This window comes from Maylandia zebra, linkage group LG4 (assembly GCF_041146795.1).
Source record: "Maylandia zebra isolate NMK-2024a linkage group LG4, Mzebra_GT3a, whole genome shotgun sequence".
Classification (NCBI taxonomy): domain Eukaryota; kingdom Metazoa; phylum Chordata; class Actinopteri; order Cichliformes; family Cichlidae; genus Maylandia; species Maylandia zebra.
In genome coordinates, this window is record NC_135170.1 from 9,270,295 (window position 1) to 9,322,603 (window position 52,309).

Sequence of the window (52,309 nt, forward strand, 5' to 3'; positions counted from 1 at the left end):
TGAAGCTTTCCATCCAATTGGTCGACTCATGGTTCGAAGCATTGTGATGATTCATTTGCTCTACTGCGCCATCAAGTGGACAATTCAAGTGAAGCGGACTCTTTGATTATAATGATATGTAAACCTTATGTACATCTGGATAATGACACAAACTAGTGTTTGGTGCTTCACTTTTTAATAAACTAAAAGACAGAAATCAGATTATAGGATGTGTAGTGTTGTTTATTTATATTTTGGTGTTTATCATTTGTGATATTTATTACTGTGTGCATACTTTATTAGGAGAGACAAAATTAAAAAAAAAAAAAAAAAAAACATCTCTTCCTTGCTGGTTCCATCGAAGAAGAAATGCACAAGTAACTATGTAGCACATACGTAATCCAATTCCACAACACGGTGTGATGGGGAATCAGCTGTTTTCCTGCCCATGTTATTTCGAATCTGGCGCGAACCGGTGAACCAGTCCCTGAATCAGTCACGTGGTACGGACTGCCCGCGAGGCCTCGAACGTCACTGCATACGTAATCAAAGCAAGCCTCGATATGCGCTTCAGAAAAACGCCCCCGCGATTACCCGACGCACGATTCGAAGCTTCGACACACAGGACACATCACTAGTGTTGGTATTAGCTACACGACTATAGCTAAAAAATAGTCTAACAAAGTGCACATAGTCGGGAGAAAGTGGCTGTTATCGGTCGGATTTGGAATGTGGCAGAGGACACTGGGTTGTTAGTGGCTTAACAAGCTCATGAAATCTCACCGAGAGAGCACAATAGTGTTTGTGTTACACTGCTAGTCATTGCTACAGTGGCTAATTGCTGCAACAGTCAGAGTTTAGCAAGCTGGGATTGCCACTGTGAGATATGTTAATTCTGGTGGCTGACACACACGCAAGTCATAACAAGAATCCGTCCACACGTACACAGATATTTTTGAAAATGGAGATTTCCCATTTTAGTTAAAAAAATAAAAAAAATCCCATCCATGCTGCAGTCTTGAAAAAATATCTCCGTCCACATGTAAACTCAAATGCTGTCAAGAACCAAATCCTAGTGTAACAAACAGTGTAGAAATGTTGGTTAATCAGAAGTCTAGAAGCCTGGGAGCGGAAGGAGTAAACAGTTTTGTATACTCACAAAACTTTGAGGTAATTCTGAAAAGTTTTCGTGTTTTTTCTAGAAAGGCAGCTAATTTTGTGTTACCTTTTGAAATGATGAAGGCATTTAAAATGTTAATAACTAAAGACAGTATTTTGGATTTTGTGTCTCTTGCTCTCATGGCCAGGTTCACAACGCTATGAAATACGACTGGTGTAGACTCACAACTGGGGAATGCACAAAATTCATACAGCATACAGAAATTTAATAAAAATAAAATGTTTTCGCAAAACCAACTACAAAGTTGGCGTATTTAGGTTGTGAGAGCGTCCATGTTAAATGTATAAGTTCACCCTGACGCCTGTCTTTCTTAATGGAGGCACAGTAACTGCGTATGTATATGTAAGTGTGTAAAAACTGCAAACAGTAAGATTAACAGCAACAGTATTTTGCCAGTATCTGCTACTGAAGAAATTAATCTCACAGCGTGACGTCTAAAAAGGCGTTGCGTGAAAATCTCAGTTTTCAGTGATACAAAATCCCGTTTGTGTCATGAACCGAAGTTCCGAGCGCAGGCAGGACCCAGTAGCAGAACACACACACTAGGGTAGGAGCGAATAAAGATAGTAATTTTTATTGCAACTAAAGGTGTCCCGTGAGGGTAGCCAGAAAAACAACGTATGAAACCAGAAGAAACCGAGGGACCGCACAGGGAACGCCGAGAGCGGGGCTGTGAGAGGGGTGATAGCCGGGCCGAGTGAACCAGAGGGGGGTGGAGCTCCAAAAGGGGTCGAGACGGCGAAGCTGATGGTGAACCAAATCTCAGGCGGACAGGTGGACAGGTGGACAGGCAGGTGGCTCGAAAACAAAAACACGCCGAGTTGTGATCTGGGTACACAGGGAAAAAAACAGTGTTAGGTCCGATGGAGAGTTTGTCATACGAGTTCTTTTCCCGCAGGCGTACGTTACCGCTGAGAGGCGACTACGGACTGGCGTGGAGCAGCAGGTAGGGCAGGATTAAATAGTCCACCTGGTGATCGCCTGGGATGGGATGCAGGTGTGGGGTTAGCAGCCACGCTCGTGGGCGTGGACATCCCAGCAGCACCCCAGACGCCGGGCCGCGGACCATGACAGTTTGTGTGGACGAAAGACCCAAATGCACAGAAAAGGCTGCGTTTTCAAAAATACCTTGTGTGTGTGGATGTAGACTTAGACTTGGGTTTAAGAACCTTTGCCCATGAATGCCAAATCATCTGTCATAGTCATTGTTTTAGGTGAAGTGCCCCTTACTTAGCTATTATCTTATTCAAGCCCAACTAATACAGATATCTACAAACAGATACATACATTTGTTCAATGGAGCATGCTCCCAGCACCCCAAGAAAAGCATGGCCAATAAACAGTGGTTCTAATTGTCTAATTAAGTTCTGGATTGTGAATTTTCCAATACTGTCCAAACAAAAGTTACAACCTTTCTGGGGGTTTTTTTAGTTTGTGTGGAACATATGTGAGCTGCTTCTCAAAACATTATGTATAAATGAGCAAAAGATTGGCACTTTAATGTTCTGCTTGTTGGGAATAACTTTTTTTAGTAAAAGTTAATGTTGTATGTACGGTGGCTGGGAAGTGCAAAGCGCAACAAATTAAAAAACAGCAACAAATTAAAAAACCGCAACAAATTAAAAATCCACAACAAATTAAAAAACCGCAACAAATTAAAAAACCGGCTAGCTGGCTAGCGTGTACGGGCCGAACTGGGATGACGACTCTTTTATAGCTAAACTTTTCTCTTCACTTCCAAATCTGGAAAACTATCATCTTATTATTGGAGGTGATTTTAACTTGGTTCAGGACACTCTGCTGGATAGATCGTCAACTAAGGCCTGTTCCCTGAATAAATCTGCTAAAACCCTAGAATTTTTCAAAACTCAGCTGGGGATTGTGGATCCATGGCGACATGCGAATCCCACTACTAAGGCATTTTCCTTTTTCTCTCATCCCCACCGTACATATACACGTATAGACTTTTTTCTTGTTGATATTAGGTTTCTCTGTAAAATTAGCCATTGTCAGTATCATGCTATCGCCATTTCAGATCATTCACCAGTTTCTTTTGATGTGGTATTAGCGACCCCGTCTCGACCCATTAAACATTGGAGATTTAACTCTAGCCTGTTGATAAGGGATGACTACACACATTTTTTGAGATCACAGTTCTCACTTTTCCTTGAGTTGAACGATTCTACTGAAGTGTCAAGAGGTGTATTATGGGAAACGTCGAAAGCCTACATGAGAGGCCAGCTTATAGGATTTGTGTCAAATTTAAAGAAGAAAGAGTTAACTTACACGTCCAGTTTATTGAATAAGATCAAAGATCTAGATGGCAGATATGCATCAAACCCAGATCCTAACCTCTATACAGAACGTGTGAAAGTTCAAGCCAGTCTCAATTTAACCACCACCGCAACAGCTATGGTTCAATTAATTAAGACTAAGCAACGCTTTTTTGAATCTGGCGACAAGGCAGGGAAACTTCTGGCTTATCAAGCCCGTGCCGAAGCAACCTCTAAGCTAATCCCAAAGGTCAAGTCTGCTGCTGGTGACATAATACCAGAGGGAATTAATGAAGTATTTGTAAGTTTCTATTCCAATCTATACACTTCAAGTTCTCCCCCTCTATCAGAAGAAACTCTCCAAAATATACATTTTCCAAGAATAGATAGAGATCTGACGAAAGGATTAGGGGGACCTATCACTGTAGTAGAGGTACAAGAAGCCATTAAATCCTTAAACACAGGTAAATCGCCGGGCCCTGACGGTTACTCTGCAGAATACTATAAAGTCAATTCTGATCTTATGGCACCGTTGTTGAAAGATATGTATAATGAAGCCTTTTCAAAATGTCAATTACCCAAGACTTTGTCCGAAGCTACTATTTGTTTAATCTTGAAAAAGGATAAGGATCCTTTGTTGTGCAGTAGTTACAGACCAATTTCTCTTTTAAATATTGATTTTAAAATACTATCTAAAATCCTCGCACTTAGGCTACAACGTGTTCTGTCACAAATTATCGCCTTTGACCAGACGGGGTTTATGGCCGGCAGGCACTCATATGACAATTCAAGACGCCTCTTGAATATTATCCATACATCGTGCAACTCAATTCCAGAGGTTGTGGTATCTCTTGACGCGGAGAAAGCTTTCGACCGCGTCGAGTGGAGCTTCCTCTATGAGGTGATGGATAGGTTTGGCTTGGGGGCTGACTTTATTCTCTGGGTTAAGCTACTATATTCCTCGCCATCCACCTGTATTCGTACTAACAACAACTTGTCTTTGCCTTTTCCACTTGAGAGGGGCACTAGGCAAGGGTGCCCTCTCTCACCCCTCCTATTCGCCATTGCTATCGAGCCTCTTGCAATATGGCTGCGTTCAGAGGATAGATTTAAAGGCATTACAAGGTTCGGTGTGACTCACAAACTCTCCCTTTATGCAGATGACTTGCTCCTGTACATTTCTGACCCTCTAAACTCATTCCCGGTGCTTTTTGACATACTGGACCAATATGGTACACTGTCAGGATATAAGGTCAATTATCAAAAAAGTGAGTTGCAACCCCTTAATTCCCTGGCCAGAGCTCTTCCCCACTCAATAGTGCCTTTTAAGTGGACAGAAACCGGATTTAGATATTTGGGGGTTTTTATTTCCTCTTCTATACATAAAATGATGAGGGAGAATTTTCTATCCCTACTAGAAAATGTTGGGAAAGATTGTGACCGTTGGACTTCTCTACCATTGTCAGTGGCAGGGAGAGTTAACCTGATAAAGATGAGTGTCCTCCCAAAATTCTTGTATCTTTTTCAACATGTCCCGATTTTTCTTACCAAGGCATTTTTTGACAAGTTAGAAAAGATTCTGTCACATTTCATATGGGGAGGGAAACAAGCTAGAATTTGCAAGTCTATTCTTCAGTCCTCTAAAAGTGATGGTGGTCTTGGTTTGCCCAATTTTAGACACTACTATTGGGCAGCTAACATACAAAAACTTTTACAATGGGTTCATAACGACCCCCCTGTAACAGCCTGGGTACAAATGGAAACTGCATCTAGCTGTTACTCATTATCATCAATACTCAGCTCACCACTCCCTTTTTCTCCAACCCTTGTTGGGGATAATCTAATAGCTAAGGAAACAGTAACTATTTGGCGACAGTTCAGAAAATACTTCGGGCTACTTGGACCGTCTTTGCTAACACCTTTATCAAAAAATTTTAATTTTGCACCTTCAAACACTGATGCGGCCTTTAGTAGTTGGAAAGATAACGGACTTAGGACTGTTAAGGACTTGTACAGTCAGGACACCTTTCTATCTTTTGCTGACCTATCGTCCAAATACGACCTGCCTAACTCCAACTTTTTTCGCTATCTTCAGGCTAGAAATTTTGTAAAAACGCAGTTCCCTCACTTTCCCAATCGGCCTCCAGAAACAAATCTGGATATCATCCTGCAGACGAACCCTCATCAAAACAGACTGATATCAGCCTTGTATAAAATACTAGATGCTTTGGTCCCCAAATCCATTTCTCATATTAAGCTGAGATGGGAGGAAGAGCTTCAGACAACCCTGCCAGAACAGCAGTGGGATCGTGCTTTGAAATTGATTCACTCGTCTTCAATTTGTGCTCGTCATGCTTTGATTCAGTGCAAGGTGGTCTATAAAGTACACTATACAAACGCAAAATTATCTAAAATCTATCCAACCATCAGTGATGCCTGTAGCAGATGTGGACTATCGCCTGCCAACCATGTCCACATGTTTTGGTCATGTTCAAAACTGAGTGCATTTTGGAGGAATATATTCGACACACTTAGCCAAGCATATGGCCAGACTGTCCTTCCTAACCCACTCTCTGCAATTTTTGGCATTCCTCCTGACTTGAACTTATCTGGTCCCCTCAAACAGGCCCTAGCCTTTACCACTTTACTGGCCCGGAGGCTTATTCTGTTGAAGTGGAAGCTTCCCCACCCCCCAACTCATGACCATTGGGTGAGAGATGTACTCTTTAACTTAAAGCTGGAAAAACTTAGATTCTCTCTAAAAGGTTCTATTAGGGAATTTAATAAAATCTGGAAATCATTTCTCTTGCTGGTCGACACTATTACTTTACTTCCTGAGTCTGCAGTGAACTGAGCGAAGCTACATTATAATGTTTTTTTTTTTTTTAATTTTATTTATACCTTATCTATTTGTTTTTCCTTTTGTTTTGCTTGGTCCTTTCTCTGTTATTGTTTTCTCTGTTTTTGTTTTGTTTGTTTTTGTTTGTCTGTTTGGTTACGGGGCGGGGGGAGGGGGGGGGAGTTGTGGTTGTTGTTGTTTTTTGGGGGTTATGCTTGTTATGTGTATGGGTCCTGAGGTGGTGTTGTTGTTGTTGTTGTTGTTTTTTTTTTTTTTTTTGTTTGTTTTTAATTTATTTTTTGGGTTTGTGTGTGTGTGTGTGTGTGTGTGTGTGTGTGTGTGTGTGTGTGTGGGCAGAAACTGGTTTTCTGCAGTGTTTTGTCTATTGTAGACCTGGTAGGGGGAGAATTTGGGTTGGGGGGTTGGAGGGTATAATGGACATACCACTGTTCTGAAATCAAGATGGACTTAGCTGTTGCTAACTTTGTATGTCATTGTTGAAATTAATAAAACAAAGTTGAAATAAAAAATCCACAACAAATTAAAAATCCACAACAAATTAAAAAACCACAACAAATTAAAAATCCGCAACAAATTAAAAATCCGCAACAAATTAAAAAACCGCAACAAATTAAAAATCCACAACAAATTAAAAAACCGCAACAAATTAAAAATCCACAACAAATTAAAAATCCACAACAAATTAAAAAACCGCAACAAATTAAAAATCCACAACAAATTAAAAAACCGCAACAAATCAAAAATCCACAACAAATTAAAAAACCGCAACAAATTAAAAATCCACAACAAATTAAAAATCCTTGACGGAAAGGGATTGTCTGAAATACCGGAAGTGGCACAACGATTAGGCTTACTCCATATTTGTAGCTCAGAAAAGTGATTCGGGATGTCAACAAACGTTGAGAAACTCACACCTCACAGCGCTTCCTTATCACCCTGACGGTGCTTGCTGCACTACATAGAGAACCGGAAAATGTTTTGCCCGTTTTGTGGCGTTAGCTTCAGCCTCTTCACCCCTTTTTGTGCCTCCTGTGGACGGTCTCTGGAGCTTTTGCGGGACACAGACCAGGCTGAAGGATCAAACTCCCCGGGGACATCAAAACAAACAGAAAATTCTGAACAAAGTAATTTTGATATATTACTCACTTTTTGTTCTCTTCAGACAGTCTATGCTATTTCAGTTAAATAGCACGTTTATTTACCATTTTGGCTCCGGTTTCTGTTTCTGTTTCCTTATACTGTATTCTCGTCTACGTTTAGTAATGGAGAGTGCTAACCCCGTTTTGATGTCAAACGTTTTTCATTCAACCAGAACAAACATGTCCGTCATACAAGCAGTTCATGGAGTACAAAAAATCAAAATCCAAAGAGCGTCAGGCCTTCAGCTGTGGAGCAAAATTAAAACTCAAGCAACAGAGTAAACCTGTCAAGGTAAGCCATCACAGGTAACTTTATAAACGAGGATTTGGCAATTATTCTTAAAGTGATCTGGCTTTTATTATTTGTTTGTAGATCAATATCGGATTTATGGTGTCACAACAAACCGACTTAAAACCGCTAAGAGGGAAAACACTGCCCTTATTTATTACCCCCGAAATTACAGCCCCTGACCTCCTGAAGCAGGCTGTAGAAAAAATGAGAACATTCAACAAGGACTTGGTGGAGGGACCATATGTCCTTTTGTATCCTGACTGCACAGAGGTGATAAATGTGCCTGGGACAGAAAGGCCATTCCGATTGGCAGACTACAAAGAGGAAATAGGAAAGAACTACAACAGGATTTCTCTATTCATTTGCCCAGAGAGCCACTTCAAACGAGGTTTGTTAATTTTATATTTTGATGTGTTTACATATACAACAACTAATAATGTGTCTACTTTCTCAGCTCTGATTGCAGAGGATGGTACCTCAGACTCGGACCCTGAGATTGTGATTACATCAAGAAGCACAGCTGAGTTCAACCAGGCAGACACATTGGTGTGTACTTTTTTTCCCTCTCCACCATGCCAGAGGCCTGTGAGTGGCCCTGGCAGAGGTGCATGTCCTCTGAGTGCTCTATTTTTTTTCTCTATAATGATCATAATTCTGTAGCATCCATGGGTCTATTATTTTCATTGTGTGATTATATGTTCTTTAAAAAAGTATTTTTTTTAAGTATTGATGAACTATCTAAATGCGATACGAAGTTGGTGAAAGCTTTGAAAAGTGCATGTTTTTCATCTTAGGTTTTCAAACCACAAGACCAGAGTACCCCTAATGGTAAACATGCAGAGAAGGAGTAAGTTATTTAAGAGCTTGTTCTGCTATATATTAGAGTTGGGCAATACAATATATGTCTTTGTTTTATTTCAGGGAATATTGATCACGATATAAACCGCTAGATTTGTACATATTAAATGTGCCGTTGCTCATGGTAAATGGTAAATGGCCTGTATTTGTAAAGCGCTTTATTAGTCCCTAAGGACCCCAAAGCGCTTCACACATCCAGTCATCCACCCATTCACACACACATGCACACACTGGTGATGGCAGCTACATTGTACCCACAGCCACCGTGGGGCGCACTGACAGAGGCGAGGCTGCCGAACACTGGCGCCACCAGTAGGCAATGGGTGAAGTGTCTAGCCCAAGGGCACAACGACCAAGACTGTCCGATCCGGGGCTCGAACCGGCAACCTTCCGATTACAAGGTGAACTTAAAATTTCACATAAGTAAGATGTGAAATCCTCAGAAGCTTGTTTTGATTTAAATATTTATTTCCTGTCATAAGTTCAGACAGACGGATGTATTAACATATTACATCCGTTTCAGATAACTAAAAAAAGGTACATGTTAAAAACTAAATCAAAAGTCAGGGATAAAGATTTCCAGTTTCAAAAGACAACAAACACCAGATCACTCAATTGCTTGGTCAATTACATTTAAAAACAAAAAAGAATGATTCTAAACATAAATCTTAGTTTACAGTAAGTTTTACAGGAGAACAGACATAAAATTGACAAAGTCTTTGTCAATATCAAATGAATAAGCTAAGAAATAAAAGCAAATTCTCCTAATCTCTCCTTGTATATTTATTTTAATGGTTGGTTTAGATGTAAATGGTGCCCAAACATCTCCACGGGTGGCGCTGCTACTTCACTGTGCTGCAGGTAACAAGTCACCCTAACTGGACATGATGCTGTTCCCAGAGCGATTGGTTGCTGCGCTACTTGATAAGGATTGACTATTCTTATGTCAATGAAAAAAAAGAGTGATTAGAGGAATAAGCAGCATATAAAATGGATGGATGGATAGCTCTATTGCAATAGTCTCATATTTCCTTTGAGAGAAAAGTATACTGCAATACATATTGTTATTTTATTGCCCCGCCCTAATATAAATATTTATTGGTTTCATAGCCTTTTTATAATGTTGGTATCATAAATAATATTGAACTGTATGAGCTTCTTATCTGGACATTTTAATTCCAATACTCTTATTCTGTTTCAGACATGCTCCAGGACCTTCATCTATCATACAGCCATGTCAGGTATTTGGGCAATTTATGTCAGCATGACGTTTTTTGCTATTGCTGAAATAGTACAAAGCTATGTATGTTTATATACAGTATGCAATTTTTGTTCTTTTTTTTCCAGATTGTAATATCTGATACAGAGGATCTTGATCACCAAAACGAAACGAATCCAGTCATGAGTCCCTATAGGTAAATAAAATTGTGTCTTATATGTAATTTTAAATCTGTAACTACAGTACACGTTTGGGTTTGTGAAATGGGTAAAGATAATTAAAGGGTGAATAGAAGTTATTCTAATGTTGGAATTATAATTTCTCAACAGTAAATATGCAGACCTGTGTGCCCCCTGCATTGAGGACGAGGATGAAGAGCTGGTTGAAGTTGCTTCACCGATTGATGACAGAGCACTGTAAAATATCAAATACTACTTCAAATAACAATGCTAAATTGTATAGTCTTGCATTCGGTCTTTCATTTTTGTGATTACAGGGAAGACGTTAACATTAATCTACCTGACATCATTGCAAACTTATCCAGTGCTATTCATCATGGAAGTGTCAGCAGATTCAACATCTCAAGAGCAAATGTCTGGGATGGAGCAGTCAGGGGTTTCAGGCGGTTGTCATACTCTGAAACCAATGACATGCTGGTTAAATTTACTGATGATTCTGGCATTCTAGAAGAAGGACTTGATGCAGGTGGCCCAAAACGAGAGTTTTTGAGTCTGCTAATGAAACACATGAAAGATCGTCCCATTTTTGATGGACCCGAAGGACGTCGATTCCTCGTCTACAATGCAAAGGGTATGCAATGATCAGATGTTTGATAAACTTAATTTAAAGACTTTTTTGGACTTTTAAATCAATTTGTTTTTAATTATTATCAGAAGCAACTCATAATAATTTCTTGGATTATTTCAAAACAGCATTAGTCTGTCTATCTGATCGATCTATCTGACATCGATCAGATCTGATCGATCGGTAGAGAGAGGTGTGTGTGTGAGAGAGTTTATCATTTACTGTATTCATTCACAGCTGTAAGGGAGGATGAATACTACCTAGCAGGAAAGATGATAGCCGTGTCAGTTGTGCATGGTGGTCCAGGGCCCCATTTCCTGTCAGAAGAGCTGGTACATTATCTTGCAGGCCAGACTTCAGTAAAAGCAACAGTTGCCTCAGTCACAGATGACGACATAGGGAAAGCTTTACAAGAGGTGAGGACAGCGCAGGATTTGAATGCAGGATAGAACTACAGCTTCTTCATCTGTATGACATTAAAAAATTCTTTCTTTGTGTAGGGAAAAAACAGGAATGAAAATCAGACACGTAAGCTTACATTGTGTATGTCCATTTTTATGGGTTTTTCAGATCGACAGTGCTGGTTCAGTGGATGTCCTGCGTGACTGTGTCATAAAACACAGTACTATGCTACAGGTGGCTGGTTGTCTAAGGCATGTTTCCACAGTTGAGGAAAAGAAAGACATTGTGTCTGACTATCTCCGGTGGTATATAATTGCTCGAAACTCATCTGTAATTGACAGGGGAGACAGGTGAATTATTGTTATGACAGTGTTGTTCATAATTTCCGACTGAAATATTTTACATTCTCCAAGGTTTCCAAAGTTCACAGTTTGTCCATAGTTTGTGCATGTACTATGAACTGGTAAATGACACAAAGTTCTCCTCATTCTTTAGATTTAAAGAGGGTCTTTCAGCACTTAATTTCCTGAGTGCACTCCAGCAACACCCTACTTTGCTTTCCCCGGTCCTGTGTCACATGGAAAAGAAACTCACAGCCCTTGAACTTGAGAGACTTTTCAAACCTGACTTCAGCCCATCTGGAAGTAACAGGAGACGTCTGGAAAGTCAAACTGTGGGCTACTGGTCAGACTATCTGCTGGACTGTGAAGGTTTATACCAGTATTTCTTTTAGTACTCATTACAAGACAATGTGTTGAATTCACATATACATATATAATTTTTTTTTAAATTTTTTGCAGAATCACAAACTGCTGTGTCGTTGGGCGATGTTCTGATGTTTGCAACTGGGCTAACATCACTGCCACCTTCTGGATTAGATCCACTACCAAGCCTACAGTTCCTGGATGACTCTTTATTCCCGATGGCAAATACATGCTTAAACTTATTGAAACTACCAATGATAACTTCATATTCCTTGTTTAAATCCAACATGGATTTTGGAATTCAAAACTCCCCAGGATTTGGATGTTTCTAGAATGTCTGGCCTTGTAGTTCAAACCTGCTGTTGATTTATTCCTCAAGTTTTTAAGTCAAATTTTTTTTAAAATATGTTATGAATAGGAGAAGGTGGGACATACTGGCGGTACAGCACAAATCCATTATAGTTTACCAGGTTTATTGTAGTTTTATTAGATAACCCAGTTACTTACAGCTGCTTCTTCTTGGCATTACATTGTAAATTCTGTAGGTTTTTTGCTACGGGACTTATCCAGAAATCTGTTATGTATTTGAGCATGTTTTTTTTGTTCTAAAATGTAGGTACATCTGTTCAAAGGAGATTTAAAATGCAATCGCTAGACTTGATTTGTTCAAAGTTTTGACAGTGCTATTAAAAGTAAAGGCATTTAAAGGTGTACTGTGTTCTACTCTTAAAAGTTGTAATAAACACACAATACAGTGCAAGATGTGATTTTGATTTGATTTATTATTTATATAAATGTTCAGGACTGTATCTCAACTTCCATCAGCTAAACAAGGACCAGAATTATCAAGACATTCAGTAAGAATATGCTTTTACAAACACAAACTTAAACTTTTGGCGTCTTCAGCCAACTCATGTAGCCTAGTTCAAAAAAGCAGCATATGCTATAGGTTTTAGTAAAAACAACAAAAAGCCAGGTTTTTGTTTTTTTTTAGAAATTTGCAATTTCTATTAACTTCATGTAAAGTTCAGTGGCAGACTCCCAGCAGACGGGCTTTTGAAAATGATTTTGCTCCATTACAAAATTCAGATACTCCTGTATGTTTGAGTCCCCACATACAACTACTGACAGCCTAGACTCAGGAAAAGCGTCCAGTTCAGATTGTTGAATCAGGAATCCACAGTCTCTGGAGCCGTATCTGTGATCAATGGAAGACAATTGCATTAATATAGGTTTACACATAAAGTAATTATTTGATCATTATTATCCGTTACCTGTGGGGTAGGTAGTACAGTTCATTTGGCACACCTCCTGGACATGAAGCTGTTCTTGAGGGACGAATCCGATGAGTGTTCCACAGCTTCACACATTCATCAAGATCCTTCTGAACAATGACAGTGAAGCAAAATCTCAAAAGGCACTGATGCTCGTGACTTCCATTGAAGTGTCCAGCATCTCGAAGATCCGCAAACAGCTCCAACCAAAACTGAGCCCTAAAAAAATTGTTTAGAGATAGTTTAGTTTGTTTACATGGCATCGTTTCACAACACGTCATCGCATGGCACTTTACAGTTCATTTTAACTGAATCATATATAGACTCCAGTCAGTTTAAATGTTTTCTATCGAAAGGGATTGCATACAGGCAAAACTCTAAAACATTTCAGTAATGTGCAAAAGTTAATTTATTTTAGGAATTCTAATTAAATGTGAAATTAGCGATACTGAGTCATTACATACAAAGTGAGGTGTTTCAAGTATTTCTTACAATGTTAATGATTAAGACGTAGAACTTATGAAAAACCCAAATTCAATGTCTCTAACAATTTGTATGTTCTATTTGTTTGGGTCCTTTTTGCATAAATTACTGCCTCCATGCAGCGTGGTATGGATGCTATCAGTCTGTAGATCTGTTGAGGTGTTATGGAAGACCAGGATGCTTCAGTAGCAGCCTTGAGGTCTTAGCCACTACACTATGTTACACCCCTTTCATCCACACTTACATTAGACAAAACTTTCTATTAATGTGCTTTGATAGTCTCTGTGAACATTCAAATTCTTTTAAGGTGTTCTTTATGGAGGGTGTCAATTATGTTTTTTTTCCCACAGCTGTCAGGACAGCAGTCATGTCCATCCTGTGAGTCCTCCTGAATTAGAAAGACCATTTAGAGGCTCAGGAACCCTTTGCAGATGATTTGAATTAATTAGCTCATAGTAGAGTGGCACTTTAAGTCTAAAATATTTAACCTTTTCACAATATTATGGTTTTGAAGTTGGGTTTTTCTTAAGTTCCAAAGCATAATCATCATAATTACTAAATGGGCTAAAAATGTATAGTTTGGCATACAATGAGTATTTAATATCGGTTTTACTTTTTAAGTTGAATTACTGAAATAATAATAATAATAATAATAATAACAACAGTGGATTGCATTTATATAGCGCTTTTCGAGGCCCTCAAAGCGCTTTACAATTCCACTGTTCATTCACTCTCACGTTCACACACTGGTGGAGGCAGCTACAGTTGTAGCCACAGCTGCCCTGGGGCAGACTGACAATAAATCAACTTTTGCACGACATTCAAATTTGTTACGCCTTTAAATATCAGGCAAAATTAAATGTTATATTTACCTTCCTTTTCGATATATGGACCACCAGGACTCAATTCGCTGGTTATTCGTTGATGAACCAAACATGTGACTGGACTCTCCGCTGAAGTGGTCATCATGATGGTGACGTAGTGCGCACTGAACTGCAGCCATAATGCCGTTTTCTGTCCCACAGTCAGTTCTCAGTCTCATCGGTACAACACCAAGGCTCCCAACACATGACAAGTAATAGTAAGCTATAACCACTGGATTATTATTGGTTGGTCCACATTCTAGCCACAAAACCTTGCGTGAAAATCCATCAATGCACCCTGAAATGGCCAAACCGAATGGTTTGAGCTTGTCATAACCATCAGCATGCCACATGTAGTTGGGTCCCAGCGAATGATAGGTTCTCCTAATGAATCTTCTGCGTGTTCTCATCTGGCATCCATGAGGATTAAGCTCCCGGAGTATTTTCATCACATCATCCCTCTTCACTTTAAGATGATGCTTTTGTTTAAGTACCTGCCACATTGTTCGATACCCAAACAATCGCCCAGGTCCTTGAAGCTCCGCTCTGATTGCGTTAATGATCGTTGTTCTGGAGTGAAAATATTTTCTTCGGTAAAGTCCAGCATTATTAAGTTTACTTTTAAGACTCCTTAAACTTATCTTTACACCATGCAAACTTAACATCATGTCCATGATAACACTATATGAGTGACCTTCGTTGAAATATTTAATGCAGTACTGTAGGGTGTCTGATCCTTCAGCCTGGTATGTGTCCCGCAAAAGCTCCAGAGACCGTCCACAGGAAGCACAAAAAGGGGTGAAGAGGCTGAAGCTAACGCCACAAAACGGGCAAAACATTTTCCGGTTCTCTATGTAGTGCAGCAAGCACCGTCAGGGTGATAAGGAAGCGCTGTGAGGCGTGAGTTTCTCAACGTTTGTTGACATCCCGAATCACTTTTCTGAGCTACAAATATGGAGTAAGCCTAATCGTTGTGCCACTTCCGGTATTTCAGACAATCCCTTTCCGTCAAGGATTTTTAATTTGTTGTGGATTTTTAATTTGTTGCGGTTTTTTAATTTGTTGTGGATTTTTGATTTGTTGCGGTTTTTTAATTTGTTGTGGATTTTTAATTTGTTGCGGTTTTTTAATTTGTTGTGGATTTTTAATTTGTTGTGGATTTTTGATTTGTTGCGGTTTTTTAATTTGTTGTGGATTTTTAATTTGTTGCGGTTTTTTAATTTGTTGTGGATTTTTAATTTGTTGCGTTTTTTTAATTTGTTGCGGTTTTTTAATTTGTTGCGGTTTTTTAATTTGTTGCTGTTTTTTAATTTGTTGCGGATTTTTAATTTGTTGCTGTTTTTTAATTTGTTGTGGATTTTTAATTTGTTGCTGTTTTTTAATTTGTTGTGGATTTTTAATTTGTTGCTGTTTTTTAATTTGTTGTGGATTTTTAATTTGTTGCGGTTTTTTAATTTGTTGCGGTTTTTTAATTTGTTGTGGATTTTTAATTTGTTGCGGTTTTTTAATTTGTTGCCGTTTTTTAATTTGTTGCGCTTTGCACTTCCCAGCCACCGTATATATGTGATGGTGGCATTTTTTACTTTTATGATTACACATGTCTGGAAAATGAAGTTATATTCTTGTTATGTGCAATAACATCAATGTTATTGTATACGTAGATTAGCATAAAGAAACAAAATAAATCTTCAATGTTGGCGTCCAATTTTAAGTGTGTGTGTGTGTGTGTGTGTGTGTGTGTGTGTGTGTGTGTGTGTGTGTGTGTGTGTGTGTGTGTCAGATCTCTGAATCTGACGTAATCCTCTGGATATTGAATGAGCTGACTCTTGATTATCTGTGTCTTACAGGGTTAGGTGGTGCTGGGAATGTGGAGTTGTAAGGGGTGCACAGAAACGGTATCAAGTCGTTCCAAGCTTTTGCATCACTACAGATTAAAACATCCACATTTTGGACGTCGTTCTCACTTTCCATGTACATACCTGCATTGTCCATGCACCTTTAAAACGTGGAATGCCCTTATTGTCCATCAAAATAAAATCCACAGCACGGGGGTCACTACTAAAAAAAAGGCGATTTTCAGTTGCCACCTTTGCGAATGCAATGATTTAGCATCAGAGCGTGATTATTTTGCTCACATATATGCGCATCTTAAAAGAAATGAGACACTTACTTGTATGTTTCTAGGCTGCAACTTTAAAACAAACATTTACTGTACATTTAAATCACACAAAAACCGTAAACACAGACATTATACACCAGGTGATTTTAAACGAGGTATAGTAAGAACAGGAATCGCACCTACAAATGAATTTGCGGAAAATAGTCAGGAGTTTGTAGATCAGTTGGATACTGTCATTCCTTCACATGGTCAGTGTGATACTGAGGACTTGCAAAAAGTCATAGAGCAAAGTTTTGCAAATACTCTGCTAAAGCTGGAGCATTTGGTCCATGTGCCAAGCACAGCTATTGATGTATTTTTAGAGGAACTCTATCATTTGATACGGTCGGCACCTGTACCATTATCCTGTGATATTGTGACGAATATCTTTAATCAAAGAAACCTCCCCATTGATAAAGATCTCATTACAGAAACTATTAATGCAGTTTTTTCAGGTAATCGTGTACTAACGTCCATTCAAAAGGGTGGTCCGCTAAGCACAGCATATCTGCGTAAGCAGTATTACAAGGAAAATTTCTGTGTTTTAGAACCAGTTGAATATATACTTGATGCTGAAAAGAAACACAGTTTCCAATATGTCCCATTGCTGAAATTGTTACAGCAGCTGTTGAGTAGAAAAGATGTTGTTGATGAAGTTGTGAAATGCCATAAACAACAGGTGGGAACAGACTACTGGGTCATATCATTACAAGTCTTCAAGTGATGGTTCCCTATTTAAGGAAAACTTTTTCCTTTCTGGAGAAAATCTAAGGATTTCCCTATGTTTTTATGTGGATGACTTTGAAGTCTGTAACCCCCTTGGTACCTTATCGTCCATCTACTTGTCAGTGTTGTGCAAAACCACTGACGTTAAAACTTATGGTTATGACAAAATCTTGGAACCTCTTCTACAGGATCTGAAAACTCTTGAAGAACATGGCGTTTATGTTCCACTATTAGGAGAGTCAGTCAAAGGTACAGTCGTAAGTGTAATCGCAGATAACCTTGGAGCACACAGTGTTGCAGGATTTATGCAAAGCTTTTCTGTAGAATACTATTGCAGATTTTGCACAGGGAAGAGCAGTGATATTCAGCTGTATTCTGTAGCGTCTGGTGCTTTCACGCTAAGAAGCAAAGACCTTCACCAAGTCCATGTCAAACAAGCCCAAGATACAGGTACAGGCTGTTGTGGAGTGAAAAGAGAATGTGTCTTCACCAAAAATCTGTCCCACTTTCATGTCATATTTGGTTATCCGCCTGATCTTGCTCACGATGTTTTTGAGGGTATAATCCCAGTAGAGTTGGCTCATTGCTTGACAGTTCTTATATCAAAGAAGTTTTTCACTTTAGCCGACTTAAACAATGCGATTCTGAAGTTCCCCTACAAATGGGAAGATAAGACAAACAGACCTCATGTAGTGTCACAAACTTTCTCTAGCACCAAAACAGTAGGAGGAAATGCGCATGAGAACTGGAGCTTGCTCCGGTTCTTGCCTTTTTTAGTTGGATCACTTGTGCCTGAAGATGAGCCTGCATGGCTTGTTCTCATGACTCTGAAGGATATCACAGAACTTGTCGTGTCCCCTGTGCATAGTGATGACTCTCTGGCTTTTTTGGAAAGCAAAATTATAGAGCACAGACAGCGATACCAGGCACTGTTTCCTGATGTTAAGCTACTACCAAAACACCATTATTTGGAGCACTATCCACAGATGATTAGGTTTTTTGGTCCAGTTGTTTGGCTGTGGACAATGCGTTTCGAGGCCAAACACAGCTTTTTCAAGCAGGTCATGAGACACACAAGCTGCTTTAAGAATGTGCCTCTCTCCTTGGCCTCAAAGCATCAGATGATGATAGCTTACCATCTAAGCTCCCCATCTCTTGGCAAGTCTGAACTAGAGGTCTCGGCTGTATCAACTTTTCCAGTGGATTTGCTTAAAGAGGAGATGGCTAGAGTCATTAGGCAAACATTCCCTGACATTCTAGAGATAAACCTTGCACAGTGTGTGACAATAAAGGGCATAATTTATAGGAAGGGAATGGTACTGGCCCACAGGGCAGCTGGTGGGTTGCCAGAATTCTGTGAAATAAACCACATCTGCATTGTAAACCAGAGCATATTCTACATTGTCAGAGAGCTCGGTGGCTGGTACAGGGAGCACTACAGAGCTTTTGAGCTCAACTCAGTATCTGCAAGAATATTTACTCTTGTTTCACTCCGTGAACTCCTTGACACTTATCCACTGGTTGACTACAAGATCGGATCAGTCCGCATGGTGACTTTAAAAAGGCATATAGAAATAAAAGGTGTGCAAATATTTGTAATAAGTTCAGTCACATGTATTTCACTAGATACATTTTTTTTTTTTTTTTTTTTGTATATCTGACCTTTTATAACTGACTGATATGTATGGGTAACTGTATGAAGACTAAACTGAAGTTATTCTTTCTGGGTGTCTGATGTATTGTTGTTGTTTTTTTTCGTCTACAGAATAGCTGCTTGAAATGGGGACCCCTGTGATCCTAAAGATCATCTTGACTGATGGAACCTGTCAAAGGCTCATTCTCTCCAATGGACCACCTGAATCAATTGAGGATCTCATTGTTGAAGTCAAGAGACAGTGTGGTCTTCAGGGCGATTTCAGACTTCAGTTTATGGATTCCTTGTTTGGGAATGAGTTCCTTAATCTTACCTCAGTTTCAGAAGTGGCAGACAGAGGGACTCTTAAAGTTATTGACATGTCAAGACCCACCACTATGCAGCATGAGGATTATATCATTCTTGATCCTGTCCAGGACTCCGAAGCCCTCAGCTGTTCCTCTGTTAATGATTCTTCGTACCTGTCTGGTGGATCTGTGGACACGGATGTGTTGTCATCAAGTGAGTCAACAAGCTCACGATCTTCTTGGCCTGCTGTCTTTTATGTGCCCAAGTTTTCGTATGATGCTGAATTACAACTTCAGCAGGCAAAAATTGCGTACAATCAGAATGGAACTGCACTTATTCCAGATCCCAAGTTGAAGTCAGCCATCCTTGAAGGTTTGGTGCAGGAAATTGTGAAGTATAAAGTGTATGTCAGTGATAAAGAAATGGATCAAGTAGCTCAGAGTCTGATCAAGAAGCATCCCTGTCTAACTGAGACAGGCTCCAACACTGGATTTGGAGGATGGAAGACCAGTTTAAAATATAAACTCTCAAACTATCGCACCCAGCTACGAAAACTGGGCTGCCCAGAGGTGACTGTAAACTCTCTAAAGAACAAACCTGTTGGAAGATGCAGTGCAGCCTTTGGTGTCAAAAAAGCAAAGAGGGCAGAAGTTAACTTTTGCCCAACATACCCACCAGAAGAAACTGAGGAGAGCCTGGAGGCAATGCGGAAAACTTTACTCTTGGACATAAAGAAGAAGAACAACAGAGAGTTGGTGAAATTCAAGATGGAAAAGACTTTTGCCTACAGAAGACATGAAGTTGTTCGTGATGCACCAATGGTAGAGGCTTTCATGGCAAGATGGCCTGCTCTATTTGATGTCCATGAGGTAAAGTTTGACTCACACCGGGAGTTCTTGGAAGAGGTGTTAAGCTAAAATACTTTAGGCACATTTAACAGCCAATTTCTTCAGCATTGGTGATTGTGGCCTTCTTCCTGGTGTTAAACATTTGAAGCTCACTCTTTTGTGCTGATGTTTTCAGATCAATGCTGAGTTTAAAAGAATTACCACAATCCCCCTTCAATCAAAGTTCCTGTCTCAGATGGATCTCCACTTAGACAACCTGGTGAAGCTGTTCAAAAGAAGAGGAGGACAGCTTGGACAAAGACTGAAAAAAGTTGTGGCACAAATGGATAATGTAAGTGATAAAGCCTTAACACAACTATGACCCCTTTTGGACAAAACTTTTAATTGGTTAAAAATTGTAAATGTTTTTCCAATGATAAATGCTGTCATCTTGTACTACTTTTACATCTGCTTGTTTTTGTTTTAATCTACTTAGTCAACTTTATTAGTATGTGTGCCTTTACTTTGAAAGCATTCATGTAAAGTACAGTACTAAAACCTAAAATCAATGAGAAGGGCTAACTGAAGATACTAATCACACAAATTTCATTTCAGTGTGAAGATGTTGATGCTGGACGTGAGTGTGTCATTAAGGGAGTGTGTATCTACATGGGTGAAGATCCTGACAACCTTATCCGGGAGTATGTGGTAAGTACTTGGGGTATTTTATTTTATTTTTTGGGGGGGTGACTTTCACCAGTACATCATATTGCTCACTTGCCATGGATTGAGTAACATGACTTTTATTTTATTTATGTATTTTTTACAGGACATGGATGAAGACGCCATCAATGAGGCCATTGAAGACACCACTGTTGGAATTTATCTTCTTAAAGAACAAGCTTCAGCAGATGAACAAGAAGACATTGGAGTTGTCCTTGAAGGCATCAGAGTGGTGAAGAATTTGGATAATGTAGCATTTGCTGTGGTAATGCTATTTGGACTCATGTATGCACTAAACCTTGCCTACCCTGCTGACCTCCGCTACACCTTTGAGGTTTTCCAGAAGGTTTTCATGGAACTAAACTCTCCAACAAAGTTCTTGCTCTCAAAAACCGTCTGTTTCACTGAAGGGTCAAAGACTGCACTTCAGCAATTCTTTACTGAACACAAAAGAAAAACTGCAATGTTATACTGCTGATACTGTTTGTTTGGGGTTTTTTTGTTGTTGTTGTTGTTGTTTTTTCTCATGTGACTGCACTTCGAGGTGACACTTTTTTTCTTTTCTTCCTTTTGGTGGTATTGTATTGCGAGAAATGTTTACAGAGGTTTTTTAGCAATGTGCTCTGGGTCAACCTTTACATCCTGCTTATATGTTCAAAAGGAAGATTCCTTTAGGTGTTTGGTATTATGTGACAGTGTCATTTAAGCTTCAATTTAGTAAAAAAATTCTGTACAGCTAAATACAAAATGTGACATGTATGAAGATATATCTTATCCTTAATAGCAGCTTGCTGCCTCTTTGAGTTTTGGAAGACCAATTTAAGCTGAAGTTGTTCTATATATGTACAGACTTGATCATTCAAAGCAGCTTGCTGGTTTCTGTCTCTTAAACTCCAGGTAACAGGAGTTGTAGAAATGTTAAATGCAAAAAAAAGTTATATTTGTGTAAGCCTGTTTGTTCATGGATGCTTTTTGATTCTTTTTCCAAGTAGGCTTAATTTAGTTTCAAACTTTTAATTGTGAAATTAAATACAAATATGTGTAAGATGACAGGATCATTAATAAGCACTTATTTGTAGCTTTCTTGTATTGCTGCTAAGGTCAGTTTTGAGGGGAAATATTTACAAATGTTTTAAATCTTTCTTTCAGTTATATCTGCAGGCAATCGCTAAAACTGTGTAACAAGTTTATATGCTTGCTGTTTTCACTGCTGTTAAAATAAAGGTGAACTTTTCAGCACTCCCATTTTTTTTTTGCCTTTTTTGTCAATAACATTTAGTTTATATTTACATTATTATATTGTACATAGGCAAGAAACCAAGGACTGAATTTTTATGAAGTTGACTTAAAATAATTAAGTAGGATTTAAAGCCATAATTTGTGTTGCAGGAACATAATTATAATGCCTTTATGTTACACAATTTCATTAAGTACCACTGACAATCAAAAATACGTTGGTGTTAAACTTTAAAATATATCAACATTACGTAATACATTGATATTTTGGTAACAGACAAACAGTATGTACATTGAACATGATTTTTTTTTAAGTAATCTAATGTGAATGAAATACTTTGGCTTTACAAGTAATTATTACTTGTTGGAAAGTGGAAAATTAAGTCAGTCATACTTATTCATATTATGTGGGACCGATGTACACAATAAAATCAAGTAAATTGAAAGAACTTTTTTTTTCAGTGTACCCCTTTCATGTAAACATCCAAGGGAAACCCTGGGTCAACTTAAAGAGTTAAGGTTTGTGTCACCACTTATTCTAATAGACAATGTTAGGGTCAGTGAACAAAGATATCCTGGATTTGTTGAACCCGTAGTGTAGAGCCCACTGGGGTATTCCAGGAAGCAGGTTTAGATAACAACTCCATGTTTGTTAACCCTGAAATGATGGAAACACGGGGTGTGTTCCACACATATGCAGTACCTCTCTCCTATTCCTCGGTAAAAGAATTGCTAAGGACTTACGAAATGAGAAGAGCTATTTGCTGAGAATTGGAACAGCCCTACACTTGTCTCTCCTTAACAATGTGATGCCAGATGTCCACCGTATTGAAACTACAGAAGATGGACTACCTTACTTTGCTATAATGTGTTCTAAACCCGGTGTGTTATGGAGGTCATGAAAAGCCTGTGAAAAATATCTTCATTACAAAGGCTGATGTTCTAAAGAAGGAACGTTTACTAATGTCTGCAGTTGCATGAAACCATCGTCTGATCTTAAAAAGTTGCTGGAATTACTAAAGAGGCTCAGAGTCAATTTGTGACTGACAGTTGTGAACAGGGCTATCTTTGCAGCTTGCTTAATGGGATATGGATTTGTAAGCTTTTCACTTCCAGGAGGAGACTTTACACAGTTGTATGCAAAGCACTGGGCACCCCTGATAATCTTCACGATTTTCCTTTAGAAAACATTGGTTCTTTACATCAGCAATTTCATTTAAATATATCAGCAGATGACCACAATGATATTTGACAAGTGAAATCAAGCTTTTAGGATTTACAGAAAGTGTGCAATAATTACCACTGTAACTTAGTCACATATAATTTGTGCAAAATCTGACGCCACGGGGGGGGGAATCAGGCTTTATGCCTGTTGTTTTACACGACAGTAAATAATGTTTGTCCTGTTCTGCATATGTGATTGGTTAGCTGTTCCACACAGATTTCAGGTTCATAGAGTGGAAGAGATTGTAATGATGCAGCTCTCCTTTGGATAAATCCTGAGCTTCACCTCACAGCCCCCTGATCATTCAGTGAGCTAGTTTAAGTCATTGTACCGTTTATAAGGTTGGGCAAACCTGCAGTCTGCTGAGACTGAAGAAGTCACCTGGATGATGATGAAATGTTTCTCCCGCTGAAAACGTCCAGATGAACAGAATCAACTTTTTGGGATTTACTTACCTGGATGATTGAGCATGCATCAAGACATGTGAAACCATGTATGTGTCACAGTTAATGTTAAGCTACACAGCATAACATTAACTCTACACAAGTGGAGGTACACAAACTATATTACAGACATTTTATAACCCTACATTTAGAGAGTAGTAGTAGTGAATGCAAAAAAGTGGGAGGAGCATAGGATGATGTAGCTCAGCTTGCCACAATGCTTCTCTAACTACAGCAATCTTATCTCAACTGGACTACTGTAATTCTCTATATGCAGCTGTTAGCCAGTCTTGTCTAGCACGGCTCCAGCTGGTCCAGAATGCTGCAGCTCGTTTCCTGACACGTTCAAAGAGACACAAGCATATTTCCCCGATCCTCGCCTTACCTTACCTCGCCAAGCTTTAACATTCGCCAAGTTAAAGCTTGGCGAATGTTTTGAACCATTCGCCAAGCTTTAACAGTAGATAATGTGAGTGGGTTGCTACAGAACATCGTTAAGGTCTTAAGTTTTCCCACAAAAAGCAAACTTTTCAAAGGGAATTTAGACATAGAGCTCTCAATATCCAACCAGACAGGAGAAGGCTGTTGTACCCAATCGGCAGCTATACGCATATGGGTGCTCAGCTGATACTTCCTTATATCTGGGAAATAAAGGCCCCCTTTTAAGGATGGAAGACATAACGTGGATATTTTAAGATGAGGTTTCCTCCCTGCCCAAACAAAGGAGCTGAACCAGCCATTTAGAGTTTGGATAGCTTTATGTGGAAAAAGGGTCGGAACCATCTGTATTGGGTAAAGTAGCCTAGGTAGAATATTCATTTTCAGAAGAGCAATACAACCGAGCCAGGATAACGGTAAGGACTTCCATCTCTCTAGATCTAGTTTGACCTGCTCAAATAGGGGGGTAAAGTTACTTTTATACATCTGTTCAAAGGTGTGAGTAACCCTAATCCCCAGATACGTAAAGCCCTGTGTGGACCAAGTGAAGGGAAATGGAGAAGGGGCCCATAGTTTTTGTTTCAGACTGCCCAATGGCATCTCTTCTGATTTATTGAAATTAATTTTATAGCCTGAGATTTCACTAAACTTATTAATAGTTTCAACCAGAGAGGGGATTGATGTTTCCGGCCGAGTCAACACAACAAGTACATCATCAGCATACAGAATAATCTTATGCTGTCTTTGTCCTACAGATAGACCATGTATGTCCGTCTGAACTCGTACTGCCTCTGCCAATGGTTCTATGGCTAGGGCAAAGAGCAAAGGGGAGAGGGGGCAGCCTTGTCTGGTTCTCTTCTGTATCCGGAAGTTGGAGGACCGCACCCCGTTTGTAAGAACTGCAGAGCAGGGATTGTTATAAAGTAACTTAATCCAGTTTATAAAGTTTCCACTGAAACCGAATTGATGTAGTGTAAAAAACAGGTAAGACCATTCAACACGGTGAAATGTCTTCTCGGCATCAAGGGAAATTACCACACCAGGCAGAGATTTTTGTTGGAAGAACTGGATCATATTCAATAACCTACGCATGTTATTATATGAATTGCGCCCTTTAATAAAACCCGTTTAGTCCTCATTAATAAGCGAGGGGAGTAAAAGTTCCAGACGTTTTGCTAATATCTTGGAGAGGATTTTCAGATCCACATTCAACAAAGAGATTGGCCTATAGGAGGGACAATCTTCAGGTAGCTTGCCCTTTTTAAGTATAAGGGATATATTGGATTCCCTTAAAGAACTGTGCAAGAGACCCTTTTTAAAGGAGTCATTGTACATGTTCAGCAGCGGGCTAGCTAAAATTTCTCTGAATTCTTTATAAAACTCGGCACATAGTCTGTCTGGTCCCGCTACTTTGCCAGCCTTCAGCTCTTTAATAGCGTCTAATGGTGTCAAATCCCATCTTAAAACACGTTTTTACTCATTGGCTTTCAACACCGCATGAGAGTTACCTATCTATCCACCTAGTCATCTGTTACCAGGTATTTGTTATTGATGTTATTTGTTACTGTGTAATTTTTGTTTTTTGGGTTTTCTTTTTATCTTTGTAAAGCACTTAGGTCAACATTTTGTTGTTATTAAATGTGCTATATAAATTAATAAAAAAAATAATAAAAAAAAACAGCGATGAAATAAAAGGAAGGTGTACCCAAACAGAGGCTAACCTGGAGTCTTCACACCTCTCCTGCACTTTCCTGTCAGCTTTGTGACAGCAGCACTCAGTAAATCAGCTTAAATTTAACTTCCATTCCACTTCCAGCAGCCAGCATATGTTCATTCACAGGCACTTGTTACGTTTCGGTGTTGTCGGTGTGTTGTTTTTGGCGTGACTGTTATGTGTTTCCTGTTTTACTTTGAAAGTCTGTGTTATCTTAGTGTTTTCAGTTTACGTTTCCCTGTCTCGTCAGTTCTAATTTGCCCCAGCTGTGTTTCCCTCCTGTTGTCCATTTTCCTGATTGCTCCCTCTATGTATTTAAACCCTGTGTTTCAGGGTGTCATGGTCGCGATCGCCCCCGTGTTGTAAATAGTTTGGTGTTTTGGTGTAAATAAATAGTTTGTTGTAAATAGCTGTAAATAGATTTGTCGATACTTTCGTTTTGGGATTTTGGTGGAGAGCCTTAGTGGGGGGGTTTTTGTGTGGGTTTTTTTTTTCTTTATTTTTATTTTTTTCGTGTTGCACTCCGGTTGCCTAGGCCGGGGTGTAACACACTGGTACTGGTGACCTTCAGCGAGACAGTGAACCCTTACTGCTCATCATTGTAACAGCTCTAATGCTAAGTTTGTCTGTAATCCATAAAACAATAGCAGCCAAGAGTCAAAATATTTGTTTATAGTTCTGGATGCATGTCCACATCTTCTGCACAGGAGCCAACTTGCAGAGAGCATAATAAGAGTTCTATATTTTCTTAGTGGAGATTTATATCATTTACATAAATTTATGAATATTCCAGCAGATTTGTGAAAATTTGTAAATAAAACTAAAGGACATTTTAAATTACCATACATTATTTTTAAATTGTTGACATAACACTAAATATCTTGATTTAGTTTAAGTTTTCGTTTTAGCTTAAACCAGGAAGGTATGTACCATGAACTCAGTCCAGACTCTATAAAAAAGATAGACTTCAGCATATGTTAAAATTCACATCATTGGTTACATTATAAATAAATAAGTGGCCAATGATAGTTGTTATGAAGGGGAAAGAAGCCACAGAGACCAAAACGTTTGTACAATGTCATACATTTATTTGCTTGATATGGACATTTAAACATGCACATTGACTCGCCTTTGGAGACAGCCTCCAGTCCCCACTTAAGGGACATCTGTGTTATCTGAATATCCAGGGGCATCCTCTTCATATAAAACTTCATATAAAACACGGATGTAGCCACCCATTGCTTTTTGGACACCTCAATTTGAAGCTTCAGCTGACAGGCTACAGTTTTGGGCCTTTCTTTTCCGACACGGACGTTGTTGCTCAGTCCAGGCATGACACTCAAGTAGACTTTTTTATTTTAGGTCCTACTTAATTATCTAACTTGATAGAAAAAAAGAAAAATAACTTTTTCCAAGTTCTACCAAGCAGCTGGTAGAGCTTTGTTTTTTTTTTCTAAGTGGAAGTTTAAAAACTTAAACTTCCTTCATGAAAGTTTAAAACAAAATAATTATCTTAGGACAAATAAATACACGGCTCCTTTTTTCAAGGATATAATAATAATAACAGTAATAATAATAATAATGTCATCAACATTATTTTTAAGTAATTAAGTATCCTAAGTTTGGTAAAAAAAAATAAAAAATTAACAAACAAATAAGTAAAAATCATGACAGTTTAGGTAATAGTAATCCCATGGTCAGATGGATTGGTGTTGCAACTACAGCGATGCGGACGCTGTACCGGTCTGTTGTGGTGAAGAGAGCTGAGTGTGAACGCGAAGCTCTCAATTTAACAGTTGATCTACGTCCCTACCTTCACCAATTGTTACGAGCTGTGGATAGTGACCGAAAGAATGAGATCGTGGATACAAGAGGCAGAAATGAGCTTCCTCCAAAGGGTGGCTGGCCTCTCCCTTAGAGATAGGGTGAGAAGTTCGGCCATCCGGGAGGGGCTCAGAGTTGAGCCGCTGCTCCTCCACATTGAAAGGAGCCAGTTGAGGTGGTTCAGGCATCTGACAAGGATGCCTCCTGGGCCCCTCCTGGGTGAGGTGTTCCAGGCATGTCCCACCGGGAAGAGGCCTAGGACACGCTGGAGAGGTATCTCTCGGCTGACCTGGGAATGCCTTGGTGTTGAACCGGACAAGCTGGAGGAGGTGGCCAGGGAGAGGATGGTTTGTCCCATGTTAACAATCTCACATATGCTGGTAAACATGTTTCTAGCAATACATCATTACATGGTTTGTAATCACATTTTTAGTTTAAAAAGTTAAAAAAATAAAATAAAATAGAGCTAAAATGAAAAGCCTGAATCATTTAATAAAAAAATCTGTATTTATTTGTATTTTTAAGCGTGTTTTAAGCCAATATTAAAACATGCAAGATTTATTTAAAAACAAATTACTGATTAATATTATTATTGCCCATGGTAAATAAAAAGTGCTAAGAAATAATAGTTCTATTATTATTTTCTTACAGAGAATGTTAAAGGGTTAATGTGGCTACCATGGTTCTACGGGTCTAAATTTGCACACCAAGTGTGCTCTTCATACCCAGATCAGACCTCAGGAAGGTTTGTATATTTTCAAACTGCCAACTTGATCCACTACAACATTGAATTGTCTTCTGTTTCCAGGACTGCTTTCAGGCCAGCACATGCGGCACTGCAAAAAGAGTGCCAGCTGCAGTGGTTCCAACTATAACATATATAATTTCTTAAATGTACAAATGTTAGTTTGATTCTGAATGAAAGAAAACCTATAGTGCTTGATGAAAAATAATATGCAATCCATGTGTGTTTACTGAAAAGGAAATTGTGGCCTGTGAATGCTTTCATTTCACAATTAGATTGGACTATCCACTTCAGTGAGATGGGTAATGGCCATACAAAGGTTGGAGTGATGCAAAAGACTCATGCAGGCTACTCAAACCGTTCCTGGATCAAACCAAGAACCAATCAAAAATAACCTTTATGTACATCTCTGGTGAAAAGTGAGCTTACAATTGTTTTTTAAATAAAAATGAAAGGTCAGATCTTGCTGTTCTCCAAGTGAGAGTCAATGTGTTTGATGAGGGCATCATCAGGGTAACTGGTTGGGAAGGTCAGCTGGCACAGAGGGCAGCTCCGAGCAGCATTCTCTTCCGATTCCATCCATAACTGTGGAGATTAGGAAGAAAAAAAAGAATAGGTGTCAAATTGCTTAACCATCAATAATGGTAAATCCTTCATAAAGTCTTCATAAAGCTTCAATCAAAGAGAACACAAGTCCTTCAGCACAGTTTCTCGATGATGGAAAATTGTGATATGATGAAGTAGAAAAGCTTCTTATAGCTTGGATTATTAATTGTTTAGATCAAGTATCACAGAGAATACTTTTAAATATTTTAAGTTAGCCTCGCCCTGGCTCACTCAACAAAATGCCAGTGAGACTTTTTAGAATAGCTTTGGAATAGATGATTTATCCCAAAAGAGCAGCTCACTCTCAGACTGTAGGCTTAATCTATAAAAGTATAAGTGGGTGGAAGAGTCTCAGCAATCAAGCTCCTTTCCTGTAGAGCCAACTCCTAGTTTGGGTTCAAAAGATACACAACCTATTTAAAATTGCTCTTAAAACTTTCCTTTTTGATAAAGCTTATAGTTAGGGTTGGGTCAGGTGACCCTGAACCATCCCTTCCACTGCTATTGGCTCAGGCTACTGGGGGACTTCCCATAATGCACTGTGGATTTCTTCTGCGCTGACCTCTTTTCACTCCCATTTCACTACTAAATCTCCATTTACAATTTTACGTATAACAAAAAAAAAAGCTATGCAATATACAATATACAATATTCAAGTTAAGGAGGCATAGTAGTGCAAATAGGCAAATAGTGCATTGTATTTATTTAAATTTTTACTTTTTAATTATTTTATTTGCATTTTTTAATCACTAGGGTTTGAGAGTAACGAAATTTCTATTCTCTGTATGTCCTGTACATGTGGCAGAATTGACAAATAAAGTTGACTTGACTTGACTTGACTTGTTTTATATGCCGCTACTGCACATCAGCCTTTGTCTTCTCTTTCATATAGTTGAACTTTATTTGTTAAAATAATGTGCAGCATAAAATCCTTTTGCATGCACCAAGCAAAATTTAGTTTGATGAAACTTATGTGACATAAAATAAAATAAATATGGATCATGAATAAAATATGTGTCATATTTGGTAAAAGTTTTCCTTTTCTTGCCCTTCCTTGCTCTCCCTTCTCGTCTACAACAATTTTGCAGCCACCATCACCATGCTGGTAATCCTTGCAGGGCATGATCTGATCTGAGCCTTGTTCTGCTGGTGGTTTCTTCCTGGGCGATTATGGCTCAAGAGTTGGGAGTTCACCTTGTAATCGGAAGATTGCCGGTTCGAGCCCCGGCTTGGACAGTCTCGGTCGTTGTGTCCTTGGGCAAGACACTTCACCCGTTGCCTACTGGTGGTGGTCAGGGGGACCGGTAGCGCCAGTGTCCGGCAGTGTGCCCCAGGGTAGCTTGCCATCACCAGTGTGTGAATGTGTGCGTGAATAGGTGGATGACTGGATGTGTAAAGCGCTTTGGAGTCCTTAGGGACCTTAGGGACTAGTAAAAAATAAAATAATTTCCCCCACGGATCAATAAAGTATTCTGATTCTGATTCTGAAAGCGCTATACAAATACATGCCATTTACCATTTAAAAGGGAGTTTTTCCTTCCCACTGGAGCCAAAGTGCTTGCTCGTAGGGGGCCTTAGCACCTACGAATCTAGAAGTTGTCTGATCTGGCCCATATTTCCCTTCTGTCCTCATACTGCGGTTAAAGGTAATTATACTGCCTATACTATGTGCAAAGAAGTCTAGAAGTAGCACTAACAGGTCTTATATGCCTGTTAGGTTTATATTGTTGATTTGTCATTTATGCTTGGAAACAATTGCTCATATATGCTTAGAGGTATATAATCAATTGTATAATGATATAGCAGTCTGCAAAGACTCTTTGTGCCCCCAGAGCACTCTGGCATATGCACACACATCCTAAGGTCATGAGAGAAGTCGTACCTTCTCTTACTGATTTATGGTATAGGAGGACACCTGCTCTGTATCTGTTTTAGCATAAGAGCCCTTTGTTTAGGTGGACCGCTGGGCTCCTAGCACCAGCTTTGGGGAGTCGTTCACAGGGTTACATCTTGACCACACACACACACACACACACACACATACACACACACACACACGTACTCTTTGTTCATATGTATGTTAATGAACCTATACATATTCATGTAACCACAATAAAGAGAAGTGCTACGGGGGAGCTAACTGAGAGTGACTGGGGTTCAAGTGGAAGGAACGGCGCTCGTCATAGTTCTCTCCGTCGTGCACGAGCAACACAAAGTGCTCTGGTGACTTGCGTCTTGCTTTTGCTGTTGTAGTAGAATTGTCTCGGTGTTCCAGCAGTAGGCCTGTGCTACACAGACCTATCAATGCCCACTACTAGAATTGCACCACCAGTGCTACACACACATCTTAAGAGAGATTATGGCACACTCCTTTTTACATAGTCTTTAAATCCTTTAGGTTTCTTGGGTGTCACATGGCAAACCCAAAGCTTTAGCTTGAGAAGAAAATGACACATCACAAATTTAAAAGAGCTTCAATCAGCCTAAAAATAGCTTGTTGCTCTAAAAATAGAACCCCCTCCTCAAAGCTAGAACATCTTACTGATCACTGATTCAAGAAAATAAAAATAAAAAAGTCTGTTTCTCTTCGACATGGTAGCCAAGCTGACAAAAAGTCAGAGGTCTGTTGAGCCAAGCATTCCTTTAATCTTATCTAGCAATGTCTTCATGATTTTCTCCACAAATAAAATTAGATTCATTGGATAAAAATGATTCAAACCCATCATAATGTCCAGCCTTTTTAAATATCATTGATATTTTTTAGACCTGTTTTCTCAGAATGATCTTTCTGAGTTAACTTCAGGAATTACTAGCAGACCCATTCTTACAAGACTTCTCTAAGAAGTCCAACTGTTAGTTAATGCTTCCTCAAATGTGATCAGCTCATCTCTAATAATCAGTTACCTACCACAAATCTTTAAGGTAGCAATAATTAAACTATTACTTAAAAAGCTATCACCTGACCCAGCTACCTCAACTAATTATAGCCCAATGTCCAAGCTTTTTTTTTTATCTTAAAAATACTTGAAACATTAGTTAAAGGATTTAACTGATCACCTGCAGAGAAATGGTTTATTTGAAGAGTTTCGGTCAGATTTCAGAATTCAGTACAGAGACAGCGTTACAGTTTACAAATGATCTTATGGCTCATCTCATTTGTGTATGGACAGCAAAGGAAGAATTTCATTGCACAGAGAAATGCTATTTCTTCTGTACACATGAGAATAAACTCTTTGAATCTTGAGTCTCTGCACTTGTCCTGCTAGATTTGCGTTTTTTATTGTTGACCACAATATTTTATTAGGAATTAAAGGGGCTGCACTGCAGTGGTTTGAATAATATCTGTCTAATAGACAGTAAATGTTGTTCATGTAAATGGGGAGTCCTCTTTACACACTTAATTATGAAATGATACCCAACCAGACCTGACTCGTCCGGCCACTACGGCGGCTCAGTGGTCCTTGTTGCTGTACTGCTCACATCAGTGTAGCCCCGGCTCTTTCTACTCATGTTCTCTTCGCCTTCGTCAATACTGATTCTACTGATAATAGATTCTACTGATTCTTCGCCTGTTTCTTTGTATATAGATTTCACTGTCCCTGTTTCTGCCCTGGATCCCTGAAAGTGAGTTTGGAAGTTCGAGTGTGTTTCTGGCAGTGTCTGACTGCAGCGGAGAGTGGTGTCCTCCTTCTCTCCATAGCACTTGGCGGTTGTTGTAAATAAGCCATGAAATTTCAATTCCAAACTCACAGAGTCCTGTGCTTGACTCTGTGAGTTTACTGTGACAATCTTAGAAATATGTTATCTAACCACATGCTTACTCTGGATGGCATTACCTTGGCCTCCAGTAATACTGTGAGCTGACTAAGACATATCCTTCAGTGTTCATATTAAACCAAATGTTTAAGGACTGCTTTCTTCGATTTGTGCAACATCTCTAAAATTAGAAACATCTATCTCAGAGTGACGCTGAAAAACTAGTTCCTGATAATAATAAATTACAGTAGTCCAGCCTACAAGTAAAAAATGCATGTAGTCCTAAAACAGTCATTCTCAAACTGTGGTACACGTACCACTGCTGGAACGTCTCAAAGACTTTTTTAAGATCAAATGATTATTTAAAATGTTAAAAACATTCAAGATCACAAAAATTGAGTTTAAATAAAGTTTTGTCTTTTTTGAAAAAGGCATATTCCTTTTTAAATCAGCCAGTAGGCAAGCTTACTAGGCCGGCCTAACAAGTAGCTAAAAGGGTTGACAAACTAAGTCGTCATGGCAAGTGGAGGAATGAAAAATAACGGTTCAAAAGCATTGCAATCCTGGCTCCAAACAGGAAGTATCAGAAGGAGAACTGTACAGAATAGCAGACAGCAGAAACTTTGGACTTTTGAATACAGCTGTGCAGGGAATACCCTGCACTTTCAGACAAGGCGATGTGCTTTCTCCTTCCATTTACGATCACGTATCTACACAAAATACAGAAGCAGATTGGATCTGAATCAAACCTGAGGCTGAAGCTGACCTCAAATGACCAAGACATCACAGAACTGTGTTTACAGAGCCATGCACATTCCTCTCATTAGGTATGTAGGCTAAGTTGCAAATAACCAATGAGTTGATACAGAGCAGTTAATAGCCTCACTGAGTGTTTCAGTGCAGTACATTTGTTATTCACTTGACGTGTTTTTCAGTCAAGTACAGTTATGGCTGTTTATGGCAGTTAAATATTTAGCATTCATATAGGAAATAAAATTATCTCGTGTAAACAGTATATGTTGTTAAATAGGCCTATATCTCACTCTTTTTTTCCCCCTCTCTATCTATTTTGTCTTTTCCACACACGTATTCACACTCCAATAAGCACATCGGAAGCAACTCAAGCTTCAGTATCTTGCCCAAGGATACTTTGATCCTCTGCTGCTCCATTTGGCATGCCAAACCACCAGCCTTCCGAATGGCAGATGATATGTGCTATTTCCTGATCCACAGTCATCCCATTAATTAAAAAACTTGATTTAATTGAACTGAAGCTTTCGGCAAGCTAATCTCAACAAGCTCATAACAGTTATATGATTTTAGAAGAGCAAACATAATGAAAAGAAGCAAAACGATAATATTTGGACACTAACAAAGTGTGTGTCTTTGTTTAATGTGATGACATTCAGTGTCTTATTTAGCCGCTTGTGAGCAAACCAAAACGTAATTCATGAATGGGGTGGCTATTTACTTACTTCAACATTTAGAACAATATAATGAAAATATTCAACATTGCCAAAGAGTCAATGTCACAGATATTTATCAGAAATGGTGTGTATCTGTGACATTAAATTTCTGAGAAGATGCTACTAATTACTAATTTTTTGCAGAGCTTCAAATTACATTGGGAATTTTTCACATGCAAAGTTTGATTTTTCTGCCTTCCTTGCCAGCTCTGTCCAGTGTTGCAGAGTGGAAAGCTGCTTTTGGAATGCTTCTAAAATGACACAGTTGGTGAAGTTTGAATCACTGTAGGCTGCCTGTCCAGGGTCTATCCTGACTCTTGCACTAGACAGCTGGGGTAGGACCCCAGCTTCCTGCAACCCTGAAATTAATAAGAGCAAGAAGATGATGGATGGATCATTGTCTTGAATGGGCACAATCTGCTCCATTGGCTGCATCAGAACCAGAGCTTGGTAAAGTTTGAGTTAACCAGAGACTCTATTCGAGCATCTAACAAAACCTCATGAAGAAAGCCCATCTATGCCAGGAGAACTGGAAATACAAGTTGCTAACTTATTTCAGGGTTTAAATATTACTTTCTCCTGTATTACAGAGTCTTAAGAGTCTTAAGAGTTTGTGCAAGTGTCTGTGAGAGTGTTTTTCTTTTTTTTTACCAAGTTTAAAAGAATATTTCAGTGTCTCATCTTTACTGCACAAACTAAACAGGCAGATTTATTTCTCTGTGGCATCAGCTAAAAGGAATACAGGAATGTCTTTTTAAAGCAACTTACATTTTTTTTCCATACACAAATTATACAAACATAATCTTCAGCATGTTAAACAAATTAAATTACCCGAGGTAACAGAGGGGTTTTGTGCTTCAGTGGGACTTCTTTTGAGCTGCAGCACTGAGCGTGTTGGGTCTGCAGGAAATCTCTTAATAGCTTCATGTAATCCCCAATATTGTTTTCTACTCACATTAATAGATGGCCATGACTGAGCATGCTCAGTGTTCACGTAGGGAGGCAGATGGCATGAGAGCATGGTAGGGCCCTCAAGGGCTGAGAAAGAGGGATGGTGGGACTGTTTCCTTGGAGACTGGAAAGAGGAGTGAAGGGGCTGTTCCCTAGGTGACGATGAACCAGTCCCAACAGCACCAAGAGTATGAGGTGGGCTGGCAACGGGCGATGGATATGTACATACGTCCTGTAAATTTACATAGCACACAACCCCACACATCTTCAATATGACCTCTAACTCTAGATGAAAATCAGTAAACATCAGAATCATTATCATCACCTCTTCATCATCTGAAGACTGAGGTGGTGTTACCAGTGGCGTGGGTTCAGTTGGCTCATCAGTGTGACAGAAGTGGTGAATCTTCATGAGAAGAAAAGTAGGGTTAAGTAGATACTGTAGTTTGGCAGAATAGTAGTCATTTTTGATGTAACTATCATGTTACATCAAAAATGACTAAATGATTATCAGAGTGATTACTTTTCTCTGATAATCCACTAGCCAAAGGCAGCTTAGAAACGAATCCACTATTTACTAAGTTGAACAAACAACCAGTTCCTAGCACAACACAGACTCCATTAGCTAGCTGCTACATTGTGCATCAAGCCATTTGTCTGCATTACCAAGAATGTTAGTGCTAGCAAACACTAGCAATAGGTCAGCAAGTTTTATCTAGTGAAGCCAAATAGGAATATGGCCATCAGTGGAAGACTACTTTGAAGCCCACTACATCTAAAATATCAAGGGTAACCAAAAAGAGAAAATTTGACACTTAAATACCTCATCTTGATTTGTCTAACTCAGCATGCTCAAGCGTCATAAAATCTTCAAATAAACTATGGACTATGGACTGGTAATGGCCAGAGCACCCAGCACTCACTGCTAAAATGGGTTACAAACCGTTGTTTCATCATAACATCTGAAAAACAAGAACTAAGTGAATACAAGTTCTACTTCTCACCTCAGCAGCCACAGGAAAGTCCAGGTCGAGAACACAGTGACAAGGACTGCTGCTCAGGCTGTTGTCACCACACCTTTCTACGCCCCTTCCTCCTCCTCTCTCCACTCCAGCTCCATGAGCTGATGCTGGTCTGACCAAACCCACCAGTGAGGTACAGAGCTGACTTTTGGTTTGACCGTAAGCCTGCATGTCCCCATGGACGTGCCTGGGTTTGGGAAGCGTAGATACTGGGTCCCTTAACAGATGAACTGGGGGCTTTTGGTTGACTGATGTGTTAGATACCTTGGAAACAGGAGGCAAGGATCAGTACAAAATAAAATACATAAAAATATTTCACAAAGTAGTTGTCATTTTCATGTTCTACTAAAATGTGTAACCTAACCTCTGAGTAACTTCGGCGACCCTGGAACTTAGCTCGTAGGCGGCTGCTAGTCTGCTGATGGGAATAGGAGATGGACCCTTCAGTTGAGGACATAGGAGATGGGGGAGTGGGGAGGAGTCTGTCAGGGGAGAGTGAGGCACGCTGGGAAGAGGTTGGAGAGAGATGCTGAGGAGCTGTGCAAGAGCAAGAGAAAGATGAATGAAGAAAGGAAATAACAGACCTGAAAACAACTTCTGCTTAAATGTGTAAGAATTGCAAAGACTATCAAAATCAATCAAAATCAATAGCTAAATTAGTGACTATAGGGTTTGTCCCATAGATAGTTCACTTAAGTTTACTGTGGGTGCTGACATGTGTCCAACAAGTTACTGCATAGCTTCCAATCAAGTAGAATCCAAGTAGAAGTTGCAGTGGTCACGGTATGGTCATCTATACAGAAGGCTGATTATACCTCCTGCAGTCTGATGTAAACAGAGGATGTTTGAACTCTTTCATCATGATCCAACAACTCCACAGCTAACATGAGTTGCTATAAACTATCAGCTATTGACTAAGATGAAAGAAAGATGTTTATTACTGTTTCACAGTAACACTTGAGCCTCAGTACAAAAACTGTTCCAGTAAGTGGGTACAGTACATGCAATTAAAATGAAAAACTTTCAAGCTGGTAGAGACTTTTAGCATATCTACAGGACAAGTCTCTCTGACAAATATTCTACCACAAAATCCACAAATTAGTCACTCTTTCAGGTTGCTTACCAGGCTCCTGTGAGACATGCTGCAGAAGGTCACTCTGCTTTGCAGCCAGACAGCGAACATGACCCAGCTCCTCTGTGAGCTCCGTGTAAGCTAATGCCAGGTTAACCCTGGAGCACACACACACACAGACACACGCATAAGACAATGAACTATAGACTTCTATTTAAATATTCTTTGTAATTAGACTTACTGTTCATCGCCGGCTTTCTTTATCCATTCTACGTCACAGTGTTCACAGTGAGAAGACAGGTCCTGTGACTGACACAGACACACAAGGATCTGTGGTTAGAACTACCAATCACTGAAGGAAAACACGAGATGTGACTGAAAATGATAAATGTTTATAAATTAATATTATTATAAATTAATATTTGGGAGTATGTAAAATAAAGCTTAAAGTCTATGCATGGGATAAATGATTGAAAACCTTTCCTCAGTATCCTCGTATTATCGTATTCTAACAATTTCTGAAGATTTATTCATTTATTTTAATTTAAGGGTTTTTTTTTTTTTACCACAATAACTCTGAAAGACTGCAGCAAGTGGCAGTCCAGGAGTATAATTTGTTTGTTGAATTTGTTTTAAAATAACCTGACATATAATGGACAATAGTGCAGCTTATAAGCTTTAACGTTAAAGCGTGGCTGCATGGCAGCACCTTAGTCATGACTGCCTAAGTGTGCTTTGTTGACCCACAGCAGTTGTGAGATCACAATGTCCTGCAGTCCATCTGTACTTGATCATGGCCAGTTAAGCATTTAAAGCAATTGAGAGGTACCTGTCTTTGTGCTTCCCGCAGCTTTGCTACCTCGTGCTGCAGCCTCTGGACCTCAGCCCTCATTGCCTTCTCTCTCTGAAAAGCCCCCTCAGCCTGGTTCTGCGCACCCTCCAGCTCAGCCTCCAGCTGCTGCACCTTCAGGTCCAGAAGGGCATCCAGACTGCAGGAGCTCTGCAGTGTCGGCCCTGGACCATCTGGAAAAAAAAAACAAAAAAACAAAAATGAAAAAAAGAAATGACAGCTTCACATATATCTCCCTGCTCTGGATTTCGCAGTGTAACCCAGTTTGAGCAGCGTTAGCAAGGAAATGCTGTTTGGCAGGAAGCCACAGGGGGTGCTGGACGTCATTAAAGAAAGCTGGGAGCAAGGTCCAAGCTCAGGTAAGAATGAACTTCAATATGTTCTGGACCTAAAAGCAAAGCTATACACACTGGGGAGGTTATCATGGGAAAATTTGCTCTAGGCCGAGGAACATCAGCAGCACCTAAGATAATTTTTGCTGGGAGATAAATTGCTTGTATTGCTCCCTTCATCCAGCTCACCAAGTGGAGCTGGATGAAGTGTGTTGGTAACACATGACAAGTGTTACCAACACATTGACTATGAATTGGTGCTGTTGGAGCAGAGTGGAGCCACAGAGTTCCCATTGTTGTTTAATTGTGTCTTATGTGTCATGTTTCTGCTCTGCCTGGTTAATGCTGTCATGCCTGTGTGGTGTCATGTTTTCCTGTTTATTTTGAAAGTCCAGTTTTCATGTCGTTGTGTTTTAGTTTACATTTCCTGTGCATCATTATGTTCATCCTAGTCAGCTGTTTCCTCATGTGTCTCCACTTCCCCTGATCACCTCATGTGTGTATTTAAGTCCTTTGTCTATTACTGTTCATTGTCAGGACGTCTGCCAATTTTCCTCATGTCATCTAGTCACAGTCATAGTTTTACCTTTTGTTATCATGGTCAGTCATAGGTTCAACATAATTTATCATAGTTATGCTTGGTGTTTCATAGTTTCATGTTTTCAGCCGAAATAAAGGCTCACCTTCAGTTTGCAAACCAGCTCCTTGCCTCCAGTGTCTGCTTTTGGGTCCGCTCCAACAAACACACCGGCGCACCCCGCCGTGACACTATGTCACCAAAACCAAAAAGGAGATGAAGCAGTACTTGGGGCTGGCTTGTTATTACTGCAGGCTCTTTTAAACTTTGCTTAGCTGACCAGCTTCTGACCTCACCCGAAAGTGTGTCCCAGAACTTTGTGGGTGGTCAACTCTGTTCGCTGTTACCTCCTGCTGTCCGGATCATGCCCTAGCAATTGTTCCATTGCAAGAAAGGATTCCTTTGATTTTCAAAGACATAATTCAACAAACTAGGAAAGGACCGAACAGGAATCCGAGCAGAGAGCAGAGTTAATTCCAAGAATGAAGGTTCAAGTTGGTCCTTAAATACCCTCACTTTATTGTAGCCCTATGATGAGCAGGTGTACCTAGACCACAGCAGAGACCAGCTCCGCCCCAAATGGAGGAGAAAAGGAAAACGTGTCTTCCAAGGTTGGAAAAAACAGGTCTCAAACTCCCCAAACATCCACACTATGACAGGCAGACCAAGGATGCTTGGCAGCACTACTAAGGTGTTTGACTAACGAATGGAAGAACAATCGTAATCATGAAGGATCCTCAAAACGGTCCAGTACCATCAAACCTGCTAATTGCCTGCATCTTCACAACATAGAAGCTCCACTAAGGCATAGCAACCAAGCTGAATAGGCACATGAGTAAACACATGAGCGCGGAGTGCATACTAGAGGGCCATCGCCCTCCGATAGTGGAGAAGACCAGACAGCATTGCTTGGATTGACTACAAGACAGACTATGACCCAATGCCACACACACACTGTACAAGGCTAATAGTGCTCTATAGCATTCATCAGGAATGCCCCGCCCTGCTGTTGGTACAGAAGAATAGCGGGAATAGAATATGTAAAGCAATGAATTTGTGAATGTGACAGATTTTAAATAAATGGAAATCCTGAACTATAACTATGACAGTTACAAACAGTATAGTTTTTACTTGCACTTTATGGATTAGGATATTTCTCCTACTGCTACCATAGACATTTATTTAAGCAGATGTGCCCCTGATATATAAAGAACCCACCTCTCGGTATGTCTAGACTGGCATGGAGTTGAGACTTATGTAAGTCTTTGCTGTGCAGCTCAGTGCTGAGTTTCTGCAGGGAACTATCTCTCTGCCTGAGAGCTGATTCGAGGATGCGGATCCTGTCCACGTGCTGCTCCACTAGAGTTGTCTGTCTCACACAAATGGAAACACAGCAAATTGCAACTGAAACCCAATCTGCTAGGAAATACCTCAGCACAAAATGTGTTTAACAGTACAAAACACATTATTATGTTTGTATGTATTTACCATTTTGTCTAGGTCTCTCTGGACATTGCTTTTCTCCAGGTGAATCTTCTCGTAAGCTTGGATGACTTCTTCCAGTCTCTCTTCTCTCTCTTTGCTCTTTTGGAGCTGAGAAAAATTATTTCTAACAATTTCAATTAATTCCAAATGAAATACAGTATACTACAGGTATCTAAATTTCAGAAAGATATGTTATGATATAATTTTACATTTTAAAAGGAGAAAGGTTTCTCCCATTATGAAGGCCTCCTAGTTACTGAGACATTTGCCATGGCTCAAATCTGTGTTATTGCTTTGCGGTTCCAAGAGGTAACCCCTAGGACTTTTTTTTAGCATTTTTTTTTTCAGTCTGAGGATCTGAAGTATGTCAATGAGGTCATGATAGTTAATCAAATCTGAAAATGAGAGACTTCCTGAACAGTTAATGTAATATTTCTCTTAAACTCCTTGAATTAGAGCTTCACTGTGCAAGTACAGTGCTTGTGGTCCTGACTGCTGTGCAACATCATAACAGTCTGGTATATGTCTCATCACTGTTTTGCCTGATTCTCAGCTGTGTGTTCACTATTTGTCAGATTACAAAAAATCCAAACAAGGCTGACAGAGAAAAAACCTCAACATGATTCACATAAGAGACTTGACCAGACACATCTAACTGGTGTCATATAAAATGACTAAGACAACCCACTCATATAAGTTGAAGAGTACTGCATGTCAAATTTTACCTCCTGAGTGAGGGAGTTGATCCTCTGTTGTAGGTTGGTGGTCTGTGACTGAATAGTGCTGGTATCTTTGATGATGGGCTCACAGGAACAACACAGTATTGTCTCCTCTCCAAACTCAGTAATCATAGGGAACTGGGGGACAGGGCACAAACAAAGCATTCCCAACACAGAAATGTTACTGTATGCTGTTTTGTGTATGGGGTCTAGGATGTGTGGATATGTGTGTGTGCCTGCTGCTCTCCACCTTGACTTCGTAGTGTTCGAGTTTCCTTTTAATGCTACTGTTCTCCCTCTCCAGACTGGCTAGTCGGAGCTTGATGTCATGGTAGGCAGCAGCCAGGGCCAATCCAGACGGCGGATACATGTCTTCTGGCAGACGACTGGGTGGCCAGCGGATGCCATGCGCAGCCACATCATCTCTGAGGCCCTCTCCTCCTCCCAGCAGCCCCAGCTCCCCTCTGCTGAACAGATCCATCATCAGTTAGCTACAAGGGAAAGAGACAAAATGGGGGAGAATTGTAGAAATTCTTCGCTCTGTTAAGTTACAATAAACTGATCCGTAAGGCCAGTAATGTTAGGTTAGCGCTGTTGACGTCCTGAGTTCAATTCCACCATCAGGCCAGGGGCTTTCTGTGTGGAGTTTGCATGTTGTCCCCATGCTTGCATGGGTTCTCTCCGGGTACTCTGGCTTCCTCCCACCGTACAAAGACATGCAGTTATTGGGGATAGGTTAATTGATTAATCTAGATTGCCCATAGGTGTGAGCGCTGTAACCAAAATAATTTCCCCTAGGGATCAATAAAGCATTCTGATTCTGATTACTGCAACAAACTGGAATGGGTGAACAGACAGAAAAACTAGTAGCCATGTGACCTCACCATGCTCCTCCACACCCATTTCACACAACAGGAGCACTAGCAGCAATAAATGTATAAAAGCCTACATCCTGACAGAAGTTAAAGCCAGTGTGTGTGCAGCCAGGAGTTTATATGTTTCAATGAGGTTGGAGAGTAGAAAAAGATCACTACCTGTAATTTGATACATAGAAGTGGGGCCTAAGACTAATTGATGGGAGCTAACCAAAAATACTGCTGAATGGTGATATATTATTCCATCGTGATCCATCATTATCATCAGTTTTGACATCCAAAACTTTGAGTTACAACATCCAACACTATTGTCAGAAATGCAGCCATGACGATGCCTTTTGGTACTCTCTGTACAGTCCATACCTGTTAACAAACAGATAATAAATATTTGAGTCAAAAGAAATTGAATTTGGATTCATCACTCCACCTGCTCCAAATAACGTCCAGTCCAGTTTGTGTGTAATTTTGGTTACTTATCCTTTTGTCCCTATTTCCCTTTATTAGGAATGGCTTCTTGAATGCCACCATTCCACTGAGACTATTTCTTCAGCAAGTAGATCAAGTGATCAGCCAGATCCATCTCTCATCTAGTGTGTCAGTGTCTCCGATTCTGTCTGTCTGTTCTATTATTTTTTATATGTAGATACAGTACTGTTTTGTCTCTTGTGGTGTGTGCCTTTTTATGCTTAACTGATTTATATATGACGGTGGCCGAACAGTTGCCTAACAAACAAGAGATTTTGTTATGGTTTGAAAGGTCTTCAAAAACCCCGGAGAGCAACTCCACCAGAACATCTCCTTGGAAGCAAAATGTAATGAGGGGTGGCTCCCCACTGTTTTCACAGTACTGTATATTTTATTGATTGATTGATTAACTGCAAATATCCATTCCAAATATCCTTAATGGTATACAGTTTGCATATGGATCTTTAACAGACCAACAACAGCTCAGGACAGTTTGTGGAACAGAAACAACATGTAATCTATTGCTTGTGATTCTGGATACTGTTCTAATGCATACTGATTCATATCGGTTTACTTGAAATTAATATTTTCAAATAAAAAAAGGAAAGAAAAAGGAATGGCTGGCAGCAGAGAGTCACTCAAACATGTGACCATGGTTAAAACCACACATTTTGTTCATGCTGAATGTAACAAAAAACATAATTCCAATGCACCCCCTACCATCCCACCCCTCACATCAAAGTCTCTGCCTCTCTCACACACATTCAGCCCACATACTGCCTGTGTTCGTCGTCGTTTTCCCCATTTTGGCTCTAAATTTTCAAATCAATTCACTTAGCTGTATTATTAAGGGATTTTTACAGAAGCACAATCAGCATCAGCCAAGGACAGACCAGAGCAAGCCCGTATGTATTCATCACATGGTTACCCCTTCACTAAAACACAAACACAGTGGAGTCTACATCCATGTTATCCACACACTGTTTCTACTAGGGCTGAACGATATATCGCATTTGCGATAATATCGCGACATGATCAAGTGCAATTTTCTAACCGCAAAGGCTGCGATTATACTCTGGACATGTCCAAATTCATGGGCTGCATCCTCCTGAGGCCGCATTTGTAGACCGAGTACGTCACAGCGACGCGCCGAAGGCTGTCCAAATTACTACCATATCCCAGAATTCATAGCGCGGCCCAGCCAAACTCCAGTTTCCAGCAATGGCGGCCGCTACTAAGTTTTAAAATTACTCATACTAATCTTTCTGGGTCACAAAATAAACTTTTAACATATTTTCAGGCGAGAAAGTAGTTGTGTAAACATCAAATATCTGCTCGGTTTATCAAGATATCCCATATTTGCAAAAGTGCTTCGACGTTTTCAGAGGCGTCTGCTACCCACCAGCTCGACAGCTAGCCGGGAGCTCGAGGGTTACTGATGCGGCCGAGAACGGCACAACTCCCGACACATCATTTTCAGATCACCGCGGAGTTTCGCTGCTCGGGTTAAACGTAATATATAAGTCACTTAGACGACCTAAAAATGTTATTGTTGGGCTTTTTTCAGTGTTTTGTTTGTTCGTGAGTAAATCGGTTTGGCTGAGATTAAAGTTATTAGATTAGATAAAATAAAACTTTATTAATCCCCCGGGTGGGTTCCTCCTTGGTTTTCACACAGCTGACTAAACGTCAAACAGAAAACTTATTAAACAAAAGTATGAGACAGTCGAGAATTTACACCAGTGTCTGGTTATATTTTAGATAGCAAGAAGCAGACGGCCGAGTTTATTAAACTCCACCGAGACAGCGGTGACGCTAATCAGAAGGCTAGACCGTCCAATTTCACGCCTTTAAATTTTAAAGGCGTGTTTGTGTGTGTGTTTATACAATTGCTATTATGTTTGCACTTTATGTGTAATGTTACTGACTGCAGAGATCAGTAAGATGTGTGTATTTTTTATTTATTAGTTTTATTTATTTAATATTATTTTTTAATTGAATGACTGTCTAGTAGTTCACAGATGTCGAAAAACTGAGTGTGGTAAAGCCACTGATTTTTTTATGTATATTTCTGCAATCTGCACATTGCACTGACTTTCATTTTAATGTTTACACCAGGGTTCCTTGTCAGCACTTTATGCTCAGATGTTTGTAAGCTAAAAATAAACTATTGTGTATGTTCAAATATACTGTTGTGATTGAAGAAGTTAAATAAAAATGTCAGTCATCAATTCATGCATCACCTCATGTCATCATAACAGAGGTCTGTCTTCCAGGAAAGAACAGTTTAAAATTAATGTAATATAGTATTGGCCATACTATATGATGTATTGCTTGTCTTTGTTTAATAATACAGAAGACAAAGACCTTAAAAAATAATCGCATATCGCATCGCAATCGCAATATTGGGGCAAAAAATCGCAATTAGATTATTTTCCATAATCGTTCAGCCCTAGTTTCTACTCTATACTTGAGTTGCTCTTTGCTGATGACACAGGCTTAACATCCCACAAGGAAGACACTTGAAACAGCTTGTTACTTGTCTCTTCTATGCTTACAAGGAATTCAGGCTTGCTGTAAGTTTAAAGAAGATGCAAGTCATGGCACGGGGTAAAGATCACCCCCCAAAACATCGCTATAGATAGGTACAACCTACAATCATTCTTTATAGCAGTGAAGCCTCGACCAACTACATGAGGCATGAGAGAAAACTTCCACCTGAGGTGCCTGCAGTGCATTCTGTGGATTCAAAGACTAAACAAAGTGCCCAATTCAGAGGTCCTGAAATCCACAAACATGGACAGCATGTTTGCCCTTCTTTGTGAGTGGCACCTTCATTGTCTTGGCCACATCAGTCAAATGGAACTTGGCTGCATCCTTGAAGGACCTGGCGAGTTGATGAAGGGCTTGCGACCAAGCAAGACCAAGCACCCACAGTGGCGTGTCTAGAAAATTTTTGTTGGGGGGGCCAGGTAGGGGCACAGATTTGGAGAAGGGTGGCAGATGTAATTGGCAGATAATGTTTAAAAAAAATTCTACCAACCATTAACCATAATTCAATAACCCTGTAAACCTAATAACCGAATGCGCTTTTAACTCTTATTAGAATGAGATTTTAACCACTACGGTGCAAAGTTTTTAGATACTGTGTTGATAAAGTACAAGAGATACAATCAGTGCTTTGTCAGTGTTTACTCAGCATTCAAGGACAGCAATATTTGCATAGTATTTTTACTGACACATAGTGCACATATGTTTTGGGCAAAAACATTTTTTAATATTAAAATACAAACATTTGTAACAAACAATTGACAAATTAGCCAATGCCAATGCAAAACTTTATCTGCCTATTAAAAAAAGAAGATAATCTTCTCACAAACTGGTGTTTGATTTTGAAACAGGAAAAAAGTGGGGAAACAACTGAAAAGACTAACATTTGAATGAAACCTGAAAGCAAGTAAATACTTTCTATGCTGCCTTATGGTAAACTTTGGTAATATTGATGTATGAAGAACAACACTGGCTGATGATGAAATACAGTCAGCTGGCATGGTGACACTGCCAGTATTAACCTGCAGGGCCGGACTGGGACAGAAAATCTGGCATTTTGACTACAGACCGGCCCACCAGGTATAATAATAATAATAATAATAATAATGGATACTTTATTGATCCCCATGGGGAAATTACTTGTTTTTCTCTGCATTTGACCCATTCACTCAGTGAAGCAGTGGGCAGCCCACTAAGCAGGCGCCCGGGGAGCAGTGTGTAGGGACGGTATCTTGCTCAGGGGTACCTCAGGGTAGCCGTTAAGTGGATTCAAACCGCCGACCTTCCGATCATGGGGCGACCACTTTACCTACTGAGCTATCCCTGCCCCATTAAAGCCATAAAGACTTTGAATGAAAACAAATGCTGTTGTGACAGTGATGTACAGTCTTGTTGGTATATGTATGATTTCTATACATTTTACGTCAGATAAAAACTATGGTTGTAAGATTTAGATAATTATTTAATAAAAGCTAGATATTTTAAATGAGAATAAGAAAGAAAAGTATTTCTTTGTGCCCCCTTTCCCTGTTAATGCCCTACCTGGCCCCCTGGCAAAAACTTCCTAGACCCGCCCCTGCACAGTTACCAGCTGTCAGCTGCTTAGAAAAGGATCCTGGTGTTATTTGTCTCTCAGAAACAGTTCATAATTTCCCTTCAACTCATTCATGTCACCTAAAAGGTAAACTTGTTTCTCCATCATCTGTTCAGCTCTGATGATTCAGTAAGGACATCTCCTGGTTTCATCTTCATGTTTCCCTCTCACCACATATCCAAACTGACATCATGACCAGCAGCTTTACAGCTGTGGCTCCAGCAAACATCAGCTGATACTAGAAATTAATATTAAATAAATTCTGACAACAGCTGATCAAGCTTAAACGTGCTGCTGTTGTTTAGCGCGACATCTGCAGGTTTCCTCTTTCTGGCGCAAAGTGAGTGATAAACAAACAAGAGAGAAAAGCCGATCAGCTGATCATTGATCAGTTTTATGATTGAAGTAGAAACAGGAGAGGGAGGGGGGAGAGAATGAGAGAAGAGGCAGCTGTGCAGCGTAACGACAGAATAACTCCAGCTTTGTGTCTTTTTCCATTCTAGCTAAAGTCCGGGACAAACTGCGTCTCTTCTCAGCTCAATACGAAACGTGTAATATTTTCTCTGAATGAGGGACCATCCCATTTTTTTAAGGAGCCGTTGGCAACTCTACTAACTAACCTTATGAATAAAATAAAGTTCACTATCAGTAACATCACCCACCTAAAAACTCCATCAAGCTGGCTAGAACGCAGTACGAGTTATTGCAACTGACAGTAAAAAGTCAGCACAACAAAAATAAACTGCACCTAAACTTAGTTTATATCTGACCCAGATAGACTGCAGGTCATAACTTCTTACCTGAAGTTCAGTTCACCTGACACTCGGACTGGTGGCCTCCTCGGGGCTCTCCACCTGCCTCCCCTTCCCTCATCCACCTGCTGGCCTCTGTGGGAGCCCCGCCATAGACACCACCAAACAACTGAGTTATTTTTACACATCTGCCAGCATCTGGCCAGCCCACCACCTGTCATTGTTCATGCCATTACAAAAAAAAAAAAAAAAAAATAAGCCACCGGGCATATGCCCGGTATGCCCGATGGCCAGTCCTATGTTAACCTGCAACCAAATCTGCAGCTCCATACAGCAATGTTACGACTTAGATTATATCTTATAACTCATAACTCTTATGTTAGCTGCCCTCAGTAGCATACTGTCTGAAATATACGACGGCTGCAATAATTCTTTAAGTGTTATTTTCTCCTTGGGATTCTAATTTCACCGAAGTTTACTAAACTCAACAAACTTAATATTACTTACCGGGACATTTATTCTGTCTTCATTTTCTTTCACCGAAAAATTGTTTCCTGCAGTGCTGTCTTTCGTGCTTGGCTCTCCTACCTTTGCTAACGTGATGCACATAGCGCAGAAGCCGATGCTGCATTCACTTACACTCGGATATCTGAGCTTCACCGTGAAAACATAATCGTACATTTGTTTGAATTTTATTGTTTTACCTTTGGGGTGGCACCTGGGGTGGCCAGTCTGGTTGGGGGGGTGGCCTGTGCCCCCCCAGGCCACCCCGCTGGACACGCCATTGCATTGAAACCTTATTGTTGCAAAACATCTTGATGGGATTTGTCACAGAAGAATTCCTAAACTACTGAATGTGCCAGTGAGCACTGTTGGGGCCATAATCTAGAATTGGTAAGAACATCATTTTACCATAAGCAGGCCACGACCAGGTGATCCCCGCAAGATTTCAGGAAGGCAGTGAAAAGAATTATCAGAAGAGTTTTCCAAGAGCCAAGGACCAGTTGTGGAGAGCTACAGAAAGACCTGAAATCAGCAGGTAGAATTGGTTGAAAGAAAGCAATAAATAATGCGCTCAACCATGTATGGACACTCACCACACCGCGTTTACAGTTTGCTGACCAACATTTAGACAAGCCTGTGAAATACTGCCAGGATATAGCCTGATTAATTAAGACCAAAACTAAAGCATTTGGATGCCATAATACACATTATGTTTGGAGGTAAAAACAGACTGCATGTCGCCCCAAAAACACCATATCAACAGTGAAATTTGGAGGTAGGAACAGCATGGTATGTGGCTGTTTTTTGGCATTCAGCATTGGGGGGGGGGGGGGGGGGGGGGGGGGGGGGTCATATAATTGAAGGAAAGATGAATGGAAAGATGTTCTGAGACATTTTTGATTAAAAAAAATCCACTGCCACCTACCAGGATGATGAAGGTGAAACGAGGGACGTGTCAGCAAAACAACAATCCCAAACACACAGCCAAGGAAACGCTCATTTGCTTATAGAGAAAGAAATCTTTGCAAGCTCCTTTGAATAGAGAAAGAAAGTAAACCTCCTAGACTAGCCCAGCCAATGACCTGACCTGAATCCTGAAAACTTTTCCCTGTGTCATTTCTGCATCATTAGTACACATAATTTAATTATGTACTTCTATGGTTTGATTTATTTGCATGTGTGGGTTTGATGGGTTGAGACATTTGATGAGAATTTCATGTCAGTAGCACTTTTAGAAATATATTTTCTTAAAAAATTGGTGACGTGTTCAATACTTATTTTACCCTCTGTATGCACTCACCAGACAATGTATCAGACAGTTACCTGTTGAACTGCTTATTGCAAATTTTAGCCAATCACATGTCAGCAACTCAGTGCAATTAGGCATGTAGATGTGATCACAATGATTAAAGTCCAGCCTTAGTATCAGAACAGGGGGGAAAAAAGGTGATTTAAGTGAAATTGCATGTGGCATGGTCATTGGTGCCAAACGGGCTAGTCTGGCATCAGTGAGTATTTCAGAAACTGTTGATCTACTGGGATTTTCTCACATAACCATCTCTAGGTTATGTAAGCACTGCTCATATAACTAGGTCTCTATTTTAGACCATTCTCTTTTTTAAAGCATGACCATCCAAGTGTGCACAGAAAAGGCACATTTAAGTCATGCTTTGCTATGCATCATTATGCACAAAATTCAAGAACTGATCATGCAAGTGTCACAACAAAACTGTTTGATTATTAGCTATAATGTGATTGATGATTTTAGTCCAGCAATTTTATACATTCAGTAATAGATGAACACTCAATGCTGGCCGTCAGTGAGAGCACATTTAATCTTTTTCCGAAATTTTATATTAATTTAAGCTTCAATGTATTCTATTCGGTAAGCTATTACAGTGCTCATATGCAGTGGATCATTAGTTTTGGGGAAGAACAGTATTATACTATTTTGGCTGTAGCGCAGGTGATCTACTAATAAGAAGGTTAGTGGTCCATCCTCACTGCTCCAGTCTGCATGCCTAAGTATCCTCACACACTGAACACCAAGTTTCTCTCTGATGTATTCACTGGAGAATGAATGCATGTAAATGTTAGATAGAAAGCACTTACTAACACCTGTAGAATATGTGTGAATGGATGAATGAGTCGTGTTGTATAAATAATGTAGAAAAGTGCTATATAATAACCAGTCCATTTATATGATCAGTTTGTCTGAGTTATAAATAGGCCATCTCAGCTCATTTCAAAAGCGATTTCAAAAGTAGGGTCATGTCTGTACTAACCTTATTGTGTGAATAGCACGATTTGTGATTTGCACATTTTCGAAAGCCCCCCCCCCCCCCACACACACACACACACACACACGCACACTTAAGAGGAAATTAGCTAAGGTATTGACAAAGTGTCCAAAACCCGACAGTACTTGAAGGCAACACGTCTAATGCGATTGATAAAGCCTCGCATCTCCATTGCTCCTTTAGTCATAACTGCAAATAGTCACACACGCAAAAACACACAGTCTCACTGTGTCAAGTGTATGTCATTATATTTCTCTATCCATGCTTATATTGCAGGGGGATATTGCAATCTATACAATCTATTGTCGAGCCGGGTAAAAAAGAAAATAATCTTTCTGTGATGTAACAATAAATTAATGTGTGTTTTTAAAAAAAATCGCTACAACGGTGTTGCTGATGCTTTTCCCCGAGAGCATCCTCCGTTGCGCCACTAAAGCATGTCATCCTGACCCGTTTCGAAATGCAGACATGTTTTAGCCGGTAACATAACAGGACAGCAGATACAGTAGATTGCAGCAACACGCACAATATCGGAAATTAGAGAGAAGGCGCATGCGGCACTAAAGCTACTTTTACTCACGGCTCTGAAGAAACGCCATGAACATGATGGTATCGTTGATCCTGAGGAGGGTCGACATGACTGGAGTCTGACATCAGCAGTGTGTGTAGCGGGGTTGAGTGTACTTCCCCCTCCCCCTTTTAACAACATGGGGAGGGTAAGCGAAAAGATGAATACTGAGGAAAACCAGCTCGCAAAACTTTTTTACTAAACTGTCTAAAGGGGAGTTATTCATAAAGAAACACTTTTGAACAAGGTGTAGGCTTTCTCACATTCTATGACCAGCCTCACGAAAACCCTGTATTGGGTATGGGGAATGAGAAGGATGGATGGATGGATTGCATATACAGGGGTTAACAAAATCATTTTGGACATGCAACAATCTGTGAGATCTGATCTTCGTCTACACACAACACAATATCCATTTATCCACCTTCTTCCTCCTACACAACTTAGCAAGCCTGTCCCACATGGCAGAGGACGAGAGGCAGGGTACACCCCGGACAGATCGCCAGTCTGTTGCAGGGCAAACACAGAGAGACAGACAACCATTCACTCACACCTATGGTGTGGCCACTTTAGAATCACCATTTATCTAACCCCACTAACTGCACATATGGTGACTTTGGGAGGAAGCCGAGTACCCAGAAAGACCCCACATAGACACGAGGAGCGCATGCAAATCCATCCTTTCCCTGACGCTGGAATTGAATTCAGGACCTGGAGGCAACAGTGCTAACCATCCCATTGTATTCAGACAAAAACAATCTACCCTTCCTCCTTTCATTCCTCCCCTGATGACATTTAATTTTCAATTTTATTTATAAAACGCCAAATCGAAACAACAGTCATCTCAAGGTGCCTAATATTGTAAGGTAAAGACCCTTCAATAATAAGGATACAACCCTAACAGTCAAAGGAGCCCTTTGAGCAAGCATTTGACAACAGTGGGAAGGAAAACTTTTAACAGGAAGAAATCTCCGCCATCACCATTTTCAGGGAGGGACAGCTATCTGCTGCTACCAGGTGGAGGTGATGGGAGGAAGAAGACACACTGTGAAAGAGAGCCAGAGATTAATAAATAACTAAAGATTAAATTCAGAGAGGTGTATAAACACATAGTGAAAAAAGATGAGTAAAGAAGAAATATTAAGTGCATCAAAGGGAAGCCACAACCTAGGCCAATTGCAGTGTAATTAAGGGAGGATTCAGGGTCACCTGATCCAGTTCTTACTATATATGCTTTATCAAAAAGCAACGTTTTAAGCCTAATCTTAAAACTAGAGAGGGCCCCTGCACTGAAAAAAAGAACAGGTTGGATTTACTTAATTCAATAGTGGACATTGGTTGCACACAATTGCTTTGCTTTGGCGGAAACTTAAACAACTTATTCATATTCAATAACCTGTGCATTTTGTGTTGATGAAACGTGATTGAAAAATGTTTAGATGAAGTAAGTTGAGCTCTTGGAATATTTTAATCCTTCACAATTTTGTCATTTTATTCCAACACTATTCATTAACTTTTACCCCAATACTACTTG

The 52,309-nt window shown here is 39.8% G+C and overlaps 2 protein-coding genes and 1 long non-coding RNA gene across 6 annotated transcripts; 1 reads left to right on the forward strand and 2 right to left on the reverse strand.

Annotated features, from left to right (window-relative positions):
* Window positions 1–7,812: 7,812 nt before the first annotated feature.
* LOC112434688 (G2/M phase-specific E3 ubiquitin-protein ligase-like) lies at window positions 7,813–12,271 on the forward strand. 2 transcript variants are annotated; one of them, XM_076883579.1, is made up of 11 exons: window positions 7,813–8,111; window positions 8,178–8,269; window positions 8,518–8,570; window positions 9,783–9,822; window positions 9,929–9,996; window positions 10,130–10,216; window positions 10,297–10,610; window positions 10,842–11,020; window positions 11,175–11,356; window positions 11,502–11,716; window positions 11,807–12,271. In XM_076883579.1, the coding sequence occupies exons 1-11, from the start codon at window positions 7,820–7,822 to the stop codon at window positions 12,040–12,042; spliced, it is 1,758 nt and encodes a 585-aa protein (XP_076739694.1). In that variant the 5' UTR covers window positions 7,813–7,819; the 3' UTR covers window positions 12,043–12,271. The 2 variants fall into 2 exon arrangements, with proteins under 2 accessions (XP_076739694.1, XP_076739693.1); XM_076883578.1 differs by having other exon boundaries at window positions 7,813–8,269.
* A 478-nt stretch (window positions 12,272–12,749) lies between these two features.
* LOC143418472 (uncharacterized) lies at window positions 12,750–15,327 on the reverse strand. The gene is made up of 3 exons (XR_013098465.1): window positions 14,340–15,327; window positions 12,985–13,203; window positions 12,750–12,908 (listed from the first exon to the last, which is right to left on the reverse strand). It is a non-coding gene; the product is annotated as an uncharacterized LOC143418472 (long non-coding RNA).
* An 11,515-nt stretch (window positions 15,328–26,842) lies between these two features.
* On the reverse strand, window positions 26,843–50,866 carry LOC101486058 (TANK-binding kinase 1-binding protein 1). Of its 3 annotated transcripts, none has more exons than XM_004562872.2 (13): window positions 50,788–50,866; window positions 41,418–41,658; window positions 41,174–41,305; window positions 40,452–40,556; window positions 40,182–40,332; window positions 38,034–38,227; window positions 37,446–37,513; window positions 37,256–37,362; window positions 36,497–36,669; window positions 36,115–36,396; window positions 35,436–35,516; window positions 35,115–35,342; window positions 26,843–28,916 (listed from the first exon to the last, which is right to left on the reverse strand). In XM_004562872.2, the coding sequence occupies exons 2-13, from the start codon at window positions 41,649–41,651 to the stop codon at window positions 28,788–28,790; spliced, it is 1,884 nt and encodes a 627-aa protein (XP_004562929.1). In that variant the 5' UTR covers window positions 41,652–41,658; window positions 50,788–50,866; the 3' UTR covers window positions 26,843–28,787. The 3 variants fall into 3 exon arrangements, with proteins under 3 accessions (XP_004562929.1, XP_076739065.1, XP_076739066.1); XM_076882950.1 differs by lacking the exon at window positions 50,788–50,866 and adding an exon at window positions 47,911–48,087; XM_076882951.1 differs by lacking the exon at window positions 50,788–50,866 and adding an exon at window positions 47,452–47,539.
* Window positions 50,867–52,309: the final 1,443 nt, after the last annotated feature.

What these genes read in the sequence shown, in the direction of transcription:
- LOC112434688 (XM_076883578.1), top strand. Translation starts at nt 7,820, where the DNA reads ATGGTGTCACAACAAACCGACTTAAAACCGCTAAGAGGGAAAACACTG. An exon ending in CCAGTCATGAGTCCCTATAG is followed by an intron (nt 9,997 to 10,129) that starts GTAAATAAAATT and finishes ATTTCTCAACAG; the next exon opens with TAAATATGCAGACCTGTGTG. An exon ending in GTAATTGACAGGGGAGACAG is followed by an intron (nt 11,357 to 11,501) that starts GTGAATTATTGT and finishes CTCATTCTTTAG; the next exon opens with ATTTAAAGAGGGTCTTTCAG.
- LOC101486058 (XM_004562872.2), bottom strand. Translation starts at nt 41,651, where the DNA reads ATGATGGATCTGTTCAGCAGAGGGGAGCTGGGGCTGCTGGGAGGAGGA. An exon ending in AAGAAAGCCGGCGATGAACA is followed by an intron (nt 37,363 to 37,445) that starts GTAAGTCTAATT and finishes TGTGTGCTCCAG; the next exon opens with GGTTAACCTGGCATTAGCTT. An exon ending in AGTCATGGCCATCTATTAAT is followed by an intron (nt 28,917 to 35,114) that starts GTGAGTAGAAAA and finishes TAATCTCCACAG; the next exon opens with TTATGGATGGAATCGGAAGA.